This window comes from Pleuronectes platessa, chromosome 16 (genome assembly GCF_947347685.1).
Source record: "Pleuronectes platessa chromosome 16, fPlePla1.1, whole genome shotgun sequence".
NCBI lineage: Eukaryota > Metazoa > Chordata > Actinopteri > Pleuronectiformes > Pleuronectidae > Pleuronectes > Pleuronectes platessa.
This window is the reverse complement of record NC_070641.1, coordinates 19,438,638-19,506,879: the sequence shown is the minus strand read 5'-3', so window position 1 is coordinate 19,506,879 and position 68,242 is coordinate 19,438,638. Positions and strand designations below refer to the sequence as shown.

Genomic DNA, 68,242 nt, shown 5'->3' with positions numbered 1-68,242 from the left:
GAATGTTGGATCAGGGTGACAGATTGACCCGGGCCTTCGCTTGCTCCTCACGACCGAGCCAAAGAACCCATGTTGTTGATGTTATTCGGATGAGGCAGACTTCCAGACTTGTAATAGACATTTTCCTGAAAACAGAGAGGAGCTGTGGTCTCTGCCTGATGTCCCTTTGTCTCTCATGAGCTCAGAATCTGAATGGATTCTTTTTTTAATTTGTTTTTCCATTTAGGTGAAAAGTGTAAAGCTTGAAAATAGAAACACGGAGTCACACACTTTTTTTCAGCCTGTAACAGTTTGAACATGAAGTGGCCTAAAGTGAAATCCTGCAGGAGTGTCTTCAGTGAAGATTATTAATGACAATATCTTAACCATGTAAATGAGTCAAGGTCTTAGTACCTTTTAGACGTAAACAATGACTCATTTCTGTAACACAATACACCAATCCGTCACTGCATTGAACCAGAAACTGGTTTTAATGTAACGACTGATTTGCTGTACAGTTGCATGATGTTAGATGTGTGTAATGAGGCGTGGCCCTGGCTTCTTCTCCGCTGGCAACAACAGCGAGCGTTAGCATCTTGATTCTTTCTCCACTTACCTTTTGGAGAATGTTGGAAACCACTTATCAAAACTGAAACACACAGCGTACATTTAAAGAGAGGGTGTTTTAAAGCGTCACAGATCAAGGATGTACGATTAATTTCACAAAGGGTTGTTAAACATGAGGACATATTAAAAAATTTAACAAACCATGGGAAAATATGATTTAGCTGTGTCTTAGTTAGGTGCTGGTCAGTTTGCTCCATCACAGTCAGAGTTCTCTTCGGTGTGTTGCTCAGTATCAGTACACTTGTGAACTCTTGACAGCCGACCATCAATCCCTGGATTAGCTGATCATGTGGGTGGAGTGAAAAAAACTAAAGCGGGATATGTTGAAGCAGCTTCCTGAAACATTTCACTCCACAATAAAAAAGGAAAATCAAAATACACACATATAACTACAGCCACACATTAAGACCCTGGCTTTGTGCCACTATTGTTACTTAATGTGCATATCCAATGACTTGGAGTAATATGATCCTCAAATTGATTTATCATATTCCACACTAGCCCCCATTAGGCCCTGGTTTCTCCACATCCCTGTTCACTGTGTACAGTCTCTGAGCTGGTCACTGCCTGGCTCCAGGCTTCCTGCAATTTGGCGATTTGATCAAAGAAAAACAGAATTTAAGAAGAAGAGAAATAAAGTTTGTTGGAAAAGCACACAATAAAAGGAACCACCCTATTATTCCTTACCAACTAGTTCTATGAGTTTTGGGCTTAAGTTGTAAATCTGACACAAAAGCCTCTTTCAGACCAGATTTTTTGCAGACTTTGACTTTCACAGATGAAGAAAGAAGCAGGAGATCCTCCAGATCGGTTGATGACTGGGTAGAGGAGGCAGACGGCAGGAGGAGGCGTATAGGTTCCATTGCAGAAGTCATGTGTCTCTTGTTTACAGCAAACACCAGCCCTTTATCACCAACAGCTCCAATCTCATTGTTTTTCAATTCGTTGGCGTCTTCTACTGCTTCTCTGATCAGTGCATGTCTGAAAGCAGCTGTAGTGTGACCGGTTCACAGACTGATGTTTCTGACCTCTGACCCTTTGTGTTGTCCTCAGATCTGTGACTTTGGCCTGGCGAGGATAGCCGACCCTGAGCACGACCACACAGGTTTCTTGACCGAGTACGTGGCCACGCGTTGGTACAGGGCTCCAGAAATCATGCTCAACTCCAAGGTGGGTGTGTGTGACCGATGTGGATTGATCGAAGTGTGAGTGTGTTTGTCAGTGTGTTGATGGTTTGTGTGTTTGTCTCAGGGCTACTCTAAGTCCATAGATATTTGGTCAGTGGGCTGCATCCTGGCTGAGATGTTGTCCAACAAGCCGATCTTCCCTGGGAAACACTACTTGGACCAGCTCAACCACATACTGGGTGAGATACAGCTCCTGGCCACGTAACAAGAATGTCTCTCTACGAGCAGCCATGTTGAGAGGTGTCCATGACACTCCTCTCTGTGCAGGCGTCCTCGGCTCCCCGACTCCAGAAGATCTGAACTGCATCATCAACATGAAGGCGAGGAACTACCTGCAGTCCCTGCCTGAGAAACCCAAGATCCCCTGGGACAAGCTCTTCTACAAGGCCGACTCAAAAGGTACTTAAACATGGAATGAGAAATGATATGTCATATTTATTGGAAAAAACAAAACCTGCAGACTAATCTGAGGAAGCAGGTGGAGGCTGAAGGTGGAACTGAACTGTGTGTGGAAAAAAACTTGTATAGCTTGTATCAGTAGCTATAGTGATTTGATGCGTAGGATTAACAAAGGAATAATTATATTAATATTTCTATATACATATTTTGTTAAATTCTTTCCACAAAGCTCTTTACTGGGATTGTTAAAATAATAAACATATTGATGTTGGAGAGGTAGGAAATTGAAAAATTAGATTCTTGATTCAGATTATCCAGATAATTTAATAACAAAATTATTATTCTAATATTATGGTTATTTTAATTACACAATTTATTCCTTAAACATATAGATTTTTTTATTAGACGGCATAAGATACTTAAAAATAAAATGTAAAAGATATACGAACAAATTGAAATTATTGACTTGTATGAATGTGAAGTTTTTTTTCTCCCGCAGTCTCAAAAAAGATTTTGAAGAATAGTTGTATTTCATATGGCTGCACAAGCCGGTGATTGAACTAACTGAAGCTCTCTGAATCTTAACGCAGCTCTGGACCTGCTGGGTCGCATGTTGACCTTTAATCCCATCAAGCGCATCAGCGTGGAGGAGGCCCTGGCTCATCCTTACCTGGAGCAGTACTATGATCCCACAGATGAGGTACGCATGGAGGCTGTAGTTGTTGTTGGAGCTGTGTGCCTTGTTTGAATCAGTATTAAAACTGTGCAGTTAAAGAGGAATTTGAACAACACACAGGGAAAGAAGCCAAACACAAATGTTTGTGGCAGAAGGGCTTATTAATTCATGTTGTTCGCCAGGCTTTAGTTGTGAGCCGTTCTGCTTTGTGCCGGGAAGCCTCTTAGCCGGGTTCGGAATGCAGTTAGTGTTACGTTTGCTCCAGGTTAAAGTACGTAATCTCTCATCACATCAAAGTTTATGTAAGTGTTGGCACAATTCTCCCTTTTGTTTTACAGCTTGATTTGATTAATACCTCAATTTGTGCATTCTGTTTTCTGGTTGTAGTTTTTTGTTCATTCTCTGCACATTCTGGAAATTAAACTGCACCACTCAGGCTTTTCTCTCTGAGCAGCCGTCGGCTCTCGATCATTGCTGCTGTTTTGTTATGTTAGGTAAATGTGTGCAGAACGGTGCAACTGGATTTTGGCACGAAGACAGAAGTGTTATAAAATGTGTGTGTATGTGTTTGTAGCCGGTAGCGGAGGAGCCCTTCACTTTCCAAATGGAGCTGGATGACCTTCCCAAGGAGAAGCTGAAGGAGCTGATCTATGAGGAAACGGCTCGTTTCCAGGAACACTACCAGGGCTCCTGAGACACACAGGTACATGAAACTGAAACACAAACACACACCCACACACACCAACACACACACACTTACTGCAGCGCACACTAAGAGAACCAAAGCTCAGGATCTGCTCTCTTCATGCAAAACAAATGTTTCGCATTTCTGATTTTGTCTTCTTTAAACTGCAGCAGAGCTCTGAATGTGATTGGTCGGTTCAAGACCACTAGATGTCAGTGGAGCACCTGCCATTCATAGCTTAAACACCCTGCACATTGTTTAGTCACTGAACCTGTTTGCGGTCACACAGATCCTAGAGGACAGAATCATAGGCACATAAATGTATTTCCATGTAATCGACTAGACGGATCAATTTTCAAGGTTCACAAAGAATTCTAAACTGTTTATTTCACATAACTGAAACTGAAACTGAGATGCTCCCTCCTCTCGGAGTCTTGCCAGTGTTGCATCTTGCACAATACAAAGAAATCACTGTTGCACATTGTTCCCAAGATGCAAGAGACGTTAACGGGTACACAAATGTTCAGGGCTGTTTATACGCCAACGCCTCAGTGCTCAGTTTCAAAACTCATCACAAATGATAGGAGTGAAGGTAAAAGTCTGGAATATCGTCCAAGAGCCTCATCACGTTTTCTTCTCTTTCTCGCAGCCCTAAAGAGTGACAACACCACGCAGAGGCTCGGAACAAGAAGACTCCAAACAACATGCTAAAACCAAGAAAACAAAAACAAAAAATCTTCAAGAAACCAACAAAAAAGAGAAAACACAAACATTTAACTGCTTATCTTTCCATTTCTACTGCAAGAGAGAGCTAAGTTCCACTTTGATTTCTGTGGCTGGGTGGGGTGGGTGGGGTCTGTCGTACTCGTACTGGTTTGGTTCTTCTCCCGTGTTGGACTCTTCCTCTGTGTTTTGTTTCCCAGTCAAACGCCTCACCTCGTCCCATCTGCAGTCACGGCTCTTCTCTTCTCTTCTTCTGTACCGTTTGTTCATCCTTCACCTGTCGCTGATCTGTCTTTCCTCTCTGTCGCCCCCCCCCCCCCCCCATATAAAATCATACTACTGTATTAACCAACACCATAACTCTCTCGTCTCGGCTCCATGTAAATCGCAACCTGGGTCAAAGTCGAGGGCTAAAAGAACAGGGATGCTTATCCGGTGTGAGTATGTATATACAAAAAAAAATATAAAACCTTCTCTTATTTTTTGTTTTTTTCGTCGTTGTTTTATTAAGTGTGCTTGTCGCGGTTTTCGTTTGTACACGACGTTGTTTGAGTGTTTTCGGATCAGTTCAGAGTCGTAATGTTTGTGTTGGGGTTTATATTTGCAAGTCATTTTTTTGAACACTTGATTCTGAGACAAACATTCAGTGTTTTTATCGGCATGTTGGCAGGTTTATAGATTTCTTTGTTGTCGCTCTTTTGGGATTTTCTTTTGTCTTTTTTAAAGGAAAAAAAAAACAAAACTGTATGATGTTTATATGAATGCATGCATTCCTGGAATTTACCAAAGTGGCAGAGAGACGTGGGGATCTTGGCTGGGGAGCATATATAAGAAATATCAGTTTTTAGCCGTAACCACATTTCTTGACCTACAACTCGAATCAAGGGCCGAGAAACGGATGTGAAACGGTTGTTTTCAGGAGGTTCTACGTGTTTGGAGCAAATCAGAGCATCAAATAGTTTCTACGATCAAGTGTTCTTTCAGATATTACAACTGTGATGCCTAAGCCCCATTTTCCAGAACGTTCATGGAGCTCTGTGCCATGTCGAAACATTTAATTCCCCCCCCCCCAAACATATTGTAAACACCAAAAGTGTAATGATCAGTACCGACCGGACAAGATGCAGATGTTTCACAGAAACACTGATGTACAACACCGGTGTAACAGTACTGTGCTCTCCACGTTCTGCAGGGTAACATCCCTTGTTCATTAAATACAGCCAACACCAAACAGCTGATCCAGTGTCAGTATTACATTCCTATATCAAATTACATTCCTGTAACACACGCAGCGGCTGACTGGTGAACTGCTGGTGTCATGAAACCCCTGGAGAGCCCCCCCTGTGGTTTTCACTCAGCCTGTCTGGAAAATGGGGGTCTGGTTGACTTTGGCCTTTCCCATTGTGCGATGCTGTCTGGTGGAGGGAGGGCTTTGTTCTCCGGCTGGGACTTCGCTCAACAGCCGAGGCCCCAATCTGAACAAACTCAGTCCCCATGAATTCAAGCGGCCATTTTTATTTTGTGGTTCTCTGGGCCCACGTTCCTTTTTGTCACGGCAGACGTTTTGACTTGTCATACAAAGGAAAAAAGCACACGTGAAAATTCAGATTTAGCCGGATATCAAACGTCCCAGTTAATCAATCGTGCCAGTAAGCTATCGCACACACACACACAGTCACAGGACCCCAGTAGTCGCTCATCTGAATGGAATGCCCTCATTATTAATGTTTACGGCTATAACGCGCCAGAATGTCTGCTGCGGTCAGAGGCCTGTTGATGCTGGTGTTGAATGTAACTGGCCTTCGCTTACTGGACTCTCCTCAGTTGTGTCCATTGACATGAAACCGCACCACTACTGAGAAAACTGTGCACGTTACTGATTTTAATCGAGAGCTGTACAGTTACTCCTGCTCACAGCCGAGCAGCCATCATCACTTCCTGGTTGTCCCGTATACATATAGCCCAGTTTGCTCCTATCTGCGTGTTTTTATTTCCTGTGCTCCTCTTCCTTCCTCCCTTTGCCTGTGTGCGTGTATTTGTGTGCGTGTATTTGTGTGTGTGTGTGTGTGTGTGTGTTTGTGTGTTTTCCTGGCCACCCGTTAACATGCAGGATGTGTGTTCTGTAAAGCGGGTGATCCAGTGTCTGACGTATCATTGTGTGTGTGTGTGTGTGCACAAGTTGTTCTCTCTCTGTGTTCATTGTCTCTGTCAGTTTTCAGCGTCTGCTCCCTGCTCTCCGTGACCGCTCTACTCGCTGCTCGGTGGACCTCCACCCACGGGTCCACCAGCTCCACCTGCACTAATCTTTCTGCCCGTTGCACTGGGACCAGTGTATAGACCCAGATCTGGAGCGCTCACTGGCCTCGCCCTCTCTCCCAGGGCTGTTCTTTCAGAAGCCATAGCCACCACTCTGGGATCGTCGTGAGGCTTTATGGTGCATGTGGCGACGCACGTCTTTTTGTAGTTCAACCCCCCCCGACCCCCCCCCCATGCTTTACTATTAGGGGAAAAAAAGGGCTGCCCCCTCTCCCTCCTCCCCTGTCTGCGTTTACGTCCTCGCCCATATCTGCGTATCTACTGTGGGACGGGGGAAAGACCCTCTGACCCACGTCACTGACTCTGCTGTCCCTCTCCTCCAACGCCCCTCGTCTCTGATCAGGGACATGGTCATAACGAGCAGGACATCCCGCTCCGATCACATGACTCAATCAGCACGCCAGCACTTTGTCTCTGCAGCCACGCTCTGACTCCTTCGAGGTTGTTTCGAATGGGCCTCTCCTTCCCTTCCTGTCTTGTATCCTGCTCATCCAGCTTTAAGTTTCACCTGCAGTGTGTGTGTGTGTGTGTGTTAAGACGCATGGACTGTCTGCTGTAATTTATGTCCGTGTAAAAGTATTTGTATTTTTGCTTCTCAGTAACATAAAGCCAAGGCTCTTTTTGTGTAGTGTGTGTGTTGGTGGTGTGTATTTTCTCCTCGCAGCTTGGGCCCTCTCCCTGCAGCTCTTTGCTTTTGCATCTGTGCGACTGTTTTTTTTTTTTGTTTCTTCTTCTTTCCCCACAAAGAACAGTCGCACAGATATTTTCTCTGCATTTTTCTTCTGTACAGTTGTTCACCAGTCAAACAGGACCTGCTTGCTTTTTGTTTTTTGTTTTGTTTCTCTCCCTCCGACCTGCCACCAGAACAAACATCTCACTGGGTAACTGTAGGAATGAACTGAGAGGACCACGTTGTTGCAATCACACACACACACACACAGACACACTCTCTCACACACACACTTCCTCTCTTCGCCTGAGGAGTGTATCAGTGTGAAAAGTTGCACTTAAACACACCGCATACATTCACACAGTATCAACAAGTCTAAAGGCCCGTCTGTCATGAGGCCTGTTTGCAGATATTGTTGTTTTAAATGGCTGTTCTTATTATTGCTATTGTCGTTATATTGGTGAGTTGTTGTATTTTTCTTTCTTTCTTTTTTTTTTTTTTTTACATAAAAGGGAGTTAAAGTTTAATCTTTTCTTTTTTTTATTATTAGGATGTTTTTATTTGTATTTCTTCTTCCTTGTTTCTCTTACGGGCTTGACTATTGGCAGTGTTTTCAATCTTTCGGAAACCTAGGCTGTTTTGTTTTTGTTTTTTTTATTTCTCCAAGATCTTACAAGAAATTATTTTAAAAGAAGATATAAGTAGATTGTCAAAGAGATATGAGTTATTATTGAGGGTTATAGTCTGTATATTCTATGGGTATTATGAATTAAACGATTAACAAAGAAACAGAATTATATACATATAATTAAATAAAAATTTCCTGATACTGTTACATCTCTGTGGATGTTTTTTTTGGACTCTAGTGATTATGTTGTTTTATTATCTGCTATGATTCACAGTCTTTTATATTCAAACCCCAGGGAGCTAAGTTTACCCCTTGCACATTCTAATTCTCCACTAACCTAGGTAATAATAATAAATTGCAGTGAATCTTTATTAAAAAAATAAATATGTCTGACCTGACATCAAATAGTTTAGTTTAATAAGAAAGCTACGGACCGCCGCTGGCCTTTCCTACCAGAGTCCGAAGGTACAAGCTTTACATTTTTTGTTATTGCTGCTTTCAGACGTGCACTGAGCCGTGCACTGATCCTTAAATCATCCAGGGGGGATGTGCAGTATGTGAGAAAAGCAAATGTCTGTTGCTATGCACATTCCGCAGACTTTTTCAGCTGTGTTCCCAAAAAGCTCTTTTCATTCTCCTTACATATTTCAGAACAGTGTTAAAAGAAGCCACTAATTACAAGCCATGTTTTCCTCTATGTCACCTACCCTAGCCTGTGTCACTGATGATGATTTAAAGTTAAATTGGTTATTAAATTTGAGAAAATATTAATATGCCTTTGCGCAATCTCAGGAATTAAAAAAAGATTAAACATTAGAAACCAGTTTAAAACAGGAAACTCAGAGTGGTGGGAACAGATATCTAACTGTGATAGATGTCAACCTGCTCTCCGTCCTGTACGACTTTTACCATCTTACTTCACAACATGTCTGAGCACGGCTTCTCCCTGCCTGACATTCCCACAGACTTCGTTGAGTGACAGCAATGAGACAGGAAAGGAAAACCTTGTAAGCATGAAGAACATTTTATAAAGAATGACCCGGAGCTGCACATCCGTCACCTGCAAATGGGAGATAATGGTATAAAGTCACTTTGTGCCACAGTGAATAGATTTGTGTGTTCTGGTAGAAACCAGCTCGTTGCAGCATTTGAGAGCAGCTCGACCTTTTGCAGCTTTGACACATGTCAGCTTTGTTATTGAAGCAGAACAACACAGTGCTACACTCTGCTGACGTAGAGCTGGATGTATAGAAAGCATGTGTACAAGTGTTGTTGTCATATTTCTGGCCTCATGGGTCCGGGTTGAGTTTACATATCTCCACATGCTACCACTTCGCCTTTGTCAAACATGGGCAGGCTCCGAAACCTGCTGCTTTGACAGTGATGACATTACTAATGTTCTCTACAGCTTAAATCTGCAGAGAACAATAGATCTGCACCTTGGTCCCCTGTTTGCATCACCTGCAGGATTATCATGAGACTAATTGGATGCACTGTATTCTGCATCATAAAGTCAATACTGCCAACAATGAGACAGAATAAAATAAATCCTTGATAAGTGTTGGCAGAGGTGCAGTGTCCCACTTGGGAAACACACAAACACTCACGCGCACACAAAGCCACTTGTTCCTGCCGAACAAAACGGTTTAAAGAGAATGATATTGTATTGCCACAGGCTGGGGAGAGGCCAGTGAGAAGGGGGGAGAGCGGTGAGGCTCTGAGCTGGTGCTTCATTAACTGATTTTTACAGCTCTGTAGGTTTCAGGTGCCTCCTCTCTCTCTCTCTCTCTCTCTCTCTCTCTCTCTCTCTCTCTCTCTCTCTCTCTCTCTCTCTCTCTTCAGGAGCGAGACTCTATTCCTTGCTGCATGATGAAACAGTCGTGGGACGCATTTCTTCGGTCTTACCTGTCCGTCCAGTTTCTTCTTATCTCCTAAAGAAGAAAGCAGTTTGTCACTGATTGGTCACACTTAACAGCTTTACTCAGGTGATAGGGCAAGTCCAACATCCACTGGGGCGATCTTGCAGACTTTTACCGGCTCCTATTTTTTTTCTGGTAGAATGAGCGGCTTTTTGTATTTCGTCCTCCCGGCGTTGGGAGGATACACACTCACCTCGTTGTACCTGCTGAAGAACCCACACATTCTCCACAGGAAGAAACGCACGGCCTTTTACTGCACGCACATCTCACACAGAGGAGGTAAGAGAGATGAGGGGGGGGGGGGTCCATAATAAAGCTGCGTGATTCAAAACCTGATCAGATTTGTGCAAACAGGTGGATGTCATTGAATATTCAAGATGTCCTAGGTGAAATAACCAAAGTGAGAATGTTTAATAATTGATATGCTTTGGCTTAAACTTTCCAGTTTCTGTTAGTTGAAAAAAGTATTGATTCAGAAATGAAGGTGAAAAATAGCTATTTGATAAATATTCTTAATTGACTTTAAACACAATATTTAATCATTTCATCAATTTTGTATTTGTTTGGTTTTCAATCTGCTTCTTTTTTTTGTCACAAAATACCACAAAAGGTGTGTTAAAAAAGAAAGACAATGTAAATATCTGATTACCTTTACTTCCATATGAATCCTATTCAAACTGGAATGGCATTTGAAAGAGTTGAAACCAAACAGGCCAATAAGTCTCCACCACATTTAAATTCTCTATAGAAATCTATGAAAATGTTAAAATAAAATGAAAATTCCTGGATCTCCTGACTCTAATCCGAATTCATGCCAAAATATAATGGGTTTTTCCTTTGGTTCATACCTTGGCCCCTTCCACAAAGTAGTGTTTGCATAATAGTAATAAATAACAAACAAACAAATGCAGACAAAAATCATTAACGTTTTTCTGGAGGTAATTAAAAACAACAAATTGAAAAAAGTGGGAGTAAAAAGATGTAGCGTGTGTGCATATTAACTGTATTCCTGGGGCCCCTGGCTGAATCAGCGGGGGCCCCTCTCCCACCACCATCCACCCTGACTCCTCTGTTGGTTTCCAGGATGTGGGGAGAGGATAGAAAGCACCATGGAGGCGTTCACACAGTGAGTACCACGCTCTGTGAAAAGAAGACTGCAGGGAAACATCTCTTCAGAAAGTCTATTGGCAGCTGAGGATCGGTTTTCCCTGATTTTGTCTTATATTCCTGGACATTAAGTGTTTTTCCAGCCCAGTCATTTATCTTGAATCTGATAATGGAATGATTCGATAATGGATTTCCGGTGTTTATACGCTCAGCATCTCTCTGACTGTGTGTGCCCCAGGGGTGCTGTCTGATTAACTGAGAGGCTTCGGGCTTCCTCTGGAAATCTGATCTGCATCTTGTTGTCGTCGAGTTCACAAAACTGCTCTAATGTCAATTTAATGATGGATCGTACTAAATGGATTTGTGCTTTGTGAAGGAATGATTCATATTCATCTGTTATAACACCTTTGTTTGTTTGCAGCTTTTTAAGAAACCAGTTAATTGGAAATTTTTCTGCAAATGTTTAATTGCAATCTGTCTGCAGTGCGGTGGAGCAGGGCACACAGATGCTGGAGCTGGACTGTCACCTGACACGTGACGGACAGGTGGTGGTGTCACATGATGAGAACCTGCTGAGGCAGACGGGACGCGATGTCACCATCTCCTCCCTCAATCTGCAGGTGAGGGGGACGTGGGAGTGCTGCCTAGGTCGAAGGTCGCCTTGAGCCAAACCATCTTTCCATTGAAAGGGGTCCGTTATAAGAAACCAGGATAAGTTTCCCAACTTCTCCGATAGTTCAGCTCATAAATATACTTCGGTTTGATTGCAAAGCTGCATGTCTACACAAACATTGACTCACTTGAGAGGCCTGAACGCCTTGTGCAACTCAGGTTTGTGTTATCTATTAACAGGAATCTTTATCGGAGCTCTTCATCAGAAACGTAGTTGGTTTCCGCAGAATTGAATCACCTTAAAGTTAATGACTGGGTTTTGAGTCCAGCTGTGTTGCAGCAGAAGAATGTAACAAGAAAATATCCAAACATGGATGTAAAGTATCTTCATGGTAATCACAAGTACTGTCAATGCAAAAGTTTAGTTTCACATGTGGAAGGTCTAAGGAAAAGTATTGTGCTAACTTCTTAACTACTGAACTAACGAACGAACTAACCTTCTCTTTCTCCATATACCTGTTTCTCCATCTCCTTTAGGATTTGCCTTTGTATAAGGAGAGACTGGAGGTGACATTTTATGCAGGTGAGTTCCTCCTCTCATGCTTTAGATTCTAAATCATTGATAACACAGCTCAGATCAGGAGGTATGTGTCCTCACCCCCCACGGTCCCCCAGGTCACTACAGCAGCGGGGAGGACAGGAAGTTTTCTCTGCTCGAGGACGTGTTCAAGAAGTTTCCTGAGAAGCCCGTCAGCGTGGAGATCAAGGAGAACAACAAGCAGCTGATAGAAAAGGTACAGAACACCTGATGTTAAATAAAAAAACACTACAGGCAATGCACTTAACCCAATCATTTGAAAGAAACGCCCAAATCTGCAGAGTCTCACTTCTAATTTGACAGTAGAGCATCTTTGAAAGTAAATAGATTAAACCTTGGTTAGCGATAGAACTAGTATACTCATAATTATCCAGTAGTAGCATATGGTGAGATTTTCTCTCTGCAGTGCCTGTTAGGAAATGAATCAGATCATATTAGTTTTAGTTCAGGTTTGAGGGCCCGGCTGTGTGAGGCTGAACATGTGTAGTGTTAGATGAAGGAGTGTCACAGAGGTGCTCAGCCAACGCTGTGACTAAACGTCAACATTAGTCTTTTACCTGTTTGATAAGTCAACATGTTTTATCTTTGGGAATTTAAGTTAATGTCCTTCTTCAACATCATATATTTAAAGAAAGAAATCTGCAGACACAAAACATGCAAATAATAAAAAGAAAATTATCAATAAATATAAAGAATTCACTTAAAAAAGTGAAACCAGGCCAGACTCGTATCGAATATCAATATACAGTTTTAAATGGTTTATATACTTTCTAGTCAAGCCTATCCCATAAGTATTCGCAGCTCTAGTATTATTTTATATGCATAGTCTTGTCTCACATCCACTGACCTAGATTTGAACCTTATATCTCCTGGTCCATGTTTAATCTGTGCGCTCCTTTTGTCCGCTGGCAGGTGTCCGACCTGGTGAGACACTACAACAGGGAGGAGATCACGGTCTGGGCCAGCGTGAACTCCAGGATCATGAAGGAATGCCAAAGAACGGTACATCGACCACTTGGTGGAGACAGAGTTACTCCTACAGGGTTATTTCACTAGTTCACAGACAACATGTCATTTAAAAGATCTCTACCAGCTTCTGTCCCAGCAGCACTAGCCTGTCTGTGTCTCTGCTCCCTCGTAGAACAGCTCCATGCCGTACAGCTTCTCTTTGATCCGAGGCCTGCAGCTGCTGCTCCTCTTCTACAGCGGCCTGCTGCCCTTTGTGCCGCTGGGCGAGAGTCTGCTGCAGTTCTACTTGCCACGCATCTTCAACAGGTGTGTCCTGTGCAGGCTGAGTCCAAGTGTGAGGTTGTGTGTGTGTGTGTCACTACGTAATGTGGTCTTTATTGTTGAAATTCACAATCTAGCTCATAGAGAAGATGTGGATCATTGACCCTCATGCTTAAACGTTTGTTTTCCTCTGTTTCATCATGGCTGCAGTTCATCACTCAATCTGAGATTTAACATATAACAATATGATATGTAACTTTGTTTGTGTGTGTGTGTGTGTGTGTGTGCGTACGTGCTTGTGGGTGTGCCGCTGAAGGACGTTCATTCCTGAGAAACGCATCCTGAGGAACAGGCTGGTCGTCTTTCTGATAGAAAAGTGAGTCACATCCTTTAAAGATCCACTGCAGCACCTTTCTTGCTGCTGACCTGGTAATGAGAAGGACTTTTGATGGGAAAATTATCTCTTTTAGAGATTTGTAACATCTTGTGTCAAAGCAGCAGCAGATTATAAAACAGCAACATCACACTCTAAAGTTTTTTCTGAAGTTTGTATATTGACAAAATCATTCATTGATTTCCATGTGCTGTCATTTCAGAGTAACTATGAGGAGGAGTCTTTTTAAACACCTGGCTGCCCGTGGAATTCAGGTATAAATAATTAACATATGAAGTGCAAACGTAAAAAATCTAGAAGTCTAGTTGAAATAGAAAATATCTATCTATCTATATATCTATCTATCTGTGTATCTGTCCATCTGTTTACCTGTCTGTCTGTCTGTCTGTCCGTCTGTCTGTCTGTCTCTCAATCAATCAATCTATCTATCTATCTATCTATCTGTCTATCTGTTTATCTGTCTGTCTGTCTGTCGGTCTGTCTCTCAATCAATCTATCTATCTATTTATCTATCCATCCATCCATCCATTCCATCCATCCATCCATCCATCCATCCATCCATCTATCTATCTATCTATCTATCTATCTATCTATCTATCTATAGATAGATAGAATTATCTATCTATCCATCTATCCATCTATCCATCCATCTATCTATCTATCTATCTATCTATCTAGCTTTCTATCTTTGTATCTTTCTATCTATCCATCTATCATCTATCAGGTCTTGTGTAGATAAACAGACCCTCCCACAGCTGCTGTGAGTGTCTGTGATGCATCACTCTGGTCCTGATGTGAGTAATCTCTGCTGGGATGACATCACCCCCATCATTAGCCCATGAGGTCATCCTCATTAGCCCATGAGGTCACCATCACCATTAGGCCTATGAGTGGTCACCTAATAGTTTTAGCATGAGAACGATTGAGTCACATGTCGAACCTCAGTCAGCCGCTGAGGACCTCGTCCCATGCGAATTAGTGGTGACCAACAACTGAACATAAAAGCTCCCTTAAAGTGAGGTCATGGTGTATCAATTGTCCCCCTGGTGGCCGGCTGGACCATCGGTCACAAACCCTGCCTCCTCCATGTTAATGGCTGGGACATGGACAAAAATATAACTCACAGTACAAATCATATACGGTTTCCCTCATTTTCGGTAGTTCTTCTCTATCGAGTTTTCATTTTTCCAATAGGTTTTGTTTTATGAGTTATTTGTAGTCCGGGATATTTGGGCTTCATTTGTATGGATATCGGGCGGAAGTGGAGAGTCATCCTCCATCTTTATTTACAATCTATCATATAGTTGATAAAGAAGGTCTTATGTCTCTAGGGTCGACTGATATATCTGTAATTGCAGGTGCATCTGTTTGTGTGCAATAAAGATGAGGACATAAAGGCTGCATTTGACGTGGGAGCCACAGGCGTGATGAGTGACTATCCCGCCGTTCTGTCACGATACCTCTGCAGACACAGGAGTGAGGATTGACCTGGGAACACATCCGGTCACGATCACTCGGCTGCTCGTCTGAGGAGAGAAAAGAAGAAAGTGTTGGACTGATTTCCTCACCCATGAAGATATTGGTCAAAGAGCTGTTCAACCCTCGTACCTCAATCGTTGGTGATAGAATGTTCAAACATACAGCCACAGATTTTCTCTGCAGTATATCTGCCAGCGCTGGAGTGAATGTATAACCAGCTGGGCCGTGTCATCCAACATCCAGTTTCTCGTGATAAGAGAGTAAACACGACTTTGTTGTGACTGTGTCACATGTGATTTTCTGACTTTGTGTGATTGGTTTGAATAAGTGCTGATTTTCAGAAATAAAGTATGTGGGACAATTCACTTGGATTTATGCTGTTATACATATTTTTGTGGTATTAAGTTGAAAAGAAGATGAACATGAGGTAAGACACTAAACTAAAGAAAGAATACAATTACCGATACTAGAGATAATCCATGTAATAATAATGATTACCTTTATTTATATAGCAAAACAGTTGCAGGTGATTTACAGGTAAGACAGTTAAAAAGCAAACGATAGGAAACTATTTAAAAGCAATTTGATTATCACACAGCGGTAGAGCACAGATACAGAGGTAAAAATGTTATGGATTAGGAAAGTGCAAAAGAAATAAAAATATAAATGATTAAAAATAGACGGTACGATCAGAAATAGAGGGAGATTTAAAAGAGGAAGAGTTTGCCACACGGACCCCCTCAGGGAGAATGTTTCGAAGAACCGTAAATATAGCTGAGTATAGAGTTGTAATTGTGTTGTGCATCTATGTTTAATAGTCTCACATGTACTATATATATGCACATATAAGCTGGGGAGTGCTTGTGCAGTAACCACACCTGTGTCCTTGTTTTCCCAGGCCAAGGCCAAGGTCAAAGTCCATTAATAATCAACCAAGCTGTTAGTGAAACAAAGGCTGTATTTTTCTGACCTATTTGTCTGTGCCTTGCAGTGTGACGAGTGAGTTAATGGAATATATTGTAAGTGGATCAGTGCAGACTAAGGCCTTTGATCCAAAGAGCAAAGGTTTGAATAAGTGACCCAGCAGAGAAAAGTAGGTCTTTCTGATCGTAGAGTCTGGGATATAACATAATGCAGAGATCTCTGAGGACACGGGGGTATCAACGTTTGGGGAAGTTGAGATTCTCATATTTCACCTTGCAGATACTTTAAAATACTTTATACTAATACTGAGTGTTTTGAGGGGAAAGGCTTTGGTATTATCCCCCAGAAAAAGTAAATACTTTCCAACAGAGTTGACTTGTTGATTAACTGATGAGAGAAAATTGGAAACTGTTCATGTTTGTCTTTCTCTTCTTTGACTGCAAACTGTCTATCTCTGGACAACTTTGTTCACTGGATTAATAATTGATTAATTGACTAAATAGACCATGATAATGATGAGGTAATGAAAATTGGCATAGTTTGCTGCTCAACTTATCAATAATTTACAAACAAAGATACAAATGTACACAACAGGTAATGAGACGATTAAATGAATCAATTAAATGTGATGTTTTATTTCTTTCCTTCAAGACATGGTAGGATTTTATTTACAGACTTTGTTTTAAGGCTTATAAAAAGTGCCTCAGGTGGATGAAGTGGTGCAGGGGCAGGAATTTGGACCTTGGAGTTTTATGAAAACACACACACACCCCGGAGAGAAGAGCAAACGCACAACCTCAAGGCGCACATGCAAATAAATCAAGAAACCACAGCAACCAATCTCTTCTGCTGAATAACATTAACCGTTTACACACTCGGAAAATGAAATATCACAATGTCAAAATACTTGACAAATTGAGTAAATGTGTGTGAGTGCACGTTATGTACTTACCTATATCTTTGTGTGCAAAAATCAACTTACTAAAGCTGTCACATAAATACAGTGGAGTAAAAAGAGCAAATATTTAAGGCTCCAACTATTACTTTGATTATCAATTTGTTTTTAGGAAATGTTTTGTTTTGAAAATGTCAAAATAACAGCAATAAATGTAAAAAAACAACTGATAAATAAAAAAATGTTGTTTTCAATAAACTGTCAATGCTCAAGTTAAGTACATGTACCTCAACTGTGTATTTGAGTACAGTACTTGAGTAAATGTACTTGACTACAATACTTGAGTAACGGTACTTTTAGTTACAAGACCTCACAGACCCCAGCAGCAGGGAAAGATTATGCACCAACAGCCAATGGCCACACGGGACTCATGTAAGGCCCCCTCTGATTGGCTGACCCACATCCTACAGGTCAGTCGGGGGCTGTGATTGGCCGACGGGGGGTTTGTTTTGCAGTCTCCGGACTTCCTCCTCTGGCTGTTTTCATAAACAAACCACACTTTCTCTCCCGCCGGGGCCGCGTCTCTCTGTCAGCCTGCCAGCAGCGACACACTCCCGCCACCGTGTTCACGAAGAGACCGTGGAATCGCAGCCGCGAGAACCGGGACAGACACAGGGGACAGACGCTGCGACAGCCGGAGACTTGTCGGTGTTGTCTTCATTGTCCGAGCGGACAACGCGTGGCCGACTGTCGGGACTGGGACTGAGACTCCCCCACCTCCCCCCCTCACCTCCTGCAGACCGCATAACCCGCTGTAGCCGCATGGTTCCGGGCTGTCAGTGATTCTAACCCGCTGTGGAGCCCGCGAGGAGCTTCGGTTGTTTCAGGTGAGCGGACAGACACCGAGGGAAACCCCGCAGAGCTGCTCTGTTGTGGCTGTGTGGAGCTAGCGTGCTAGCTAACACACACACACACACTCATGTTTGCGCAGCTCTTTGTTAGGACATTGCATTGACTTGCAGTCATTGTTGACAGCCTGAACAAAACCTGATCCCCAACTTTAACCATGACCAACCCATGCATAATCCTAACCTCAACCTAACCACAATTCATATATTTCACCTAATCTTAACCTGGATTTCAGAAATTAGGTTTTGCTTGTAGTGACAATCTGCTGTTGTGGCTTTGGGGAGCTATCATGCTAACTTAAACAAACACACACACACACACCAAAGCATTAACCCTGCAAATTCACTCTGATCCCCAACCGTCACCTAACCAGGACTCACATCTTGACCTTAAGCTTAAAGGTTCAGTGTGAGGAATTTAGTGACATCTAGTGGTGAAGTTGCATGTTGCAGCTGACCACCCCTCACCTCAACCTCCACTTCCAAACACGAAGGAGAACCTGTGGCAGCCTTCAGTTGTCATAAAAACTCAAAAGGTGTTTAGTGGGTCCAGTCTGGTTAACTGTAAAAAAAAACATGGCTGCCTCCATAGAGAGGCCCCGCTCCCTATGTAAATATAAATGATCTGAATATAGGGCCCATTCTAGGGTAAAGAAACTCACTTATTTTGTATTTATTTATGCAAATAGTCCCCTTTCACCTAAATGTGTCCCACTGAACCTTTAACCAGCAACTCTGGAAATTATGTCTTGCCTCATTAGGGCTGCGCTCTTGTCACCATTTGGTCCACTGGTCCTGACAAATTCAGTGTTGATGCTGGAAAATGTCCTGAAAAGATAACAAAATCGTGCACACACACAGATACACTGGGGAGGAGCTAATGTCTCCTGCAGCTAATGCATGCATTAGGACCACAGACGCTCTCCAGTGTTGTACAGAGCAGAAATGTGGCAGCACACATTTTGACAGGGCTTGAATTTGGGTTAACTGATTGCATCTAACGAAGCGAGGGTTGTTTGTGCAAACTGTTAGGAACCAGGAAACAAGCTGTCTGATAAACGGTGCCTGTCCCCGACCCATCTGCTAGCATGACCGTCTGCACACATAACAACCGTAACGAAGATCCATGATGCAGAAATGAGCTCAGCCCATCGTTTGTTCTATTTTCTTGTTATTTATTCTATATTTAACACTCGGTGAAGGATTTATGATGTGCATCCCTGTTTTTTTTATTGGCCAGTTAACCCTCTGGTTGTTCCAGCAGTACTTTTATGACGTGAGGTTATTTGGGGATAAAGCCTGCGAGTGTCATACTGCTTTTATCAGATGTGTTTAAAAGTTGTAGAAAACCTGTCTGTCTGATAAGATGGAATTCCTCACCCACTGTTGAAAATGCTCAAAATGGAAAAGGAATTCGACCTGATTGATCTAAATGTATGAGTAACTGGTATATATCTCAAAAGTGGTTTTATGCACGGCAGCATGACTGATCCACGTGTTGACAACTGACCATCATCCTGCTTCCTCCTTGTCCTCATCCTCAGATATGGTGAAGCTGACGAAGGCCAAGACGTTCCAGGCTTACCTGGACTCCTGCCACCGGCGTTACAGTTGTGTACACTGCCGCGCCCATCTGGCCAACCATGACGATCTTATCTCTAAGGTCAGTTTGCTGCCACCCTGTGTTGTTCATCATTCATTTTAGTTGGCTCACACAACCCTCCATGGTTCTCACGCAGTTATCTCCGCCAGGGAGGTTGTGTTTTCATTCCTGTGGGTCTGTCTGTTTTGTAGGATTACACAAAAACTACTGAACTCATTTTATTCTAAACATGGTGGACGGGGGGGGGGGTGTATGTGCCAGGAAGGAACTCCCCCTCCCCCACTTTAAATCTTGTTGTTGTTTTTTTGATTTTTGAGATTTTGATTGGAAAAAAACAGGTCTACTTAGAGGACTAATATCTCAGTGTGTGTGCTCTTTGGTGCAGCTTGATAACACTCCACATATTTCAAACTTAGACTTGGGATGTTAAAACTGGACAAATTTCAATTGCCATCATATTGTGATTTTGATCCATATCAGTATCAAGTGCATCATTACTTCTCTCTGATTTTCTTTTCTTCTGTGTCTCATAGTCGTTCCAAGGCAGTCAAGGCCGAGCCTACCTCTTCAACTCTGTGTGAGTATTTTGTTTTCGAATATCACCGGTTCTTACAAAAGTTATTAATCTTATTGTAGGTTGTCCCTCCTATTTTTAGATCAGGGTTGTAATAACAGCCGAATGGAAAACATCAAACTAATCGTGTTGCTGTCACTAAAGAATCCTTGCCCAAATGAAGTACACAGCTTTATTTGAAGCAGATGTTTTTAATACAATGTTGTTGTTTAAAAAAAATCTAAATTAAGACTCTGGTCTTGTTAGTCATGTTAAGCCAAGACTTTGTTCAGCTCCATGCATCACTAAGTACACTGGTATAAAATGAGTTTAGTTTACGTAGAATTTATATTCTTTGCAGTTTTTAAACCACTTAAATATGTTTTGTACTGAGCCTACACAATTGTAAAATCTTCTCTGATTAGATTAGTTGCCTTGCAAACATTTTTTGGACCTTTTTAGAAGCAAAAAAGAAGTTTGAGAATCTATGATCATCTTTTGTTTTCCCAGTGCTTTTATTTTCCCAAAACAGTCCAGCCCATCCTTAGAACTAATTCCCATGATCAGACATGTTTACAGATTGTCAACAGATAATTGGAAATTCCTACAGATTGGACCTTGACGTAGGATGAGATCATTTTAGTCACACTCCTCCCGGGTTAGTAGGTCAGGCTCTGAACAAAGATTATGGCATCTATTAAGTTTAAATTGAATTTGCTCAGGTGAAGCTTTAAATGGTCTAAATCTTTTTCTCTTAACGGAATTTATAAAGTATAACATTTTATTTAGAACGTTAGTTTGAGACTGGAGTGGATACGTTTTACTCTCCTAGTTGTCTCACTGTTGTTTGACGGCACTATGTTCGGTTTCAGGGTGAACGTCGGCTGTGGTCCTGCAGAGGAGAGGCTGCTGCTCACAGGACTTCATGCTGTGGCCGACATCTACTGTGAAAACTGTCACACTACACTGGGCTGGAAATATGTAAGCATACACACCTCAACATGAATAGCAGGTTTGGAGTAATATCGTCATGTCAGTGTAAACATAGTCAATGTCTGCACCTCCTTTTATGAAACTAGCCCTAAGCAGAGATAGCAATGGTATTGTTTGAATAACACACACAAATTTCCTTTTTTTTTAAAATTGTATTTACCCTTGTGCAACTTCCCTCTGCAGGAACAAGCCTTTGAGCTGAGTCAGAAGTATAAAGAGGGGAAGTACATCATCGAACTGTCCCACATGATAAAGGACAATGGCTGGGACTGAGCGAGGAAAATCTTCATCTTTCTCCATGACTCTTTAAAAAGTTGCATCCCCTCACATTAAAAGGGTTCCAGTGTAGCTTCCTTATCCCGCATTCGAGCCATTGCTTCGTATGGCTTCGCCAGCAGTAGCATGTGATGCCTTATCTTTTTCTGTTCTTTGTGTCTTTTCACGGCGACCACAACACCACCATTTGCTGATCTCACTATCCTAATCGCTAGTTGTGCTGGGACATGGACCGAATGAGTGCAGGGTGGGTGTGTGAAAGATGGGCGGATGTGGTCACACAGGCACGTGTGAGTGTTGGATAAAAAAAAAAATCGTGTTCGAGTGATGAAACTTTTATCAGTGACCTCGAAACGGTCTCACTCTGGGGAGGGGAGACCCGGGCAAGTCAAATAATCAAACCTCCTTACACTTAAAATGCAGGTATTTGGTTGTTTTCCCTTTTGAGTTTAGACTATCTGGCTGAAACGGTGTATTTAGGCTCGTTTAACCCTACGGATCCTTTACGAGTGATACAAGGCTATGGGAATCCTTCTAGCAGTGGGAAGGCTGCTCTAGTTTTATCAGTGAAATTCATTGTTTTTTTTACAGTAAGATCAGTGACACTTCTTGTTATTGTGCCAGAGGCAATCAGGGTGTTATACAAGTGATGGTCAAGGCCCACAAAAGTCTCCCAAAAGAATTCTTAAATCTGGAGTATGAGTGTCTTCTGACTGTTGAGGTATATTTTAATGTGTGTTTGTGATTGAGGGAATGTGTGTGTGTGTGTGTGTGTTTATTTGCGGTGTGTGTGTGCTGAGATGCCTTAAGCTGGACGAGGTTGAGAAGAGTAGGTCTCTGGGGTTCACATCTAAGACTCATCACTGCACAGTTGGGATATCTTCACTTTTACTTAATGCTGATAAGATACATCCTGTGTGTTTGTGTATAGCCTCTATCACTGATACATTTACTCAATCCTCTTAGTGCAAAGTGTGATTAGGATTTTGTAGCATATTTATGGTGACTTATTTTTTAAATGTCTGCTTCTTTCATGCTTTCATTTAAGTGTATTATTTTAACTTTTCATTAAAAGACAGTGTCTGTAACTTGTTGTTCACTTTCCTTTTGTGTGTGTTTCCTGCCTCGGACCTACAAATTCCTTAGAAGGGATAGCTCACATACTCTTGTGTACTTGTCCTCTCGATTGACCCTCAGTATTATTTTAACTTCCTTTTTACAGAGCATTTGCTGACGTCTGTGGCTTCATGACGCTTAAATGATTCATACAGTTAAGTTTCAGGAAATATGGCCGTAACCTCTTCTGTTCCTGAATAATAGTGTTAACTATATGGCTGTTTAAGTGTTACTGCAGAATGCTATGATGTCACTGGGAAGTTTATCTTTGACTATTTGGTTATAAAATGTCAGTTTTTTTTCTTTAACTGTGTTATAAGTGGCTTATAAATTATTTTGTGAGAGAGGACACGGTGACTTTAACCTGTGACCTTAGACCACAATGTGTTCCTTTTAACAATGACTGTATTCTGCTCAGGTAATTAACTTTACCGTTCATGCCTGTGAGAGCAGAGACGGGCGTAAAGATGGACAAACCAAAACACATCTTCTAATCCGTCCCACAAACTTGGTTTTTGTTTTTCAAATAACAAAGAAAGTTAACACATCTTCTGGTCTAATTGTAAAGCAATGGTTATCACACTTGCAGCAGGAACAGGTCACATGAGGGAGCACTGACTGAGCTGACAGTTTATTAGGATGTGGTGCAGAAACTGCTGACAGTCATGCGTATGCAGTTCATTCAACTGTCTGTCCTGCTCTTACCTTTCATTTCTCCCACTCTATTGTGTATTGACATTGGAAATGTCTTTGTTGATGATAAACCGTGAGAAACTTTAAACAAGTAGTACTGTAGGATTATACATTTATAATGTTTGGCTGGTGATTTGGTGCCTTGTTCCTGGACACGTCAACAAATCATGAGGCTGGGTTATTCAATTGTTTAATTTGTGCAAAGTGGCAACAGTTGTGTTATGATGCCAAATTCATAGTATATAATTTGCTCCCTGAGAAACAAGTCCTGCTGGACTGCAATGGATGAATCAGTAATTGAACAGTTTTTGATTATTTGCATAATTTGATTTTGAATTTGATCACAGCCCCAAACTTTCAGTTTCCCTGTACTTAGTATTTTTAGAAAACCAAAACAGGACACAGAGCAACCATGCAGAGACCTCAGTCAAATCAAAACTGGTGTCAGATTTTAAACTTCAATGATTTGATAAAATAAGATAATCCTTTATTAGTCCCACAATGGGGAAATGTGCCATATCACAGCAGCAATAGGCAAAATAGGAATCAGTAAGTAATAAATAAAATGCTATTCTAAAGTGTAAGGATAATAATATATCAAAACTAATATATGTGTAAAAACAGGTAAAATGTAGGCGACGTAAACTGTAAAAGTCACAGAGACTGGCTGAGGGTGAAATATATATTTTAGGAAACTATATTAGGTATTAAGATGTGAACTAGATACACAATCTGCCCATTAAGGTACAAACAGATTAGGAGATGAGGTGAAATGTCCCTTTATCTGACAGACACTAGGAATCGTCCATTTCTTCTTGACAGTGTCACCTTGAGAAAAGCAGCTCCGGTGAAGTCACTCATCAAGTCTGTTTGAATTTGTCTGACACGTGCAGGGGCCTCACATGTGGATTCAAATGAACCTGCAGCTGCCATGCTGATTTAAAAACAAACATATGATATAATAAAAGATGGATGTCTCCTGATCGCAGGCTCTCTGGGTTTCCTGTGTTGCACTTTTTATTTGTTGTTGTGGGTATTTTTCTTATTATTCATTATTAAAAACAATGTGTTTAATGGTTGATTTGTACTATTTATGTGACTAATTATAATTAATACGTCAGCGTGAAGTGACTTCAAGCGATTCAACCGCAGTCAGTGCACTTGCAGCAGAACATACCACAACACGCGCCCCGTAAAAAAAAAAAAAAAATCACAATTTAAACATCCATTAGTTTAAGGAGTTTACGTGCTTGTGTATTTCATGTGAAAGTCTCTGACGCGTGAGAAAAAGCTCTCCGGGATATTTGATAGATGCGATTGAGAAAGAACAAGGGTTGGATAGCGGATGCCTCTTCGTGTCGGCCACCCCCACGTACGCGGGAATAGACGCGTCCGGGGCTGTCGGTCATGTGACTTTTTCCGTTTCGCCATTTTCTTCCTGAAGACCCGGTACTGCCTCTGGAAAGAAGCTCCGCCATCGACCCGCTCTCCACGTTCCCCACCTGCCCACAGCCGCCTGCGGGATAGAACCACCGGACCGAGCCCCCTCCTCCAACAAGAAGAAAGTCTGTCCGTGTAGCTGTGTCCGTCGCCCCGCGAGAGAGAAGAGCGAGAATGAGTAGCCAGGAGAGCCCCGAGTACTCGCCTTTCTTCGCCGTGATGGGAGCCACCGCGGCCATGGTGTTCAGCGGTAACTACCCGAGCTCCTTCCCTCCCTCCCCCGGTTCACCCCCTGTCTGTTTGGGCTTAAGTAGCGGGTGACAACCCGCGGGTGCTGTCGGTAGAGAAGCGGGCGGGTTTCGGGAGTCGGCCTGCCCGGTCGGTCGGTCACGGTTCGCACGTACCTGTCAGCGAGGCGGTGGCATGAGGATGAGGAGGGGGGAGGTGTCCGAGCGGCCCACTTTACCTTTTCCTCGCTTGCCTCCTCACCCTTCCTCCCCGGCCTCCTCACCCAACCCCCGGGGTCGAGCTGGAGCCACGTCCGCTGGTGACGCAGAGCCTCGCCGAGGTGGCAGCTGCTCCCTGTAATCTGCCGGCATTTTGTGAAATTTACAGCAAATGCGACCATCCACGGATTGTTAGAGAAGCAGGGTTGATCCTCTTCCTCCTCCTGCTGTACCGTTGCTTCCTATCCGGATCATATGAAGGCCTGGGCCTACACACGTCAGTCTGGTGCATTTTAAAGGGAAAATCCGTCCATTCATTCATGTTGGAGGCAGGGTACATCCAGTGTGTCACATGGCTGCTGAGGGACGGGGGGGTAGAAACCACACACACACAAACACACCCACACACCCACACACACACACAACTGTCTGCATATCCTGGAAGTCACTGATGACTTGATGTTGACAGAAATTCAGTGGATATCGATAATTACCTCGATAAATGTCCCCGTTATTGTTTCCTTGTAAGTTTAAAGATGGATTCTCAGCCCCTGAGTGAAGGTTGTGGGTTTTAAACTTGTTACAAACCTGAGGTCAAGCAATTGTGTCTCGCCTCAGGATACTTGCACCGTTCATCATCAATATATAAATAGACAGGTATTGAGCCTTTGGTTTACTGCTGAACATTTCGGTAGCAGACTGGAGTTCTAACATTAATCTAGAGATGCACCGATACAGATATTTCTCTCCCAATATGCAGAACCTCTGCTCGGGGTTATCAGCAAAACAGAGAAGTGATCCAATACCAGTGCTCTTCTGCTCGAAAATCAAATCCGTTATTTAATGCAACGTAAGTCCAGGTGATGCTGAGGTACCAGGGCCCGGTTGAATGCAACTCAATTTTTAGAATGACCCTGAAAAGACTCTGAATTTAATATCACAGCCTGGCTCACACCCAACTGGATCAGTGTGTCTGTAATTAAACCTCAATACATTTCCCCTTACACTCATCTTTTTTGTATTGCCTATGCCAAAGGTGTCTGTTGCTTCAAAATCCACTTCCCTCTGAGATGGTCCTGCACAGACTTTGTCTATTTGCTCACATTTAGTATAAAGGCTGTAAGAAATAAAAAATAATTTGTCAGTAGTGGTCAAACTGCAATTTACCTCATTAAAGTTATCAGGTTGAGTCTTTCCATTCAAGTTAAATTCAAAATACTGGCGAGTACTAGCTTTTGCTTCTCATTAACACCTAATCGCCTTGTCATTTGATTAGATGCTGATATTCTGTGATGCAGAAATCTGTATAACTTTTCTGCTGCTGACAAAATATTAATAACTAGTATTTTATAAATGTTTGTTATTTAATCAGCGTGGCTGCTGGCACTGAAAATTAATCATATAGGTTTCATATCTATAAAATAAGAGGATGAGGCCTAAATAGTTTCTAATAACATTTATACCAGTAACACAGACTACTATCACACAACCACACCTTGGTAACAGAGTTTAATTTGAGCTTTAGATCAAAATCCACTCGCCCATAATCTCCATGTTTGTTAGTGTAGTGTCATAAATGTTGTTTCCTCACAGTGGAGTCAGTCTAGGATTTCTTAAAGGTTTCAGTTGTACAGAGCGGAGGCCCTGATGTAACCTTTAGGGAAGTAGATAAGGGAAATATGATCCTTCCTTAACATTTCACAAGAAAACTCAGTCAAGCATAAGATATCTGTGTAGAGCTGCAGCTGTGACTGTAGCACCTTTTAAAGACACCAGGGGGAATAGGCAGTGCAGAGGTGACCCGTAGTCCATTGCAAAGAAAAGCAATCAGAAGACAAACCCCTTTTTAATTTGAAGCCAATACAGATCCAAAATATCCTTGTGTTGCCTGATGAGAAGCAGTTAAACTATTAGAGAAAATGCTCGGTTGCTTATTAACACAGTGCTTATTATCCAAAACCCTCGAATGTGTCAACACACCCACGGCAGCAAGTCAGAAGAGATGAAGGCTTAATCGTGTGAATTTTATTTATTTTTATTCTCTCTAGCGGGTCTTCATTGTGCGCCTGTGTTGTGTGTTCAGAGTTTCTCGTTGTCATCGAAGCCCATGAATAATAACCAGTAATTGGCTTTTGCATTTCCATGCTCCCCAGGAAGATTGCATTAATTTCTCCTTCGATGCCGGTCAACTATTACTTTGTGTCAAATGATGACATGAACCAATACAGGGGACAAACAGGGCGTAAACCACCCGATGGGCTCTGTGTGATATGAAAATTAAATACTGTACTTGTCCTGTCCGGAGCGAAACAGAATACTTTCTGTTGCTCGGTCATGGCGTCTCCTCCAGATGTGAAAACTAACACGTTGCACATTTCTAGCCAGAATCTGCGGAGTGGTATTTATAGGATGGAGCCACGGTAATGAGGTGCACATGCTCACACATTCATGAGTCTAAGCTGTCAATCAAGACATTTCACATAATTTTTGTAGCATCGAAGAACGAAATTAAAACCAAACTTAGCAGAAAAATACACACTTGTACATATATCCATGTGAGAAGAGCTGCTTTAAATGACAGAAACCATCTTTGAGAAAACATTATTTTCAAGTATTTTTAATCTTCATTTTGGTCCGTGTCTCTGGATTTATGATCCAGCCACCAGGTGGCGCGCGAGATGCTTTGGCATCACTTTTTGGGGCGCAGGCATGTTGTCCATCTTTATATATAGTTTATCCTGCCCACTTTTCAGTGCTCGTTCTTTTATTGGAATTTCTGGGTTGAGAGAATAACAGCAGTTGAATATTTTGTATTGTTTCACTAACACAAACTCTCCTCTTTCTTACTCAGCATTGGGAGCTGCGTACGGGACAGCGAAGAGTGGCACAGGGATCGCTGCCATGTCGGTGATGCGGCCAGAGCTCATCATGAAGTCCATCATCCCCGTGGTCATGGCGGGTATCATAGCCATCTATGGGCTAGTGGTGGCTGTGCTGATAGCAAACAACATCAACGAGAAGATCACCCTTTACAAGTGAGATGAACCTGCAACCTGCCAGCTCCTTAACTCACAAACATACTAATATAATACATATTTTATCTTTTGAATGTTATGTTATACGAGGGTTTACATGAGGGTGAGACCCCATGAAAGAAAGTAATTATATATATTTGAACCACCATACATTATGTTACTTTCTACCTCAAAACAGCTTTAAACTGTTTCCTCTTTCATTTCCACTCCTCACCCTCAACATCTGTTCTCACTCGATGTGACTTTCATGAGCAGGTTGATTCTCCCGTGACACTTGTGAAACTGAATAGTACCATGAATCTCCGATATTCAGCGAGGAAACTTTTACATTATGAAGAATTCTAAAGAGATGGGTGAATTTTTTGTTCCAGTGACAGCTCTGCTGGTTCAGAACACTGGGGATCATGGGTACAGTCGGATCTCCAGGCTTTGTTTTTTCTCTACATGAAAAAGACTTAATCACTCACAGTGCCCAACAGAATGAATTACCTTGTGCGGCTGCAGGGGGTGCTGTTTCTTTCTAAAACTGACATTGTGCTGATTTAAATTGCTTTTAATTCTTTGCTCTGATTTATATTCGGGTCATCAGATGGATTTGTTGCTACCCCCACCTGAAATCTGTCAGACATCAAACAGTCAGCCTCTCCTGACTTGAACCACTGTTGATAACAAGCTGTATGTTTCAGACAGTATGACCTTGTACACTAACGGAACTTCTCTCTCTCTTACAGGAGTTTCCTGCATCTCGGGGCCGGGCTGAGCGTGGGTCTGAGCGGTTTGGCGGCCGGGTTCGCCATTGGAATCGTGGGCGACGCCGGTGTTCGAGGCACCGCCCAGCAGCCCCGGCTCTTCGTGGGCATGATCTTGATCCTGATCTTCGCTGAGGTGCTGGGGCTTTATGGCCTTATTGTGGCCCTCATCCTATCTACAAAATAAAGTGTCTGCATCAAACACCATCTCATTCATTCCATATCCAAGCAGCAAGAACAAATAGGAGATTTTCACCTACTTCCATTACACCTCGCGGGTCTGACAGGATGGGATGGCAACAAAAACATGTCGGCAGTCGACTTTTGACAGCTCTGTCCTCAGTAGATGTGATCTATCCATATTGTTTAAAGCCATCCAGTTGTGTCAGGTCCTTCGTGAACAGTACGGGCATGAAGATGTATTGGTTGTTGTGGGATGATGTGTGGACAGTCTGCCTGATATGTTGTCTGATCTTAACCTGTACAGTGATCCAGAGTCCCTTCACTTCTGTAAATGTAGTAACCAGTCTGTGCTGTGGGTGTGAGTATAAATGTATACCCCTCTGCCCATTCCCCTCCTTTTTGTTTTTTGTTTTCTGTTGGTGGTTTTGATTGTAATTCTCTGTTTTGAAACTGCTGAAAAAATCGTGCACATTGGTATTTTATTTTTTCATGTTCTTTTTCGGGACCATTTTTGATTCAGGAGCTGTCAAGACATATTTTTTTCACTATTTATGGAAAGCTATGACGATTTTGACTCAATGAAACTGTCTTAATGGAATACTGTTAATATTAAAATACCCTATATACATAAAAATACATATAAATTATCTGTGTATAGTTAGATTAATCGCACTGTGGGTAATTGTTCAAAGTGCTTTGAATTCCTCTGGATGTAGTGTGATTATTAATGGGAGATGTCCACATGTTGACTTGGAGTTTGTTTGTGTGTGTGTGTGTGTGTGTGTGTGAGTATATGAGAATGACTTGAGTGTGTAATGCGTGCAAGTGGATTTATGTTTAATATGACATTCTCAAACACTAGTATCGTTTACTTGTAGTGCTGCTGTCTTCTTTGTTTTTTTTGTTTAAGGTGAGAGGTCACTGTTCAGCCATGCCTGTCAGATTTCCAAATAAAATTCAACCTCCTCCAGAACGTATTTGTCAATTCATTGAATGTCTACCAATGGGATTAGTCGATTTACAGCAACAGCAACCTTCAGACTTCTCACAGTCTTAAGCAGTTAACTCACAATGGAAAAGCGAAAAATCTTTTACATACTTTTGAGATCTGTTTAGTGTTCATCAAATATTTGACTGGATTCTCTTCTCTACATGAAAGATTGTCATAAAAGATGCGGTTTTGTTTTTATAACTTTTCCAAGTCCAAATATGGTGGCAGCATAGAGCTCTCTAGTTTCTTATTCTCTTTGCAGTCAGAGTCTAAATCCACTTCATAGAAACAAATCAGACTATAAATATAATGTTTGGAACTGGTCTCTAATGTCTGAGTCATGTCTCGTGCATGTTTGAATGTTGGCGTGTGACGAGCACACTGGGGCCCACTGGGAGCTGATCTCTGGCGAGGAGGATGCTGCCAACGACTACGCCCCTGGCCACTGCACCATCAGCACAGAGACCAGCAGACCTGGTGCTGGACAGGATCTGCAAACTGGTGAGTCACTCCAGAGCAGCAGGAGTTGATTCATTATGGAGCCTGTGGCGAATTATTGTGCTGATCAAGAAAATGACAACTCTCCCATTGGGGCGTTTACCTTTATACCACAGAGGACAGTAAATCATCATTCGATTCGATTGGGCCTCAAAGAAGTTGCTTCATTTTCTTGGTCTAAGTCAAATATTCAGGATTTGAGAGATCAGAAATGTTTTTTTATTTGAAAAGTTTTGTATGAAGTTTGTGAATAATTCTTGCACTTGTGTTCTCTTGTTTGAAGAACTTTGTGTTATTTTAAAGTGTTGTATATGTGCTTTTACTTGTGTAAAACGTAATGTATGTTTGTGAATAATTCTTGCACTTTTTTATTTGAAAGAATTTGAAAAACTGTATTGGTTCATTTTGAAGTGTTCTATTTGTATTTTTACTTGTGCAAAGTTTGTGACTAACTCTTGCTCTTGTGTTATTTTGAATGAAGAACTTTAGTGTGTTATTTTTACATGTTGTATTTGTGTCTTTACTTGTGCAAAGTAAGAGAAGAACTCTTGCACCTGTGAGCTGTTTCCTAGGAACTTCCTGTGCAGACTGATCCCAGAGCAGCAGCGGGGCTTGTTGTTGGTTTCTCGGGTCTCATGGTAAGTAGGTCACGGGGAAGCGCAGCTCCGCCCGCTGCTGCTTCGTCTGGTCCGGGTAGCGAGCGGCTCCTTCGTGCAGCAGCTTCTCAGCAGTTTGTACCTTCGAGCTGGTTGTGAACAACAAGCAGGTAACGTGAGCGCCATCTTTCTTTTTTATTTATTTATCCAGCGCTCCTAGCAGTAGCATGCTAACGGAAGCTAACTCACTAGCCGCTCTACGCGGGTTGTTGCGCCTTCGAGCTTCCTTTTTCGCGACACAAACCGCGGACACACACCAGTCAGCGACACGCTGCAGGGGACTGGGCCGTGTACACACACTTCGAAACCCGCAGGCTGACATGAACTGTGACGCCTCTGACCTTGTTGGAATCTCGCTAACATGTTAATGCATTCGCTTCAAGATGCTAACGTTAGCCTAGCCTAGCCCAGCTGGACCAACAACAGCTGGTTTGGAAAACATCTGCACGTTAAAGGTTCATTTAAGATTCACAGATGAAGGTAAAGACATGAGAAATGTGTCCAGGCCAAAAACAGTCAAGCGTTTAGGTTGATGTGTGTGTTGCTGTTTTGTGTGGTTTGTTGTTGTTGTTGCACAAACCAGGACACGACATGTCTCATACGACCTCCTGAACTAAGAAGGAAATGTGTAAATTGTGTTCTTCTCTTTAATCACTGGGGAGGAGGGCGGATTTATGCAGTGAATGCATTTATTGATATAGATAATAGTCCTTTTATTGTTTATGTTAAAACAATAAATCAACAAGATGAAGCTCAAGTCCTCAGTTGTCAGTGTCTGTGCCTCTCACACCCTGATGTTGTCATCCTGTCTTCCAGCAGTCGGACTGATGCTGTTCATCCAACATCTGGAATAAACCCGATCTGACTGTCGGGTCCTTCTACAAACTGAGCGGCTGCCATGTCCAGACGAAGCAGGAACAGTCGTGCATGGAGATACGTGTGGGGGGGGATACGGCAGGACGCTGATGCCCGGGCACTCGTGTTGGCCTCTGAAAGCGAGGAATGGGGTTATGGTCGCCTAGAGGTAAAGATCACCGCACTGGAGCAGAACTGAAGAGTCAGACATTGTGTGCGTTTCCATTTCGTTGTCATGTGATGAAACTGAAAGCTTTTAGTTTGTCCATGGCCATTATTAACAGATCTGTGTTTGTTGTTGCTAATGTCTGATGCTTGAAGCTAAACGTTGAGTTGTTTACAAGCTTGGTTTTAGATCTAATAATTTAGGGGAATTCACCATAATGTTTGCCTTTACTTTCAAAATGTGCAGCAAGTGATTTCCATGTTAAAGCCTTAATTCCATTATCAGCTCTGCAATGTTGCTTACAGAGGATTTTGCTATTTCTTTTTCTGCCTACCTGCTCCCAAGTTTAGTGACTCAGACTCTGAGACAGACTTTTCCACAGCGATGGTCCCTCCAGTCCCCAGCGCAGTGCCGGTCACCGGAGAGTCCTACTGTGGCTGCGACTCCCAGGCTGAGACCAGCTACAACCCTCGTCTGCGCGGTTTCCACCAAGTCAAAGACTGCCACTGTGGAGAGGAGGACCAAGGTACAAGATCACCCATTTTAAAACTCAAAGGTTTATTTCAGGCTACACCACCGTATGATCGTACATCACAGTTACCTGGAATGATGACTGTCATTGTTTTTAGAATTTGACTGGGGGTGGGACTCGAACAGCCGGTCGACAGCAACATTACTGAGCTGTGACAATCGCAAAGTGAACTTCCACTCTGAATACAGCTGTGGCACAGCTGCGATCCGCGGCTCCAAGGAGCTGGCTGAGGGACAGCACTTCTGGGAAATCAAGATGACATCTCCAGTGTATGGAACCGACATGGTAAACCTCTGACTTCCTACCACCTTACATTCGCCTGCTTTTGTTTATGTCATGTCATTTTCTCGATAAACAAACGATTGTTTAAAACTAAGGCTTCATGAATTCTTCTTCGTTCCGTCTTTATGAGCAGATGGTTGGCATCGGTACTTGTGATGTCAACCTGGACAAATACAGACACACCTTCTGCAGCCTGTTGGGAAAAGATACAGACAGCTGGGGTCTCTCTTACACAGGTAAGACCAACACAATGCATTGTAATGAGGCAGTGACTGCGCTCAATGGTCACAATATAAGCTAGACATCTTTCTTTACAGGCCTGTTGCATCACAAAGGAGAGAAGATGAACTTTTCAACACGCTTCGGACAGGGCTCCATCATCGGAGTCCACCTGGACACGTGGCACGGCACTCTTACTTTCTTCAAGAATCGAAAGTGCATAGGTTGGTACTGCCACTTTTTAACCCTTTTAATTCAAATCAAGCTGCACCAAATTTCACACGCTCATGGATATCAGTTCCCTGGCTTTGTTTGGGAAGCACACTGATGTGCCTAAAAGAGCTGGAGAGTATTTTCCTGCACAGCTTTCACGTCCCACATAGAACTGGATGACCTTTCAGACACAATGGAGGTGTCTATGTATTTAGTGAGGAGTCGGAGGAGTATTGGCGTTGGAACAAGATATTAATCCTGATAATACATTTTCTGTCACCCTTCTTGGTCCAGGTGTTGCGGCCACAGAGCTCCAAAATAAGAGGTTTTATCCGATGGCGTGCTCCACAGCAGCCAAAAGCAGCATGAAGGTGATCAGGTCCTGCTCCGCCCCGACCTCCCTGCTCTACCTTTGCTGCGCGCGCCTCCGCCAGCTGCTGCCAGACTGTATAGACAACCTGGACGTGTTGCCCCTGCCCCCGGGCCTCCGTCAGTTGCTCCACAATAAACTTGGCTGGGTGCTCAGTCTCAACAGCGGCGCCGTAGAAGAGACCCCCGATGAGCCCGAGTGCTCCTCGCAATTGTCTGTCCTTCCCTTGGCTGGACCGTCCTCCTCGGAGAGCGACTCGGAGGGTTGCACGTCCGACCCCGAAGCCTGTCAGAGGAAAAGATGCCGCTGGACATGACTGGGCGGCTCGAGTCCTACCTCCTCTTAAACACTGGCAGAGGTTACAGTCCTACGCTATCTGATCTAGTGTTACTTACCTGCCTCGAGCTTAGCGTGGTGGTGCAGAGAATCACCAGGCTCGGTGGAGCAGAGGGAGCTGTGTGTGGGCGGTGGATGTAGTTCTGCCTGCACGTTTTAATACTGTGATCTTCTCTCATGCCATTCACATGTCTTCATGCTCTTCATGCACTCAGTATCCAACACCAGCTTCAGTAATGCGTGAAAAGATGTGCTGTTGTTGTGTTAACTAACTTAATGTGTTGCCATTCATCAGTGGCGAGGAGCGACATTGTGTAGGAGTGGTTACGGTGAGAACTGTACAACGTGACACTGAAGCAAGATGAATCCAGAGTTTTGGTCGTCATCTTTATATATTTGCAAGAAGGGGGGGGGGGGGGGGGTGAAAAAATGACAAAAGTAAAAGTATTTTCTATGTTTTTATCCTGAATGCAAAAATATTATATTATTCGCTGTCCATGCATTATCACAGTTGTCTGTTGCTTGTTTCACTAGCATCTGCAATTTCTACTTTTCCAAAGTGAGATCAGTTGATTTCTAACTTGCAGGTCACGGCTGTGACTCTAAAACTGCAACTGTCAAAAAGAAAAAACTAAAGAAAGTATAAGAGGAGGTGGAGAGAACGCGAGTGCACTTTGAAGCTTTAAGTCAACAATTAAATGATTGTTTTCTTTCGGTCTCTTGATCACCAAACAACTGAAGCACATCTAATCGCTCATCACATTAATGGGAAAAAAAAAACAGTTTAACTTAAATATTTAATACATTCAAATCTCCCTTTGAAAAGTCCTGCTTGTAGTTTGAAGAAACTATGAATTTCCACTTTTCTGCAAAATGTAAGCAGTATACATTATACATTGTCTCGTGTGTGTCAGTGAAATGAGACCACCGCACCTTTCATGTAACTTTATCGCTGTTACATCTTACTGTTATTTTAGAACTTTTTAAGGGTAGTTTATTTGTTTGAGTTTATGAGCAGTTTTTAGCGTTTAACGTTTTTATGCAATTGTTCTTTTGTTTTGTTTTTACCAAAGGCCTTCTTCGATCTCTGTCCTTAACAACTGCTCTTGATTCACTGAATTAGAATTGAATGCTACTGTCATCACTTCAGTATCGTACACTCAGCCCCTCCTGGCCTGAAACGTGACTGTAGAAAGGGGTTAGGGGAACATCTGCTGTGCTCAGCTTGAATTTGATTACCATGGATTTCAATTATTACAAACTTTCAGTGCATAAACTTATGTCACGGCTTCTGCAGAGAAAATAATTCTCAGCTCTTTTCTTTAGATCTTTTTGTGTATTCCTAAAAGTTCTATGTGGCTCAAAACACAGTTTAAATATTGTGCTAGTGTCTGGTAACAATCATAACTTATTGAAGCATAACCGCAACAGACAGACTGTCACCTGAGGGATCTGCAACATTTCTCTTGAGGTCTTTGAAAACATTTTTGAGCGGTTTCAAAAGGTCAATTTTAGTCTGAATTGATATTAAATTAGTGACATGGGTCAGATATAAACTATAGTTTTTCTATTAGAGTACCCAACTATAACAATATCAGTATAATAATAGTGTTTGAGTAGAGGTTGAGGCTACACAGTTTGTAGACTGCCGCCTCAGTCTCTGATCAGTTTATTTAGCCTAAGTAGATGCACACAAACTTTTATGGTACTATGCAATTATCTTCTGTGATGAGGGTTTCCTGGAGGAACGGGTGTATCTGGGTGCCATCCCTGAGACACTGGCACAGCAGCAGCAGTGACGTGACAGAGGACCACACTTAACGGCCATGAGTAGTGTTACATTCCAGTTGTGCAATGAGTTAGTCAGAAATCCCTCTTTGTAGATCCAGTGATGTAACCACACACTGGTTAGTTGTAGTCCAGCAGCTGATTTTTTTTTTTTTTTAAATTTAAACTGTTATTTTTCTTCACATCAATGCATCCAAGCACTTTTTCTAACTGTTGTAATGTAAATAAGAAAATTCTAAGTGTCTCTTCTATAATGTGTCATATTAACAATACTGTATGTGAAGGACTTTACTGGCCTTTTCCTGTATAACCCCGATCAGCATGATTTCAGCTGAAAATAAAATGAATGCTTAATAAACATATGCAGAAAGGACTTAATTAGATCGACTGCAGCTTTGTTGACTCCAGATCCTAAACTATTGAAAACAAGAGGTGGGGTTCTACTCTATGGAATCCAAAAAGAGCAGAGTGAAAATAAATCCAATGTAACCTAACTTTAAATACATTCTATTCAATATAATCATCACATAAATTGATGCAATAATTCACAAAGAAGAAGCTCAATAGTCGAAAAGAGCTATTTGCATTTCCTACAATCTTATCGAAAATGTCGCAATTCTTTTTTGATTTTTTACAACTAATTCTAAGTAAAGTGTGGCTGTTAAATAAATACATTTCTTAATTATTTTGATCTTCATCAGTTCAATTATTATGAAGAGATGATTGAAGATGCTTCCATTGACCAATCAGCATCAAAACAAGAAACAATTCAAGAGCCCTTTTCACATGATACATTATTTGGAGCATACGTTATGAATTCTTATTGAGAGTTTCCCCACAAAATATATGATATAATATAATCTACTATAATAATCAATATTTTGTCTGATAACACTTAAATTAAATGCTCTCTAAATTCCCTCCTGCGGAACAAAAGTACGACACCGGTTCACACGGAACAGTTTCGCGTGCGGACCGCAGAGCGGAGCAGCACTGCTGAGGTCAAGTCCCACTCACACACAGACCTTCAGGTATTTCAGCTTTAAGTGGTTATTTAAAAGTATCGATAGTTCAGCGACAGTTCGTCAAACTCGATCTTTTGTCCTCAGTGTATGACGCGTCTCTCTAAGTTGTTTTTAGCCTCTAACAGCAGCTAACGGCTAGCTCAGGTTAGCTTCGGTACAGCAGGGCTGTCAGTGTGTTCGTGCTCAGGCTGAGCAATAATCAATATCAGTATTTATCGGAATATCACTTATTAGTAGCAATATAAGAAATCAAATATTTATATAACGATCCAATATAATACATAATGCATCAGATTTAATCACATAATGGATCGATCACAGTTGTGTCAAATGTTTTTATTTATATTATGAACATTGATCTATTGTTCGGCCGTTCGTCACTCTGCTCATTAAGAACCTTTTAAACCTCAACCTTCACTCAGGAGCTAAAATCAGTCTTAAAAGTTAAAACAACAACGATGCGACATTTATCATGATGATGGACTCGAATATTGTGGGAGTTTGTTTCCTCTGTTACCAGCAGGGAGAAGATCTAGCAGTTCACATGTAACTAAATGAAATTCCTCTCTTGCAGGACACACGTCGGGCTCGTGGAGGAGCAGGTTTAACGCCACACAGTCATGGTGAAGAAAAAGCAACTCCGGCTCATCGCCGAAATGGCTCGGAAGATCCGGGCGTACAGAGAGCTCAAGTCCCGGCCGCGGGACTCCCAGAAGTACGCCCTGGACTACGAGACGATGAAGCGTCCTCTCACGGGGAAGATGCTGCCCGTGCTGGCTTGGGCAGATGTCCGAAAGGAGAGCCGCCTCTTCTCCTTGCTTGCGTCCATGAGGATGTTCGGAGTCGGGCGCCTCTTCACCCGGAAGTCCTGGTTGGAGGACCACACTGAGCCAAGCTACTGGCAGATCACCAAGGTCAAGGTGGACTACACTGCTGAGGTGAGAGCTGGACACATCCACTCACTGTTACAGACTGTAACCTCTGCATATTGTTATGGAAATACATGTAGAAAAGCGACAATGATATGTCCCGTAATCACGTACAACTGGTTTCTTGTGGTTTGTAGAACATGGATCATGGAAAGGCGTGGGGGATCCTCACCACCAAAGGTAAGACTGGACCCTATCACTATCAGGTGATGATCAAAATCCCAGTTGGAGAGGGCGATTACCAAAATTACACGGGATGCAATGATTCTTTAACCGAGAGTTCTCACCCAGAAGTCTTAAATTGGTGCACATAAAATAAGAAACAATAAGTGATCTATCTCTAACTTTGTTGTGATTTGTGCTCGGCAGGGAAACAGGAGAGCGAGGTCAAGGAGGTGGACAAGGTGATGTACCACGACTGGCGCCTGATTCCCAAACACGAAGAGCAGCAGTTCACAGACTTTGAGCCGCTCCCTGAGCCGCCGGTGCGCTACGTCCCCTACCCCCCCCTGCTCCGCGCCATGCTGCTGGCCCAGCACAAGAAAGCAACAGGCCGCGTGCTGACAGAAGAGCCCATCTTACCTCTGAAGAGGGATGTCCGGCTCAACAAAGACTATTTCCGCAGTCAGGAGCAAGCGAGGCAGAGCAAAGAGGGGACCGCGGTGTGATTCTCCTGCTCGACTGTGGTTCACTAATCTTGGACATTTTGGACCAAATCAGTGTTGACAGACGCGTTGAAATCCTTCTGGCCAAGAACACTGGAAGCCTTCAGGGCAAAGTCCTGATAAGTCCTGGACTCAAACAAATGTCATCTGCAGCAGGGTTTCTCTGTGTGTCATGTGTATGTGTGAGATGTGTTAATAAATCTGAGGTAAAATAAAATGCAGTATCTTATGATTGAATCATATACCCATCTCAACCTTGTAGCAGTAAGGCTATGCCTCGGCTTCACTTTTGAGGAGCTGTCATGTCGTCCATCTTTGAACATATGCTGCGTACCAATACACCTCAGAGCTCAGAATTACAAACTCCCCCCCCCCCACACACTCAAATCGGAGGAACCTCACGATCTCCGACTTCCAAAGATGGCGATGCCGTGTATCAGCAGTAGTGAAAGATGTATTTTTTACTGTCATTAAATGGGTTTAACGGGTTTTACAAAAAATGGCTCGCTGGATAACGTAAACATTCCTGTGCAATTGATATACTATCAACTCAGGTTATGTATTATTATTACTATTAATAACACTAATATAATAATTTGCTTTTTATTTTTATTATTATAAGTACTTCTCGTGTTAGCAAGTAAACAACCCTGACTTAATTTGTCTCACTGTATAAAATGATATTCATTTCATTTCATCACGTCAACTTTGGTCGCTTTACGGCGGTGAGGGAGCTTCCTCAGCTCGGATGTGATTGGCTGCACGTTCCATAGCAACGTAAGCGTCTACGTCCCCCTCGTCCACTTCCGCCTCAAGCAGCGTGTGTCTGTGCTGCTCCGTCCATCCACCGACATGATCTGTCTGTTTCTGTCCGTGCTCGCTCACGTCTTCCAGTCAGGTGGGTGGTGTCTTCATGTCGGTCGCGGTTCTTCGGTTGTCTCGGCGGATCATGAGCTCGCAGTGCCCAAAGAGGGAGAGCCACTCCTCGGCTAGCTGCTGCTCCAGAGAGGGAGCGACCATGGAGGCAGGAGAACCTTCAAGAACTTTAACTAACAGTGACTAATGTGTGTTTAACACGAGTGGAGTCGATCATGAGTGAGACACGTGACTAACAACACGCAGACTGCAGGGACAGACGTGTTAGCATTAGCATGCGGCTCCACTGACACACCGGCGAGATGCTAATCCACTAGCTCTGCGGTCCATGGTTTTCTCCTCGCAGGGAAGAGAGATGATTCATCGGCTTATTAATAGGTCCGGTTGGGAACGGTGGGATCTGATTGGCTGCTGCGGGAGGAGCTCTGCAATGGGGCCGAAAAAAAGGTCACAGGGAAATCTGAGGGAGGCTGAAGATCTGGTGGTTAAACGTCCACGGATTGAAGGATCTGGTGAGACACACCAAGCGGAACTAAAGTGGAGCCTTCAGGGCGTGAGAGGTTCCTTCAGAGTGTGAGAGGTTCCTTCAGAGTGTGAGAGGTTCCTTCAGGGTGTGAGAGGTTCCTTCAGGGTGTGAGAGGTTCCTTCAGAGTGTTAGAGGTTCCTTCAGGGCGTGAGAGGTTCCTTCAGAGTGTGAGAGGTTCCTTCAGAGTGTGAGAGGTTCCTTCAGGGCGTGAGAGGTTCCTTCAGAGTGTGAGAGGTTCCTTCAGGGTGTGATCGGTTCCTTCAGGGTGTGAGGGGTTCCTTCAGAGTGTTAGACGTTCATTCAGGGTGTGATGGGTTCTTTCAGAGTGTGAGAGGTTCCTTCAGGGTGTGATGGGTTCCTTCAGAGTGTTAGAGGTTCCTTCAGGGTGTGATCGGTTCCTTCAGGGTGTGAGGGGTTCCTTCAGGGTGTGAAGGGTTCCTTCAGAGTGTTAGAGGTTCCTTCAGAGTGTTAGACGTTCATTCAGGGTGTGATCGGTTCCTTCAGAGTGTTAGAGGTTCCTTTGGGGTGTGAAGGGTTCCTTCAGAGTGTTAGAGGTGCCTTCAGGGTGTGAAGGGTTCCTTCAGAGTGTTAGACGTTCATTCAGGGTGTGATCGGTTCCTTCAGAGTGTTAGACGTTCATTCAGGGTGTGATCGGTTCCTTCAGAGTGTTAGAGGTTCCTTCGGGGTGTGAAGGGTTCCTTCAAAGTGTTAGAGGTTCTTTCAGAGTTTGAGGGGTTCCTTTAGAGTGTTAATAGTCCCTTAAGTGTTTGAGAGGTTCCTTCAGAAAGTGAGGTTTCTTCAGGGTGTGAGAGGTTCCTTCAACTTGGGAGTTGTTCCTTCAGATTGTTAGAGGTTCATTCAGGGTGTGGGAGTTGTTCATTCAGGGCATGAGAGGTTCCTTCAGGTGGTACAGACTATTCTGCAGCCAGAGTCAGGATATATTACAAGTCTGTGAGAAGCATTTACTAATCTAACAATTGGCTCAAAACTCAGATACGACAACACAAGCTCTGCAGATGCATGTAGTTGAAACCTGTGTGAGCTCTGCTGCATGTGGAGGTTTGAAAGTTAACTGTGTGTGACACCTGCTTCTTCCTCACTACCTCCTGCGTTAGTGATGGAGATGTTTAAGTCCATTATACAAGTTACTTCATTAAATGCACTGGTTTTGGATCTGGTACTTGGTCTTGTGTGTGCTGTGGTTGGACATTTCAATTAAAACACTACACAGGTTTGAGTTTCTTGTTTTCATATTATCCAAATGATAACTGGTTCTAGCGTGGACTGGGGTGAACGAGCGAACCTTCATCGCTGTGAAACCCGATGGCGTGCAGCGGAAGCTGGTCGGCGAAATCGTGCGGCGTTTTGAGAAGAAAGGCTTCAAGCTGGTGGGCCTCAAGTTGATGCAGGTGAGCTGGATGTTGGTCTTTCAGTTCCCTAAAAAAAACACTCTAAATTGTTGAATCCCTTAAAAACTACCGTGCACACTAAGTTTGTTTCTGAGTTGTGTGTGTTTGACCGATCAGGCGTCTGAGGAGCTCCTCAGGGAACATTACTCGGAGCTGCGGAGCAAACCCTTCTTCAGAGCACTGATCGCCTACATGGGCTCAGGACCAGTCGTTGCAATGGTGAGACTCTTCAGCTCGTTTTCTCCACGTACACATGTCCTCTGGATTCACAAGGGGTTTTATCCTGGTTCATTTATTTAGCATTGAGGTTTTAATTGATACCACAGCAGTTCCTAGAAGGAAGATGTAACGAGGCAGAGATTTGTGACCCACAATGTTGTGTAAAGGGTGTGGTGCCACCGCTGCTTTGTGACGTCACCCTTTGTGCTCAGGTCGTGTGCGTCTCTGTTTGTTCAGGTGTGGCAGGGTCTGGACGTGGCGAAGACCGCCCGTAAGATGTTGGGAGAGACCAACCCCGCGGACTCGCTGCCAGGAACCATCCGAGGAGACTACTGCGTGGAAGTGGGCAGGTCAGATCCAAGATGACTCATTTCTCCCTTGAGGGGAAAAAACGAGAATCGTATTTTTATGCTGCAGTCACAATTGACTGTTTGCATCCATGACAATGTGCACATCATACAACTAAATGAAAGAACATTAAATAAAAGATAACATTATGTTTAATAACATCTATTTTTGTGTGTGTGTGTGTCTGTTTGTCCTGTTTGTGTGATTGTGTGTGTCCTGTTTGTGTTGACAGGAACGTGATCCACGGCAGCGACTCTGTGGAGAGCGCCCAGAGGGAAATTGCTCTGTGGTTTCGTCAGAACGAGCTTCACTGCTGGGAAGACAACTGCAACCACTGGATCTACAGCTGATCTCTGAAATCCACTGTATGTGAACCGTCCTGTTGGTCAACCAGTGTTTTTTTCTTTTGTTTTTTCTTTTTGTTAAGTCTCAGTACAAGAAGGATCACATTGTATTAGAGGATGATTTTGGCTTTAGTAGCTCGTAACTACAGGAGAGATGCTGCGTCATCGCTGCCTTTCTGAATCTCTCGCTGTTTTGTTCCCCCCCCACATTCATTTAAAAATAGAATCTATATAAAGTGTATTTGAAATGATTCTTCAAAGCAAAAGTGCCCTAAATGACCAAAAACGTGATTGTTACAGTTTTCAGTGTAGATTATGATGAGTGGAGGACACTAGCTCAGAAAGGTTTTTAAAGCAATAAGCTTGTTGCAATAAATGTTCACGAATTGTAACAATTGATCCCAAAGGTCTCAGGTGAAGTTACAGGAAACATCCAATCACAGCTCGGTTTGTTTTGATTCTTTGTATTTAAGGTGAAAAATCCCAAAACGTTGAAAGTAATAATAAACGTTAAATTATTGCACATTCACAATTTCTCAGTTTCCTGTAACTTCTAAATTCAATTTCTGTAAGAATATAAAAACAGTCCGATCACTCTAAAAGAAACTTGAATACAGTCGTTGATAAAGCTTTTAAAATATGATGTATAAATTGTTTTGTTTATGACGCTGAATGAAGTTTGCGAATATCTTTTTATAAAACATGTCATTTTTCCATCATGTCACATTCATGCTTTTTTAAAACACTATAATGATGCTCAGTGGATTGTATTGGACATGTTAAAGGAAATAAATCTAAATTAAAAAAAGCCAAGTTTCAGTGTTTTGTAAAAGGAGACACAAACGCCACACAAACGTTTTTCAGCACACAAATATGTTTAATATTTAATCCACACGGATGGAGATCGATGCATGAATTTCCATACTGAACAAAGAGGATGGGCTTCGGTGTGTCTGGAGATTTACAATAATCCCTGTACACGTTCTGAGGACACGCCCCCGCTCGCCTGCTTTACACCAAGCAGTCCGATCCACAGCCGTTCAGAGGAGAGAGAGAGAGAGATGTGCTCCGGACTCGACCCTCGACCTCTCGCGAGCTCTAAAGCACGTAAACACGTTCTGATCTCTGATCGACGTCAGGCTGCTGCAGGTGCCCCGGACATTTCCTGTCGTTTTCGGGCCCAAATAACGTCGCTCTGAGGAACAACACCTAAATCAGGACTCTTCAAAACAGAGGCAAGATGGGATGCAAAACATTTTAAGGTAACAGCCCAAATAACCCTGACTAAATTTGACAAGTAGTAAAATTTACTTTACATTTATTATAATTCAACAAATCCTCAAAATGTCAACAAACCCCAACGACTTAAACCGTTTCGCAACAATTTTAATGCCAAAAAAGATTGAAAGTGTCAAAGCACCTGTAATCTGCACCCGTCAACAATCAGGGTTCATGTTTTCAGTCTCAAATGGTTGTGGATTATCTGATCGGCTGATTTGTGGTAGAAGTCAGTTTTGTCACACTTTAATTTTTGGTAAAACTGTTGCATTGTGGGTCTGTGGGCCTCACTTCGAGACGAGGTGGAGGTTTCACAGGAGACAAACTGAATGAGGGAAGAGGACGACTCACTCGGGGCTGATTCGGGGGCAATTGAGGTAAATATAGGAGGAGATACAGTGTGCTCACAGGGTGGATATAAGATCGATACAGAGGAGGGGAGGTAGTTATGAGGCTGGGTTACAAAGCTCATAAAGATGGTTAACAATGCCCTGGGTGGGAGAGATAGGATGGCAGGCAGATTACTAGAGGAGGTACTTACAAGGCTTGAGAGTTACAAGGTGATGGGGCAGGAGGGGATATCATAGTTACAAGGGACCATACACAGCTTGGTGCTCGTTTCAGAGCCAAGGGAGCTTCTCCTCCATCGGGGATTAATTACAAGGTTTGGGCGGCTGGAAGCTTTTTGGGGCCAGGGGGAGGAGGAGGAAGAGGAGGAGGAGGAGGTGGTGGGTGTGTGTGGGGCATTAAATCAGCTCCAGGTGTCACTCGGGTACGTAGGACACCTGCCACACGATGATGTGGCTCCGCTCCGCTTTGCACAAGGCAGGTTTCATCTGCGTGGCCACGCCGCTCTCGCCCTCCTCCGTCTCGTCGTCCTCTCCATCGCCTGAGGAGAGAGAAACAAAGAAGATGAGAGCTGCGCAGAATTTAAAGATAAAAACTTGATTGTGATTATGTTACGCCAGGTATAATTATATATATATATACGGTATATACACTTATTTCTTCCATTGAAGTCAACGATTCCACACAGAGTTGCTGTTGCCTTAGATTTATAAAGATAAAGATGATCTATAAGGATGGAGGATATATCTCCACTTCTTCATGTCGTCCAATCTTTTCTTTACAGTCTATGGCTGTTATTAAGAATGGTGCGAGTGTTAACTGTCACACACACACACACACACACACTTGTTGTGTTAGTGCGTGTCAGGTTGACATGCAGCCGTGGTTGCTCACCGATACGGAAGTCGATGTAGCCCTCTCCTCCGCTCAGCACCAGCACGTTGTGAACACTCTGGGTCTCGGCCTCTGGGGGCGCTGTGGAGCCCTGCCCCTCCGACGGGCTGTCCAGCACGCTGCCATTCAGGGTGGCCAGGACATTGCCTGAAACACACACACACAGGAAAAGACAAGAAAACAGGATGAAGACCTGGTGGGGGGGTGTAGTCGGCTCTGGACGTGTAACAACATTTCTGCTGGAGTCGGGGTGCGTTCCAAACCAAAGTCCTTTATGTTGGAACAGATGCCCAGTGACCCTCAGTTAACAATTGACAATGGAGCTTTGCAGTGTGTCAGTCTCGGTGTATTATCATCACAGATTAATGCTGTAATCCAAAACTCAGTTACGGGAGAAATATTTGAAGATATAAGTGAAAATGAAGATTCCACCTGCTTGGATTTGGTGTCAAACTTTTCTGTGTAAATGAAACAAGGCTGGAAAGGGTTTCAAAATAAACAATCCCTGAATTCAGAACCGGGGCTGTTATCAACAGACAGACAGACTGTGGGCCTACCGGGCACTGAGACGAAGAACTTGACAGCGTCCCGGTGTCCGTGGAAGCAGAGCTGGGCCTGAGCCATGGAGCAGTAGGGGATGAAGCTGCCGCTGCTCTTCTCAGAGCCGTCGTCTCCGTACACGTGGATGACTCCAGTGGAGGATGTTGGAGACACCTTATTGGCTGAGAGGGGAGAAGGTGTACAGGAGTGAATAACGGACCTGAACATGCATTTTGTTTTTGTCTTTACAAGCAAATCATAAGTTGTGGGCCTGTCACCAAAAATACCAACAACTTAACACAAAAACGAATACAAATCACCCACAACATCCATATTTGTCCGAAAGATCAACTGAAAATGAAAAATCTTTTTTTAAAGAAACACAAAAGCAAATGTCTTACATGCGATGAGTCTGGTGCACACGAGTATACAGCACCGTTAAGTTGCAACAAATCAAATGATGAAGAGCATGCAAAGCTGCCGATGTGTCAAAGCACCGGTCTGATACGAGGATGAAAAAGGAAATCCTTGCACACAGAATATTTTTGGTGACCATCGGCAGAACGAGGACGACAAGTGTCAACCGCGTCCTCGCTGCTCCAGCTCTTAGAAACAGGAAGGGTGGATCCCGACCTACAGGAAGTCAGGAGCGCTCCCACTTACCCCTCAAACCCAGGAGCTGTCCCCGGTGAAGGACCACCGCTACGGGAGGTGGAGGAGGAGGAGGAGCAGAGGAGAAAGAGGACAGTGACAGAAACAGTTATGACAGTGTGAAAAGAGGTGAAACCGTCGAGGGAAGGAAAATAGAGTCAGGGACCTCATGGGGAGAAAAGGGGGGGGGGGGGGGGGGGGCTAAAGAGAACTGCTGCATGTGTTTTAATAGAAACAAACTCATTGGTTCAGGCGATCGGTGAGATTTTAGATTTTCAGTTTCTGGTTCTTTCTTCAGAGTCGACAGTTTCCTGCTCAATCATGTTTAAATCATTGAAACTAAACCTAATTTAACAAGATCCATGTTCCTCATTTTAACACGGGTGACCTCTAAGACTTAATTTCCATAAAATGACAACTTAACGCTAATAATATTTTCACTTTATGCTCATAATTTTACTTTATTCTAGTAATATTATGATTATTTCCCTTCAAATGTCCCATACACTTTATTTCAGGGTATCAACAAAAATCTAAATAGATGAAAATTTGTCTCTAATTGGGTTTGTGGTGTAGATTTGCAGCCACAATCTCATGATCATAATCTGAATTGACCACATGATGACGCTGCTTGATCCTTAATGTAAAATTTAATTATTTTTAAAATATACCAAATAGAATCATAAATATGTAACGATTCTTCTGTTAGGACACAGTTTGGATTTCTATTTGCAGCTCGGCCCATGAATGACCTTTGCGCATGTTTCTTGTTGTGAGCTGTGTGCATGGAACTCACTCTCCGTCAGTGGGATGGAGATGATCACACCGTTCCCAGTTCCTACCCACAGGCGATTCCCACCAATCAGAAGCGCCGTGATTCTCACAAAGGAGAAGCCCAGCTTGCCGGTTCCTGTGAGGGACAACCAGGGTGAGGATTGAAGGGAGTGTTTAAAAAAAGCCACTAGACACATATATTCACATTATATTCTCTGAGTGGTCAAACTGAACAGAACTCACCGAGCATCTTGCTGACGTACGGCTCGATGTCCACGTCCTGGAGGTGCTGGTGCGTGTGGGCGTGGTAGAGCCGCAGGGTGGAGTCGAGCCGGATCGACACCCACACGCCGTCGCCGATCCACGCCAGCTGCCGCACCTGGCTCTCCCGGCGGGGGTGCGCGTCGAAGGACTTCTGCAGCGAAGGAGGAGAATCGCACAAACACACACACACATCGTTACAATAACAATAAGTTTAGTCGCCTGAAAAAAAGCCAGAGAATCCCAGCTCACCTCGATCTGCATGCTCTTGGGCTGGATGACGTGGATCTTGTTCTTGTAGCCGCACCACACCTTGTCGTGGACCACCGCCATGCAGCGGATGGAGTGATGAGGCCGGCCGAGGTCCATGAGGTGGTAGTTGGACAAATCCCACTGGCCGTCTGTGGACAGAGACACACACAGACGGACACAGAATAGACAACAGGGCCTGGTTATATTCATGTAAACACAAAACACTGCTGATCAATGAATCTGGGATAAAAGCTGATATAACACTGAGTCTATCCATGTTCATTTGTCACAGATCTAGATTCACGTGACCGGTTTCCTGTGATTTTGGGGATTTCACGGCTCAAGTAATAGTGAACGGAGCCTGAATGGTGGAAGCACTAAACTGACACGCTGGTGCTCAGGAGCCCTGTTTCAACAAATGTTTCAAAAATGCCAGTTACCCTCTGATCTGTGGAAAATGGCGAGGGTCCCGTCAGCGAGGGCGACCAGCACACGACCTTTCACATGCCTGCAGTTCACAGAGAAAACAAAGACTGTTGGTGCAACAGGAAATTCACAGACAGACTTATGTCAACTTGACTCATGTGGCAGTTTGCAGCTCCACACGCTTCCCCTCAAACAGAAGCTTATAGACAGAACATAAATAAAAGCAGCAAAATCTTTGAGGTACGGCAAAGATTGAAATTATAATCAAAGAAAAAGGCTGAATTAATAAAAAGTAAGATCATAAAAATAAGTTTTGCGAGAGAGGATGTATTTCTAACATGTATGTGTGTGTGTAGCTTGTACGACCACTTACACCAAGCTGAGCACCGAGTCTTTGAGTTTGATGGAGTGGAGACACTTCTTCCAGTTTCCAACAGCCGAGTGCACGTAGAGCCTTGAGGGACAACAAAAGTGGGGACACACGTTAACTGGAAGACACCAACTGAGATGTCAAGAGAGCTTTTTGTGCGTTGCTGTGGAGAATCTCTCCTGCTGTCCAGTGGGACGACTCACCAGCCGTTCTGGGCCCCGAGCCACATGGTGGGGGCCACGCTCGTGTAGTTTTTGGACTCGTCTCCTCCATCCTCTGAGTCTGTAGGCTGAGACGTATCCTCTTTGGACAGGCCTCCGTTTCTGTGAGGACAGATGAAATACATGGATATTATCAAATCATTATTTAATGTACTCAGGGAGTTCTTTCGGTTGTCTTGAGGCGGACAGACTTTGAGCTCTTACCTGTCGGAGACGTCTGTGGGACGAGGCTGGGGGTCGGTGAAGACGTGCTCGGTGAACGGTCCTGGAGGACCGGATCCCATCGTGTGGCTGGCCGTTGAGTCCGAGACCTCTGTGGCTTCGGTGGCTTCCTCGGCCGACTGTGCAGGGTGAATCTTCCCGTTCATGGGGGGAGCGGTGGGGGCTGCGGCACAAAACCATTCAAATAAACAATAAACCTCAAAAGTTGACAGATTTCTCATCTTTCTATGTTTCAGGAGTCTTCACAGTGTCCCCACCTTGTCCTTTGTCCATGATGGGGGTGTCAGTGCGTGAGGAGCAGTTGCTTCGGGCCACGCTGCAGTTGGTGGCGCAGCCGACGAGAGTGATACCGGCCAACATGTTCTCCACGCTGCCGGTGTCCTCGCCTGCGCCGGCGCCTCCGTCACCCGGATCCAACACGATCTCTCCTGCCGGGTAGTCGCTCTCACTGGCAGCTGAACACACACACACACACGTATCAACACAACAACGACAAAACCAAAAAGTGCAACAAAAAAAACCGAATCTCTCTTTGGGGTTTTACCTGGCACGCTGGAGATGCAGAGCACGTGGGCGTTGCAGACGTTGAACTGGTCGACCAGTGAGCCCGGCTGGTTGGCGTCGATGATGACCACCTTGCTGGCCGAGTGAGTGCTGGTGAGAATCCACACGCGACTGTTCATGCTGTCTGTCTCTTGGAGCTCCTTTGACTGGGACAGGGAGACGGCAGTGGTGATGACAGCGAACCCAAAACAGATCAACATAATTCATCTTTTAGACTTGTTTTTTAAAGTCTGTAAATAGATCTGGGTCACTGTGACGTGGTGATGATGGATGTACCTTCCTCTTCTCCGGGGACGTGTGGCTGCTCTTCTTCTCCGCTCCGTCCTCGTCGGCGTGCAGGGGGTCGCTGCCGCCCATCAGGGCTCTGCCGGGGGCCGCCTCCTGGCTGCCGGCCCTCCACCCGGACAGGTCCACGCCCGCCGCACACCACAACTACACACACACACACACACACACACGCAAAGATGAGAAGGACGGACCTAGCCCCACTGAAACAAAGGATGCTCGCTTGTTAGCTCTTCATTAACATTGAATGAAGTTGTTACGACTCGGTGTGGACCTACCGGTTGCTTGTAACTTGTCACCACTGTAAATTGTCCATCTTTAGTTCTCACCTTCCTGTTGGGGTCCTTCTCCACCAGGGGGCGACAGTACACCGGGACAGGAACATTCTTCATGCTTTTATCATCTTTTTCGTTGGTGGTCTAAAGGCGGAGGTGATGAGAAAAGTCATGAAGAAGAAACTACAGTGTTGACTTATTGTGTGGTTCCCTCAGTGCACCTCCAATGTTAATCGTTCGTGCTACAACATGGTACCTACTACAACCATGGGTTTATGGGGGGAAGGTTAAAGGGAGGGGATCGGTGAAGGCGCATGCTGGCACCATGATGGTCTCACTTGCCTGTTGTCTCTTCAGTGGGCTTTCCTGAGCGGTGTCCGTCTGACCACCAGTCTGTGGGAGACCAGAGTTAGAGCCACCTGCCTGACAACACACTCCGACCCTCAGGCCCATCCGGCTGCACGGGGGGGGGGGGGGGGGTCAACCCCTCGAGAAAAGCTACAGGTGCACTGTGATGCTGCTAAAACCTGTTTTTAACCATTCTTCCTGAAGTAGTCTTGTGATATTCTCCTCACACCAACAATACATACACATCATACGGAACATATGCATAGATGCCACTTCCTTGGTAGTTTGTTCTCCACATGTGTTATTGTTGTGCAGTGTGTGGAGGCCCAGGTTCTGTGTGTGTGTGTCTGTGTGTACCTGTTTGAAGCGTGAGGGCACACTCCAGCCACAGGCCTGCATGATGCCGTCATCGCGGCGCATGTGCTCGCGGACCTGCCGGTACTGCTCGCGCCGCTGCTCTCGGCGGGCCACAAGCGCCGAGTCACTGAGGAGAGACGCAACACCATTACTGGCCAGTCTGCAAGCAATGGAGGGAGGGGGAGGCCGGGAGGAGAGAGACAAAGAGCGAAGCGTTAGCAGCCTGGCCAGCCGGCAGCAGGAGGAGGCAGAAAGAGATGAGGAGACTGAGAGGAGGAAACAGAAAGCAGCTGCAGTGGTTAGAACGAAGCTTTGTTCATCGTGTGATCAACGTGTTTCATCACCTGAAACTGAAACGCTAAAGATTTTTTTATTCTTTTTTGGGGGCATTAAGAGGTGATGAAACAGTTTGTGTTGATGTGTGTCTGATGTGAGTCCTGTGCGTGTTTATGTGTCTAACTTTCCAATTAAAACAGGAAGGTAAAAGAAGTGTGAGATCCAAAAACTAAATGTTCTAATGTGAAGAAATGTATTCAGGACAATAAGTTTTGAAGCTTTGAACCCCAGATCCATGTGCACACATGGTTGCTTATATAATGTGCCTGAAGCTTCCTCTGAATGAAATATGAACTGGAACTATAATCCTGGAAAAGACCAGCATGTGAATTTCAACTCCCATCCTGTATGGTGACTGTTTGAGAACCTGCTGGAAGCTTCCTGCTCTTAAAGCTGCTGCAAAGCGAGCAAGCGACCAGGTGTTCAGGCCACAAGCAGCGTGAGAAGCAGAGCAGGTCGGAGCCCCCTCGCTGTGAGCTGTAAGTTTAAGTGAAGGGTTCGCTGCTCACTCTTCGGGGAAGAACTCCAGCGTGCGGTTGGAGGTGGAGATCTGACACATGGTTTGGCTGCGGCGCTGAGAGAAGCCGGCCGGAGAGGGCGACTTGTAGTGGATGTTGACGCTGTAGTACGGCCGCTTGACCGGAGGAGGACTGGAGGAGGTGCTGAAGAGACGGGCGAAGCTGGAGGACAGAGAGAGGAGGAGAGGAGGAGAGGAGGAGAGGAGGAGAGGTTGGATTATTTTGATTATTTTTGTTTTTCCAATGGTCTTACTAATGGTAATGAGGTATTTCTAATTGTACTCAAGTAAAGATTGTTTAAAACATTAAACCAGAATCTCACAACTGCCAGATGGTCGACTTCTTCTTCTCTTGGATTGCAGGACTCTCCCGGGACGCCCTGCGAGGAAAGACAGAAAAAATACACAATATCAACCACTACAGCTTTTCTTATTTTTTTACAATTTATTCACTATGTTGAGTTTCCCCATCATTTCTTTTAAATCTCCGGTCCAGAGCAGCCTCTCTCTCTCCCTCTACCTGATCATCTCCGTCCACCGTACGGCCTCCTGCAGCTCCATCAGTCTCTCTTTGTACTGGTTCCTCTCCATCAGCACGCGCGCCATCTCCACCCGGGTGAAGCGCCGCCGCTGCGTCATTGTCATGTCGCCGTCCTGCATGGGTGAGGAGTACTGGGAACATGGGAGCACAGGGTCATTGATTGAAAGAGTTAAATATAAAAGAAAATGCACATTTAGAGGCAGACGTTGGTTTTCTACAATGTGAGATTTTCATTATTCCGGCGTTTGATGATAAACACTGAATCTGTGAAAAACTAAAAAAGTGAGGATATAGGAGCATGACTCATTTTACTCACATCATCAGCTCCTTCATCCTTTGAGTCCCGAGACGCACCGAGAGCTTCGGCTCTTAACCTGCAACACAAAAGCCAAAACTGTTACAGAGAACTAGTGGATGTGAGGACTGGGACTGAATCTCAATGTCTCCCCCCCCTCAGGACTCGAACCCTGAACCCTCGCAGACTGAACTGAAAGGAGTCTGAAATATATTAAGAGATTAGTATTCAGTAGTTTTGTCCTCTGGCTCTCATTCTCTCAAGTCTTTGTGATATCGTGATGATGCCATGTATCGAGGATCGAGGTAAAAGTTATTGGCCTTATTGTATTTCTCACTGCTGTCAACCACAGACAGAACTTGAAGGAACATGTCATTTTCACCTCTTGAGTTCCTCCTCCAGCTCCTTGACTCTGGCGTCCACCTTGTTCTTCGACTGCTTCACGGCCTCCAGCTCCTCCCTCAGCACCTCCTGCACCCCCGACAGCTCGTCCACTTGGGCGATGAGGTCGTTTTTCACAATGTTCAGAGCGTTTCTGTCGAGCAAAGACAGGAGGAGGCAGTGAGGAACACGAAAGCAGCTGCAGGGAGACTGTCACGTTCCCAAACCCTCCTCTGAGAACAGGCTGTTTGAAAATGCACAACGGCGCACACACTCGTTCTCCTCTGTGTCTCTTACTTGGTCTCTAGGAGCTGCTTGTTCTCTGTCAGCAGGTTCTCCACCTCCTTGCCCATCCCTGAAACAGTCACGTCCACATCATCACAAACATCACACAGCGTCCGACAAGCAGTCAACGCAAAGGCTGACAAATGCATTTTTTCACTGCCTTACATATCTGCCAAGGTAATAGTCAGCTGTGTGACAGATTATGATATACTTGTGTTATAATACTAATGTTATTAAATATTAGGGGTTAACAAATGTCACAAATTGTAGAGAATGTTGAGTAAAATCTAAGAAATAGTCGACTCCTCTTTATTTTTATTCTCGAGGAGTCATAGTGGATTTTAAACTGCGACGTCTGCTACGGCATCACCAGGAAGTACTTCTCCTAGAAAACTCAGAACTATTAGATTTTTGTTTTTTTTCACCTTAAAATAGAAAAATGATCCATGATATTCCACAAGTGCCCCTTTATTCAGAATTCATGGAGGTTAATATGCTCAACCGATTAAATCCTAATCGTCTAAATTCTTAACAGAAGACATTAACAGAAACATTTACATGGAAGCAGCAAGCAGAATGCAACACGAGCCCAACCCACAAACTGTAAGCAGAAATGAAAGGTTTGCACATAAGAACATGTAGAAAAAATAAACTGAACAAAAAGAGTGTATTTTATACCAAGTGTCAAAAAGACAGGGGATAGATTATTGGTTTAAACAGTTTTAGAAAACTTTGTGTGTTTTGAAAAGCTAATTCTGTGATGTGTGACCTGACTGGAGAGTTTCCCGAATTTGCAGACTGTGGGTGTTTGTGGTGATCAAATCAGATTTTACCACAATCAGCCAATTGTGTCATTGCTGTCAAACTTTAAATCTCATCTCCTCTCGGTTTGCTCTCCAGTCTCCGGGCAGCTGAGTCCAATCATATCATTCAGATCCTCAACTGTCTCCAGATCCCATCAACCACCACCAGGGTCTAGACCTCAGTGGTGGTTTCCCCCTTTCAACCATGAAGACAACACGAGGGATCTCAGCACTGAAGGGTCTCTTATTTGTTTCACATGTCTTACTGTGCACAGCAACACATTGTGTCTGTTCAATTGAAGTCTCTCCTGTTTGAACTGCTGTGTTTCTGCTTCACCACGAGATCACGGTACATCTACATTCACCGTCCACACAAAAGGATGTCTTTACTTTAATGTTCCATCATGTCTACAAAGCCCCTTCAAAGCAAATCTTCATTGAGATTTTTTTTTTTTTGTTATGTGGGATGCAAAGGAGGCATAAAAATGTAAATATAATTATAAAGCCGCACAAAAGAACCAAACAAACAGAATACAGAATAAACCAGAGGGATGTGAAAGCTCAAGGCCAGGGGATGACATAACAAGCAAATGTGACCATGAGAGTAGGCGAGGGGGGGGGGGGCGCCTTACCGAAGAAATCATCGCGGACTGGAGGCGGAGGAAGAAAAGGGAGAAAGGAGGAGAAGGAAAGAGGGAAAACGGCACAGATCGGAGAAGATGGTGAAGAAGAGAGGGACAGGAAGGGAAGAGAGAAGAGAGGACGCTGATAAGCATTTGTAAATATCTGGATTTGAGGAAGAGCAGCTGGGCTAAAGGACTGAAGAAGTAGAGGTCAGGGAGGGAGGTTGAGTCTGTGGCACTGAATTCGATTTATTTACAGATAGATTTCAAAGCCACAGTGAAACCGTTTTAGGAGCTTATTGCCTCTTTCGGAAATAATATGATTCCTACGTGAACATGTGGCTGAGTGGGACTCTCCTGAGGGTCATTTCAAAAAGCTTTCATATACAACGGGATGAAAAGTTAAGGTATCCAGACTAACAACAAAAGATTACATTTCTAAATCCCTGACCAGGCAGTAAATCAATAAAATAATATCAATAACTAAAACTTCATCGCTCAGGCTTTGGTCTGTCTCGTACACACTGATTAGTACCTGCTCTGGGAATGTGTCGGAGACAAGTCGAGATAGGAAAAGAAAAAATATACCAACCAATACGATAAGATACACACCTGAGAACTCGCCTATGGGTGTCACCAGCAGAAGCACATACAGGGGGGGAAAAAAAGAAATGGGTGAGAGGTTAACAAATGAGCTCCCTTCTTTTTTCTGCTATCAAAACCCAAAGGAACCCAATAACAATAATTAAGATTAAGAAAAATCTCACATGTTTCATCAAAAATGTATAAACCACAGACGACATGACTGCTTCTCAAAAGTGAAGCCAAGTGTCTAAAGTTCTGCCTCCTCCATGTTAGTAGATGGGGACATGGACCAAACTAAAAAGTCCAGATAGTGAGAGATATAAAGACATATCGTCTATTTTTATATACAGTCGATGGTATTAACCCGTTATGCCAGTGGAAATGTAGGATAAATAATTACTGTGAATATGAAATATTAAGTACACTGCACTGAATATGAAATAAATATATAATAAATGATTGAAGTTCTGCAAACAGATGTCCCAAAACAATTGAAAGAGGTTGGTGTAAAACGAGGTCTGTCTCTCTCCTGTAAAGAACAACAAAGAAAAAACTAGAACACAAATAAATGAAAAAGTGAGTGAATGGGCAGCTGGGGTCGGGGGGTTTGTATATATATTGTTTTCTCAGGATGACTGTGGGATGAGCTGCTGGGATGGAGTGTGTTTCCAGCCTCAGCCATGCAAGGCGAGAAAGAAAGAAGGCTGAGTCAGTGCAGAGGCACATTCACACAGCGTCACACGGAGCTGCCGCCCTGCAGCAACCACAGCAAACACAAAGAAATGGCTTCGCAAACATGCAGCCACTGATATTTCCCTTCGTCTGGGTCCACACCTATTCTGACATTACTAGTTAATATCACGTATTGACACGTTAAAGCAACACAATGTGAGAATTGCTCTTGGGTACACATAGGGGCCCCCTACAGGTGGGAGGCATAATTCATATTTTTATCAGCATCATTAATACCAGTGTAAGTTTGAGCCTCTCCATGCACAGCGGCACATATTTGTTTACAAGCAAACTGAACAAAACCAGCAACCAGGGAAGCCCCAGAAAAACACGTTCATTGACAAGGTAGAAAAGCATCAGAGGGTTGATACACACCCTACACACATGCATTGTAAAGGCTCCTAATTTTAACATCCATAAATATTTTTGCCACCCTTTGCAGGCAGGCAGGATTCTGGATGCGTTTTGGAGGAACCCTCCAGAGAGCACAGAGCTGCGGCGCTGGTTGTTGCAGTTTGTGGTCATGTGACTTTTGAAGCATATAATGCAAGTTTCAAATTGTCCTGCACGGTTCATCAGCGTGACAATCGTGCAATCTCTGGGGTTCTGGGAGCACTGTGGCCCTGGCAGAGATGCTATTCTCCCTATTGAAAGTTAAAAAAACCTGTTAATTTAAGGTAAAACAAATGATATTGTGTTGCTTTAACATGCAGGACGTTTTCATGTAAGGGAACAGGATCAGTCTGCAGCTTCGCTTCCACCAGAGGTCTGGAGGAAGTGAAGGACGCAGCGCTTTTATTTTCAAGCATTTCCTTCAAACTGATGTAGAGTAATGTCGTTCCAATAAGGGGATTTCAGAGTGACCCTATAAAACCAAGCAGCAGACACCACAGCCAATGTCGTGTTCATACCGAGCAGCTCGGCGCCGGCGTCCACGTCTCCGATGATGTCCGACTTGGCGTCTTTGATCTCGTGGTAGAGGGAGTCGGTGTTGATGCCGAAGGCCTCGTTCACGATGCCCTGGGAGGGGCTGAAACACACATGGATAGCAATCCTTAAACAATAAGAGTGGAATCTATTTTTTATTCAGTTCAGTTGACATATAACACTTCTTTATCTGCACCTCAGCCGTGGTAATTCACATGTTTCACCTTTAACTCAAGGATTAAAGGATCTTCTGTGGTCCGAGAAACAGTAACTGGTCTTGTACTGACGGGTTAAAAAAGGACCAGATTGATTTTCTTGCCTGTTTGACCAGAACCGAGGACAAATCTGAACTCTGAGTGACACACGATGAATCCTAACATAAATTTGACAGGAATAAACTCACTTCATGAAGAAAAACACCTCAGAAAACCTTAATCACTGTGATGTGTGTGGGAAAAGATGCAAAAACACTGATGCAGCCCTTTAAACTTTGCTGACTGACTTATAAATAAATGTTGAAAAAAGTTTTAAGATGTTTCTATGAATCTTTAAAATACAAGATTTGACCCTGTGGATATTTGCCGTGAATCTATTGTGTAGTTGTACCTGTTTCCTCCTCCGTACACGCGGTGGTCCACACACATGTCGAGCTCAGGAGTAGAATCGATGATCTCCTGGAACTCGGACCACTCGTCACTGCTTCCCATACCTGGAGAAACGTGACACACACACGTTCAGCTGGTCTTTGGACTTCAAACACCTTTGCTCACACTTTGCATGATTAATAAACACATTTTCAGAGTTTTGACCCCGGGGCTCCTCTCACCGATGCTGACGTTCCTGGTTTCCTGTGAAACCTGCACTTCCATATTCCGGCTGAGCCGCTTGGCCCCTTTCCTGTGGTTCCCGGCCCGCATGGCATCGAACTCGGCGTGCGGGGGGAAGCCCTCGTTGATTGGGGTGACGGTGGCGGAGGGGACGGAGGAGGTGGGGGTGTTGGACTTGCTCCCTGTGCTGCTGGGCGTGGCTGCTACTGAGTCGGACTCGGATCCATCCTCCTAGTGGCCCAGCGGTGGAACGAGACGATGACATGGCGACAAGAGACGAACAATTGATATGAGCATCAAATGGTGAAAACAGGATCGGGCACTAACTTTGTAACCTCAACACCTGCACTTGACTTTTTGAATTCTAGAGCAACTGGTTTTACTGGTGATGCTGCAAAATGATATGAGAATCAATCGTGACTTCACTTTCTTGAGGCAGCTCCAGGTCTCCTTTAGTTTTTCCTGAAATCTTGATGCATGAAACCCATGAACTTGGCAGGACATTTTTACTTTTTGAATTTGTAGGTAGGTCAGATAGTTTGTGTATATTTATAATACGACTTGTTTGTTAAATGAGATATTGTGAAAGGGCCTCATGATTCGTCGGGTCCAGGATTAAGTCTCACAAAAGACTTTAATAGGTTGTTGATCATCTTCAAGTCGATGCAGTTAGAACTGTTTGACCACAAACTGCCAAGAATCACCGTCTGAATCCGAGTTGCACTTTTTGAACGTGAACTAATTTAATTCACTAAAAACCCGAAGGAGCCACAACAAGAAAGCATCTACGTCCTCTTTTCCACTCACCATGTCTGTTTCTGTCACATATAAAGCACAATATTCTATAAAATAAAAAAAGAGGATCACTTGGGAACTTAAAGGCTTAAACTTAAAGTGCAAAGTGCAAAAGAAAATATGACAAAAGCTTCACGATCACACAGAAAAGAAAATTCTGTGAAAAAATAAATACGGGGTCCCCTGCTTGCTTGAGTCAAAACATATGTTTAAAAAATCTAACTTTAAAGGGTTGATTCCCAATTAAAGTGACACAAGCAGGCGGACGGGAGGTGGTCCGTGTGGGTGTGGCTAGCAGGAGGGGCAGCGGTAAGCCAGGCCCCTCCCCCTTCCACTTCCCAGGCTGCGGTGGGAGGTCGTGGAGGAGGACACGACCGCCGGCTGTCTGTCCCACCTGATAGGCAGAGCTGGAGATAGACTGGCCGAGCTCGCTGACCTGCCAGATGTCTTTCCCGGGCATCATCCTAGCCCCCCCGAGACCCCCACGTACCATGCCCTCGCCGGTGGGGTACAGGCTCAACGACGGCGGGCGCTCCGCTTTGCTGCAGGTCAGGGAAACACAAAGAGGTGGAGACTGTTAGTTACTCATTTATCACTTATATCTATCCAGCATCGGGGGGGCCTCATTATAAAGGAGTATCTATACTACAGGTGCACATGCACAGACAAGCCGGGAATAATCAGCATTTATAAATCGATGCACAAGCACAAAACAGGCTCTAATCATTCATTACTTATGGATCCACTTTATCCTAAACACTTAAATCAGCAGTGAACTTCTAATGAGCCACATCTATTCAAGAAACAGGCCGATTGTAGAAGATGTAAGTCGACTCAGTTCTCCCAGCTCCCCCCTTGGGGCTCAGGGGAGGGAACCACTGACACTCCAGGTCAGGATATGATATCACCTTGTTTAGCTTAGTTAAGATGGTGGAGGTGACTTTCAGTATAGTTATTATCAATATCAGGGGGAAAGGCAGAAGCAACACTTTCCTGTATCTGATTCCTTTATGTCAAAAAACATAATTTATTTAATTTCATCAATGAGACTGTTATCAACCTTCTCATTTATCTCTTGGCAAGTAAGTGAATAAGAGTATTTAAAGTATATGTTTATGAACTGCTGCAAAAGCCTGCTAAAATAATTCTTATGGAAATGTAGAGACGTCTATCTGACATGTGCAGCTCAAACCGTTTGTTAAAGTCCATTTCTACTTTGCTTAAACTTGATAGAGAGAATTACTTCCTCTTTGTATAACACATCAACGTCATCCTCAGAAACAAGCAGGACGGGCAGACACACAGACGGAGGGACAAGGACACACAAGCAGATGAGGGAGACACCTTTAAACTCTTCCCTTATTTCATACATTGCGATGAGAATGAACAAACATCTGCACCAAGCATCAGCAGACACACAAAGGAATACGTCTTCAAACGAGGAGTCGAGGTTCAACACCCACAAGAAGCGTCAGCAGCTTTTTGTTCTCTTCTAATATTAAATCCAGGCAAAAGGCATTTGGTTTCAGACGATAAGGGATTCGGGGCAGGTGCGGGGACCATGTTGGATTTACCTTTTCCTCCATGTGTGGCGTTGACTGTGCAAAACAGCAGCACAGAGAGCAAGCCAGCAAGACAGACAGACAGACAGACAGACAGTGATTAGAGAACAACAGGAGACAAGGACATGCAGTGACACATGAAAACACGTAAACACAACCCTCACCCCCTCGCAAGTCGACAACTGTGTGAAAGACTGTTTGCAAGGCTGGTCTTTGAAGTTAATGGTTTGTCGGGTTAGGATGATTTCATTGGATTGTCTCTGAACTGAGATTTAGGAGACTGTGTGTATCTTGAACATGTTGCACGAGGCGACTCATCTGAGATTCAGCTGCAGGAGCAGGAGCTGCCCCAGATGTCACACTCCTCTCGTACGGTGCACATACATATTCAGGACTCATGACGCTGAATACTTAAAGCAGGTGGATTAACAAAATGTATTTTTTCCTCATTGCTCCCGGCAAAGCTCATAATGGCTGCTGTTTCTTTCTCTCCTCTCTCCCGGTGGGAGGTACCAGCTGTTCATCAGGGCGTCTGACAAACAAACGCCAGTGTTGGTGCAATGAGCATGAAAAGCCTCACACACACAAAACATGAAACATCAGCAACAAGACGATGGGTGTAAAAGATGGATGAGCTCTAAACGTATAAAACAACTCACGTTCGTCCACAGCCGGGGCCTTCCGATTGGCTGTTGGTCCCTGCCTGCTGCATTTTGGAGCGCTCTATGTGCTCGACGTACGTCTGGATCATCTGTGATCCACAACAGGAACAATGAGCAAAGACTTGAGGAGAGTGAAGGAATGTGAGATGTCATGTATTGGTGCATGCAGAACAATCTATAATCTACATTAAAGAGCTCAGAGGGACGATACTGAGATATCTGAATATCACTGTTTATCTAATATAGTTGATATTAGACTTAGTTTGACGCTTATTGTTTTTTGATGCATAACATTTTGTTTTCGGTGTTCAAATTCTACTTTCTATTCATAGCCTTATATTTTCAATGTGCAGGGAAGAGCCTATTCACTTGCTTTGTGGATCAAGATCTTTAACAGTGAAAGATATATTCTAAGTTTTCCTGGATTTCTCAGAGAATAATTCACGGATCTTGATGAAAATAATCAGGCGTGTTTACGGGCACAGATATTTGTGAGTGTGTGAACAATCTGGTGCAGATCCAGATAGATTTGAGGTGTGAGCTCTCTGAGTGCCACTCTAGTTTTCATAATGGTTTGAAAACAATTTGCAGACCACAGCAGAGTGTCTGCTTTAAGTCTGGTTAAATGTTCCAAATAGAAATGAGCTACAACATTGTGCCCTTGATGATGAAACATGTGAGGATGATGGGAGTGACAGAATTCACACGACAGCTCATTTGATAATAACAGGCCGGCAGGGTTTGTTGTATTTCACGATGGGTGAAGAGAAATGAAGAGTTGTTGGGGTTGAACGTCTCCTCTCACCTCAGTGTGGCGCTGGTGCAGAGCGTTGTACTCTTTCTTCATGTCGGATTCTCGCTCCTCCAGCCGAGTGACTGACACACAGACAGACGCACAACAGGTTGAAAGCAGAGGAAAGAGGGATCAACCCAAATCACTAATAATCCTGTTTGTATTATTAGTTGTCACCGATTAAATATGAAGACGTCAGTATATCAACCTGATTAAGACCATAATCTGAATAGGACACTGCCTTGTAAACAGCATCTTCTGATTATCTTAATCTGAATCAGGTCATACTCAGAATATTCCACTGGGAAAACCTAGTATAGACAAATATAAACACAACAATTCGACTACACTAAACAGCCAAACACTGTGTGAGCATTACAAAAGCAAATCAGGGTTTCAGGTCAAATCTACCAACATTGTCCAACAGTGTCTGCTTCCCTTTCCATCTTCTCCATAGAACCACAATGGCATTTTTAAAATTAAACTTATTATGATTATGACTCTTGTATATGCTTATCAGGATTAAAAAAAAGCCTCTGCAGAGTCTTTATAAATTGTTAAAACCTATATTTCCAGGTTTTAGGAGTGTACTCAGATCTGGTTGAGCTGCAGTACTTTACAGGGTGTGAGGTCACGTCTACTCACGTTGGTCGGAGTAGTTCTTCGTCTTGAGCTCCAGCTGTTTCCCATGCAGCTCCAGAAACTCCACCTGTACCTGCAGGTCCTTCTTCTCAGCTTCCAAGGCATCTTCAAACTCAATGAATTTCTGGCAGAGAAACACACGAGCAAGACGTTTGGCCTCGACACAGCTTCACTTCAAACCACAGATCTTTACAGAAAGTGCAGATCATATTTTCCACGTCGTGTGCAGGTTGGATATTTGAAACAGAATTTACAATAATGACAAAGCTGGAACTGTATCGTGATTCTAATCTTGATCTCGGCCATGTTGAGTCAGCACGTTTCAGGGCTGCACTGCACAATGAGAAAAAGGCGCTTTGAAAACCTATCGCTCACAAAAAAGGTTGGAGATGTTCGATGTGTCAGTGAAATGTAACTGAGCAGCTTGAGGTAAACACAGAGTCGTCTGCTCCTCGTTAACATTACCCGTGTTTGAATTTTGGGTGTTTTCAGTAAAGCTGTTCACATGACGTTCCTTTTATTCCAGTGCAGCGAGTCTGTAAAGTCTTAATACTGTAATCCTCTGCAAGCAGCAAGGCCAGGGAATCAGGAGCGTGCTGCACACGTGTAGCAAACACAAAGTGGAATGCTACAATTTGATAACTTCTGCAAATGCAACAACTAATTTAGTCTCCTCTAAAGTCATTGAAAAACAATCCTTGCGTAATACGGCCACGAAGGAAATGTTCAGAGAAGCAGAAGTGGAAATATCTGAGAAATGTGAGTCTCCTTGTTTACTGATTCAATAAGATTAGGTTTTTTTTTCAATAAAGGTGATTATAGATTTAGCAGATAACTGATATGAGCATCCATAATTACAGTGATAATATTTTCAGCAACATATGTTTATAAAATGCTTGTGAACAAACACAGTGAGGAGGTACAACTGAATTTAAAAATTAAAACATTTACCACGATATGATAAATGTCAAGTGGCAATAAAATGTAGAATAATAACATTTCATGGATATTTCACTCTGCCATTAACTCTACCTGGACATTGGGTTAATATAGAATACAAATAATAAATATATAAAATAAAGACTCACATAATGCAGATAATCTGGCTCATAGCCGATAACATTCAATAATCTTATCTAGGGTACGTTATGGTCTGTTTTTTTTGTAAATAATTGGTTTAAAAAAAACAGACACAAGCAGTTATCTCTTCTGCTCATATCAGATATTTTTGGACAGAAGATATCATAAGACCACCAGCATTATGCCACAGCAGCCACCACAACTACACTCACTATACTCTTCATCACATCCCCTTCGATGGGGAACATCTCCTGCAGTCATGTCCTCCAGCTGACTCCTCTACGTGCTGCCTTTACCTGCATCGGACTCTTCACCTTTCAAATCTCAAGAGTATTTGTGAGTAGCACGAGGTTCAGACTCCATTAGAGAAGCTGTGTGTCTGTTAAAACAACAGCTGTGCACTTTCAGAAAGGACGTTTGATTCACAGTGTAAATCACAATTACACTGGTAGAATGACACAGTGTGCAGATTGATGAGCTGGATTATTGTGTTATCCTGTGCTCTATGAATAATTCATGAGGCAGCGCGGTGATGACGGAGTGAAGCTAATGTGCTCTTTCCTGACAAGCCACAGCTAAGTGTGTCCGACTGCAGCTGTTTACACTGCGTAACACGTGAAGACAGCGTGAACTGACGGCAGCAGCAGAGAACAATATGAAGTCAGTTGTTTGTCTTTTTAATAAACCTGGAGGAAATAGTTGTCAGTTCAGATTTGTCTCAAGAGTTTGAAGGAGAAAACTGGCTCGTGACTGTGAATGTGCAGAACTGAAGCGATTAAGCCGTTAAGTTCACGTTAAGTGACGAACCACATCAGGAGGGAAGGGGACGATAATAATAGACAGCAGAGGCAGATCTGTCTTTTCACCACCGTCACACTGTGAGAGGCGTGAAACCTGCACAGCTGCTGATGGGACAGAGATGCTTCTTTCTAACAGGCTGGATTTGTTAAGCTGGCTGTGAATCCAAGTCTCCCAGAGCAGGGAGCGAGCGCTGAGCTTTGTTTACCATCGAGCTGAGGCCCTAATTGTAATCGGAGCCACACTTTGGTCGCTGCAGTGAGAGGGTGTGTTATTGTTTTCTTCTTTCTCTCTCTCTCTCTCTCTCTCTCTCTCTCTATCTCTCTCTCTCTCAACCCTGCTCATTCTTCTCATCAGCCTTTGTCAATCCAGTTCTGCCGCTGCCTTCACTCACTGGTTCCCTCACACTGGAGCCTCATAAAACCTCAGCGTGTTCCATTCTCTCTCTCTGCTTTTGTTGTCCTTGCCTCAGCTCTTCATAAGCACAAATCAGGTTACAGGGCCAGTGTGCTCTGTGTAATATTGATTTCCTATGATTCCCCATCCCCCCCCCCCCCCCCCCCCCCTTTATACACCCCTCTCTCAGGCGGACGAAACTGTCTCTCTCTTCATTTGTGGCCTTCAAACTTTTTGAATTTCCTAGCAAATATAAAAACAAGATTTCTCATGCCAGCTTCAAACATAATAATTATCCTGAATACTGGAGGAAACCAAGAAATAACCAAACACAGAAACAAAATAAGTGCTTGGAAATACCACTTCTACACAGCTTAGCATTTAGTAGGTGTGAGACCAATATGAAACCTAGATGTTCCCGGAACGATCCAGACTCCTCACTCCTTTAAGAAAGCACTTTACAGCCAAATGCTTGAGTTACATGTTTTGGCAGCGAGCAGCAGAAATAATACCGATTGCTCCTCTGCATCGGTTCACCAGCAAACGCACCAGAACCTTCCATTGATATCGTGTTTTGTTGTCTCTCCACGGAGAGACAACAAAACACGAACCTGGATCGATCTGTCCAAAAATCCAAGAGTCTCCTTACCCTGTCTAGTGCCCCTGAGCAAGGCACCTTACTCCCCCAACATCTGCTCCCCGAGCGCCTGTACGCGGCTGCTCACTGCTCTGTGTGTACTGCACAAGATGGGTCAAAAGCAGAGATTAAATTTCCCTACCTGCATGAGTGTGCCTTTGCATGACTGTGCATGTGTTTGGGATGAATAAATGCATCTTAATTAATTAATATGGAAAATGAAGGTAAACAAACCTAACTGATATTGAAAGGTTGTTCAAAATGGTGATTCCAATACTTGTTTCTTTGCCTGAGACTCTTAAGAGCTCCTGAGAGCGTGTTAAAGGTTTTATTGTATCATAAGCACTTTGTCACATTGTTAAGAAAGTCGCTGGTTGAATAAAGGTTATTGTTGTTGTGTTATTATTGTCATATCATCTCCTAAGTAGCAGGAATCTTATGATAACTTTTCTGTTTTACTGTCGAGGAAAAAACAAAATCAAATACCACTTGTCCAGGCCTGTGGGCGTCTGTCATTTAAAAACCACGTCGTTGGTAATTAACAGATTAAAAAATGAAAACAAATGAGATTACTGGCAGAGGAGAGGGGGGGGGGGGGGGGGGGGTTGACAGATGATGACAATGGCGAAAAGGCTGAGCTAAGCTGATACCAACAGAGCTGCCAGTGATCTGCTGAGGCCTCTTTGGATGAGAGGAGGATTAAAGATGCTTTATGATGACTGCTTGATCCCACGGCTGCTCTGACACCAGTCAGAGGAAGACAGAGGGGGGGGGGGGGGGGGGGGGGGGGTCGCTGGAGGGGGGAGTTTAGCCGGTAATGTAATAGCTCCATATTAATGTCCACTTTTGTTATCTGTCTCCGAGTTCCTGCTGTGTTTTCCAATGTAAGTGCCCAATGAGCCTCACGCTCACACCATTCCGTCTCCTTCAAACTAAAAGCATGTACACTAAATGCACTGCTATCATGTCACTGGTGTGTTTGCATCACGAGACCTCATGTAAGAGACACGCGTGTGCTACCGGTGACCCTCAGCTGTGTGTTGTTTGCTTGTCGGTGTTGTCAGTAGTTGCATATTGGTTCTGGCAGTTGTCACGGTAACAGCGGTGGTGGTGGTGGTTTTATGAACAGTGGCTGTGAAACCAGAACTAACAGTCGTGTAAGTAACCTTTATTCACACTGAAGCTAGAATGTGTTCTGCTCTCCTATAAATATATAACGTGGGATTGTTTTCAGCAATTTTAAATAAGGTTGATCGTTTGTTTTTTATAATTTGTTGACCTTGATTTTATTTTAATGTTTTGCTGACGCCTTTATTCTAGTTATTATTTGTCCTCTTAATTTATTTGACATTGTTATTATTATCATTATTATGTACAGATAGTGTGTCTGTGACCGTGACAGCAGATCTTACCTCAACATCCTCAACAGGTTCAAGGTATCTGGCAGATTAGATTTGGATGAAGAAGCCGGAGGTTGAACAGAATTGTGAGGGAATATTAATATTCATCTCCTGTGATATATTGACTGTGCTATATTTATCTGTCTGTACATTGTAAATGTTTCATGTGCAATCCTTTCACTGTATTCACTGCACAGATCTTTCCTATATATTTTTTTATATTCCTTACACTTTAGCATCGCATGTTACTTATTACTTACTACTTTGCCTCTTGCTGCTGCAACTAGATCAATAAATTAATATCTCATCTTATGTTATTCTTTCTTTTCTCTCTAATATATATCTCAGACCTCGCAACGGCTCCACTGCTCCTCTCAGACCCCAGAGGTTATTTGCCTTCAATTCTTCATTGAGCATCATTTGGCTTAAGAAAGCTGGTGTGTTTCACATAAAGTAATATAAAAAAGAATGTCTTATATTAATGTCAACTCATTTAAAAACAGTTACAAGTTGCTTTAATAGTTAGAAATGAAAACGTTTAGGTTCTTGTTTAGTGCTTCTGCTGAATCATGTGTTTTTAAATGATGTAGTGGGATTACAGTCCAGGAGTCAGCAGAGCACCGACACTAATAATAAGCTCAGCCATCTCCTGTCACAGGCCTCGACATGAGTCACATGTCTGATGAACCCTCTCAGACAGGGAACCGTGACCAGGAGCAGGATGTGATGGAGCGGGTGTGGAGGCCCAGAGAGCCAAGGTGGGGTGGGGGGGGGGAGTCACTCACCTCCTCCGCCTGCTTCCTCAGCGCCTTCTCCCGCTCGTACTGGGTGATGAGCTGCTCGTTGTCCTCCTTCAGCAGCTCCAGCTCCACCTCGTGCTCCTGGTTCTCGGTGAGCACCCCGTCCAGGTTCTCCAGCACGTTCACCACCAGCGGCATCAGCTCCTTCACCACCTCCTCGTCGTAGCTGCGGATCAGCCGCTCGAACTCCCGGTAGATGCTGTTGGCCAGGCCCGACACCCGCTCCGACATCACGGAGCCGGAGCCGTAGTCGTCCTGGTAGACCACCTCGTCGATCTGCAGCTCCATCATGGTGCCAGCGGTTTCCCAGATGAGGAGGCTGCGCTCGGACACAGTTTCGGGCCTCGGAGGCGACACCGTCCCCGGGTGGGGGTTCCGCTCAATCTCCGCTTCTTCTTTTTTTTTTTATACCTCAGATCACGAAAACACTTGATGCCATTTTGCAGCAGAGTTCCCGGGTGAAGACCGGCTGTCGTGTAACCTTGAGCTCGCTACTGGAAATCTCGGTAGTGGTATATTTTGGTGTGAAGAGGGCCCCCCTCCTCCTCCTCCTCATTCCCGTGAATCGCCTCCCAGACGCGGCTCAGCTATTCCTCTCCCCCGGCGCACAGCATCCGATCCGGGGCGCAGTGGGTGTGAGGGCCAGCCTGTGGAGCGGCCCTGGAGGATGAGTCCATGCCGAGGAGCCGAGTCGTCGATGATGTTGCACCTGCCGCTCAGAAGCCGCAGCCCCGGAGCCCAGCCATTACAGGCAGGGCGAATAAATACGAGAATAAATAGGTCAATAAATAACGCTCCGCTGCGGATCTCCTCCCGACGCCCGATCGGCCGCTACACCGCCGTCTCTCCCATGGTCCGCTCGCCTCGCTGGCGATGCTGCTGGGCCGGGCGCTGGTGGTGATGTCTCCCGATGGGAGAGGCTCACCCTGCTGATGGAGGGGCCAGCTGACCGACTGCGGTGACGTCACAGCGTCTGCATTCAGCCAAGAGCGCTCACTGCGTCAAGTCAGACACGCGACAGCAGGAGTGCGCACCGGCACTTGCACTTCAAAATAAAAGCAGCGGAAAAAAATCAGATGGTAGCTAATGTTAAAGGCTCGGCTTTGCAATGACGCACAATTGTATCCTTAAACAGAAATAATGTTTAGTGAGCTTATTGCAAAAAAAAAATGTCTTTGTACAAATACCAGTCAACATAACTATCACTTGACTCAATAAATAAAACTGAAACACAACTTTAACAATGACCATAACAACAAAAGGAACCCCAAACTACATACTTCATATATACACACCTTGACCTCTCTAATGATATAAATATCTATAAATAATAACGAGGGCATGGGGTCAGTATCAGCGGTAGCTACAGACCTGTTTTTTTTATGTATCTTATTTTGAAAGCCTAAACCGGAAATGGTAGTTATTCCTTTAACAGCCCTTTGACCTAAGTCTGCAGCAGCACTTCAGTA

At 43.8% G+C, this 68,242-nt stretch overlaps 8 protein-coding genes across 12 annotated transcripts in view; 7 read left to right on the top strand and 1 right to left on the bottom strand.

The window, feature by feature from the left end:
* The window catches only part of mapk3 (mitogen-activated protein kinase 3), a 12,143-nt gene extending 4,046 nt beyond the window's left edge, over positions 1–8,097 (top strand). The window contains exons 4-9 of the mRNA XM_053442599.1: positions 1,660–1,776; positions 1,858–1,972; positions 2,061–2,192; positions 2,783–2,892; positions 3,443–3,571; positions 4,203–8,097. Of these exons, the coding sequence (XP_053298574.1) occupies positions 1,660–1,776; positions 1,858–1,972; positions 2,061–2,192; positions 2,783–2,892; positions 3,443–3,562 (594 nt within the window). The 3' untranslated portion in view covers positions 3,563–3,571; positions 4,203–8,097. The remainder of the gene's footprint in view (positions 1–1,659; positions 1,777–1,857; positions 1,973–2,060; positions 2,193–2,782; positions 2,893–3,442; positions 3,572–4,202) is intronic.
* Positions 8,098–9,735: 1,638 nt separating this feature from the next.
* Positions 9,736–15,594, top strand: gdpd3a (glycerophosphodiester phosphodiesterase domain containing 3a). The gene is made up of 10 exons (XM_053442845.1): positions 9,736–10,088; positions 10,893–10,935; positions 11,401–11,536; positions 12,066–12,111; positions 12,204–12,322; positions 13,039–13,128; positions 13,268–13,401; positions 13,673–13,732; positions 13,953–14,004; positions 15,109–15,594. The coding sequence occupies exons 1-10, from the start codon at positions 9,950–9,952 to the stop codon at positions 15,235–15,237; spliced, it is 948 nt and encodes a 315-aa protein (XP_053298820.1). The 5' UTR covers positions 9,736–9,949; the 3' UTR covers positions 15,238–15,594.
* Positions 15,595–17,594: 2,000 nt separating this feature from the next.
* Positions 17,595–22,469, top strand: ypel3 (yippee-like 3). The gene is made up of 5 exons (XM_053442846.1): positions 17,595–17,935; positions 19,501–19,619; positions 20,093–20,136; positions 20,985–21,093; positions 21,289–22,469. The coding sequence occupies exons 2-5, from the start codon at positions 19,503–19,505 to the stop codon at positions 21,376–21,378; spliced, it is 360 nt and encodes a 119-aa protein (XP_053298821.1). The 5' UTR covers positions 17,595–17,935; positions 19,501–19,502; the 3' UTR covers positions 21,379–22,469.
* A 2,123-nt stretch (positions 22,470–24,592) lies between these two features.
* On the top strand, positions 24,593–30,016 carry atp6v0ca (ATPase H+ transporting V0 subunit ca). The gene is made up of 3 exons (XM_053442844.1): positions 24,593–24,880; positions 27,928–28,111; positions 28,843–30,016. Exons 1-3 carry the CDS (start codon positions 24,805–24,807, stop codon positions 29,045–29,047), a joined length of 465 nt encoding a protein of 154 aa, XP_053298819.1. The 5' UTR covers positions 24,593–24,804; the 3' UTR covers positions 29,048–30,016.
* A 443-nt stretch (positions 30,017–30,459) lies between these two features.
* Positions 30,460–36,327, top strand: spsb3a (splA/ryanodine receptor domain and SOCS box containing 3a). 4 transcript variants are annotated; one of them, XM_053443037.1, is made up of 8 exons: positions 30,460–30,535; positions 31,067–31,298; positions 32,005–32,212; positions 32,555–32,735; positions 32,839–33,026; positions 33,157–33,259; positions 33,341–33,466; positions 33,750–36,327. In XM_053443037.1, exons 3-8 carry the CDS (start codon positions 32,087–32,089, stop codon positions 34,139–34,141), a joined length of 1,116 nt encoding a protein of 371 aa, XP_053299012.1. In that variant the 5' UTR covers positions 30,460–30,535; positions 31,067–31,298; positions 32,005–32,086; the 3' UTR covers positions 34,142–36,327. The 4 variants fall into 4 exon arrangements, with proteins under 4 accessions (XP_053299012.1, XP_053299014.1, XP_053299013.1 ...); XM_053443039.1 differs by having other exon boundaries at positions 30,468–31,298; positions 32,008–32,212; XM_053443038.1 differs by lacking the exons at positions 30,460–30,535; positions 31,067–31,298 and adding an exon at positions 31,352–31,668.
* A 581-nt stretch (positions 36,328–36,908) lies between these two features.
* mrps34 (mitochondrial ribosomal protein S34) lies at positions 36,909–38,785 on the top strand. Its single transcript, XM_053443034.1, has 4 exons — positions 36,909–36,980; positions 37,549–37,912; positions 38,041–38,083; positions 38,273–38,785. The coding sequence occupies exons 2-4, from the start codon at positions 37,595–37,597 to the stop codon at positions 38,569–38,571; spliced, it is 660 nt and encodes a 219-aa protein (XP_053299009.1). The 5' UTR covers positions 36,909–36,980; positions 37,549–37,594; the 3' UTR covers positions 38,572–38,785.
* A 571-nt stretch (positions 38,786–39,356) lies between these two features.
* On the top strand, positions 39,357–43,098 carry nme3 (NME/NM23 nucleoside diphosphate kinase 3). 2 transcript variants are annotated; one of them, XM_053443035.1, is made up of 5 exons: positions 39,357–39,466; positions 41,249–41,379; positions 41,497–41,598; positions 41,836–41,948; positions 42,179–43,098. In XM_053443035.1, the coding sequence occupies exons 1-5, from the start codon at positions 39,421–39,423 to the stop codon at positions 42,294–42,296; spliced, it is 510 nt and encodes a 169-aa protein (XP_053299010.1). In that variant the 5' UTR covers positions 39,357–39,420; the 3' UTR covers positions 42,297–43,098. The 2 variants fall into 2 exon arrangements, with proteins under 2 accessions (XP_053299010.1, XP_053299011.1); XM_053443036.1 differs by lacking the exon at positions 39,357–39,466 and adding an exon at positions 39,485–39,956.
* Positions 43,099–43,655: 557 nt separating this feature from the next.
* Positions 43,656–67,064, bottom strand: mapk8ip3 (mitogen-activated protein kinase 8 interacting protein 3). The gene is given in 32 exon segments (XM_053444224.1): positions 43,656–44,457; positions 44,811–44,957; positions 45,368–45,532; positions 46,014–46,052; positions 46,798–46,911; positions 47,019–47,190; positions 47,289–47,437; positions 47,729–47,796; positions 48,088–48,168; positions 48,288–48,407; positions 48,504–48,690; positions 48,785–48,982; positions 49,072–49,237; positions 49,368–49,523; positions 49,706–49,795; positions 50,357–50,483; positions 51,202–51,372; positions 51,533–51,589; positions 51,730–51,881; positions 52,067–52,124; positions 52,428–52,580; positions 52,724–52,781; positions 54,147–54,164; positions 54,750–54,761; positions 56,366–56,484; positions 56,988–57,090; positions 57,208–57,439; positions 58,398–58,545; positions 60,225–60,316; positions 61,033–61,103; positions 61,666–61,786; positions 66,759–67,064. Coding segments are annotated over 32 exon segments (3,975 nt in total). The 3' UTR covers positions 43,656–44,332.
* Between the last annotated feature and the right edge of the window lie 1,178 nt (positions 67,065–68,242).

Bases quoted from the DNA above. Each gene is read 5' to 3' on its own strand.
- gdpd3a (XM_053442845.1), top strand. From the start codon at position 9,950: ATGAGCGGCTTTTTGTATTTCGTCCTCCCGGCGTTGGGAGGATACACA. The intron at 10,089-10,892 runs GTAAGAGAGATG...GTTGGTTTCCAG, and splicing joins GCACATCTCACACAGAGGAG to GATGTGGGGAGAGGATAGAA. The intron at 13,402-13,672 runs GTGTGTCCTGTG...GTGCCGCTGAAG, and splicing joins TTGCCACGCATCTTCAACAG to GACGTTCATTCCTGAGAAAC.
- ypel3 (XM_053442846.1), top strand. From the start codon at position 19,503: ATGGTGAAGCTGACGAAGGCCAAGACGTTCCAGGCTTACCTGGACTCC. The intron at 19,620-20,092 runs GTCAGTTTGCTG...TGTGTCTCATAG, and splicing joins ATGACGATCTTATCTCTAAG to TCGTTCCAAGGCAGTCAAGG. The intron at 21,094-21,288 runs GTAAGCATACAC...TTCCCTCTGCAG, and splicing joins CTACACTGGGCTGGAAATAT to GAACAAGCCTTTGAGCTGAG.
- atp6v0ca (XM_053442844.1), top strand. From the start codon at position 24,805: ATGAGTAGCCAGGAGAGCCCCGAGTACTCGCCTTTCTTCGCCGTGATG. The intron at 24,881-27,927 runs GTAACTACCCGA...TTTCTTACTCAG, and splicing joins CGCGGCCATGGTGTTCAGCG to CATTGGGAGCTGCGTACGGG. The intron at 28,112-28,842 runs GTGAGATGAACC...TCTCTCTTACAG, and splicing joins GAGAAGATCACCCTTTACAA to GAGTTTCCTGCATCTCGGGG.
- spsb3a (XM_053443037.1), top strand. From the start codon at position 32,087: ATGTCCAGACGAAGCAGGAACAGTCGTGCATGGAGATACGTGTGGGGG. The intron at 32,213-32,554 runs GTAAAGATCACC...CCTGCTCCCAAG, and splicing joins GGGGTTATGGTCGCCTAGAG to TTTAGTGACTCAGACTCTGA. The intron at 33,260-33,340 runs GTAAGACCAACA...CTTTCTTTACAG, and splicing joins CTGGGGTCTCTCTTACACAG to GCCTGTTGCATCACAAAGGA.
- mrps34 (XM_053443034.1), top strand. From the start codon at position 37,595: ATGGTGAAGAAAAAGCAACTCCGGCTCATCGCCGAAATGGCTCGGAAG. The intron at 37,913-38,040 runs GTGAGAGCTGGA...TGTGGTTTGTAG, and splicing joins AGGTGGACTACACTGCTGAG to AACATGGATCATGGAAAGGC. The intron at 38,084-38,272 runs GTAAGACTGGAC...TGTGCTCGGCAG, and splicing joins GGGGATCCTCACCACCAAAG to GGAAACAGGAGAGCGAGGTC.
- nme3 (XM_053443036.1), top strand. From the start codon at position 39,773: ATGGTTTTCTCCTCGCAGGGAAGAGAGATGATTCATCGGCTTATTAAT. The intron at 41,599-41,835 runs GTGAGACTCTTC...CTGTTTGTTCAG, and splicing joins CAGGACCAGTCGTTGCAATG to GTGTGGCAGGGTCTGGACGT. The intron at 41,949-42,178 runs GTCAGATCCAAG...TTGTGTTGACAG, and splicing joins TACTGCGTGGAAGTGGGCAG to GAACGTGATCCACGGCAGCG.